General features: G+C 49.0%; 1 long non-coding RNA gene and 1 pseudogene across 1 annotated transcript; both read left to right on the plus strand.

Annotated features, from left to right (window-relative positions):
- Window positions 1-15678: 15678 nt before the first annotated feature.
- LOC148218552 (28S ribosomal RNA) lies at window positions 15679-16776 on the plus strand (annotated as a pseudogene).
- Window positions 16777-56789: 40013 nt separating this feature from the next.
- On the plus strand, window positions 56790-58164 carry LOC148218553 (uncharacterized). The gene is made up of 3 exons (XR_015800323.1): window positions 56790-56936; window positions 57234-57320; window positions 57406-58164. It is a non-coding gene; the product is annotated as an uncharacterized LOC148218553 (long non-coding RNA).
- Window positions 58165-71677: the final 13513 nt, after the last annotated feature.

Raw genomic sequence — 71677 nt, forward strand, 5'->3', positions numbered from 1 at the left:
GGGAAGGAAAGCACAGAGCCCCAGTTCTCCAGGGGCTGATGAGCAGCAGCCCTCAACATGCCAGGAACAGCCAGACCTGAGAGGTGGCCCCCAGGAGGCCAAGCCATCCAGATCTGTTCCATGTCCCCTTGGTTCCATGGGACCTTGTAGTGTCACAATGTTCTCCTTGCTTCTGCAGTGTCACAATGAGGCCCTGCAGGGTCACAATGGCCCTTTGGTTCTGAGGGGCCCCACAGTGTCACAATGGTCTCCATAGGAAGAAAACAACCAAGCCCCAGTGCTGCAGGGGCAGATGTGGAGCAGTCACCAGAGGCGAAGGACAGACAGACTTGATGGTGTTTGCAGATTTTTTGTGGGAGTAATCCCCAGATATACAGAATTTTAGAGGTGGAATACCAATTTCAGAAATGGACATCTGGAGGAAAAGGACAGTTCTTTTGCAGGGAAGCACGGAATACCAGTGTTTCAGGGGCAGATGAAAGATGACCATCAGAGGCCAAGGCCAGGCAGACCTTTCTGTTCTGACAGTTTTTGTCTGAAAGCAATCCTTCGATATAGGGAATTTCAGAGATGGAATCCAAATTTTGGCCGTATCTGCACTGATAAAAGGGACATTTTTTTTCCCTAGGAAGGAAAGCACAGAGCCCCAGTGTTTCAAAGGCAGATGAGAGCCAGCCCTCAGGAAACCAAAGCCTGCCTGACTTGTCAGTCATGGCAGCTTTTGTCTGGGAACAATCCTTGGATATAGGGAATTCTGGAGGGAGACTCCCAATTTTGGCCACGGGCACCTGGAGAAGGACGGTTCTTTTCCACAGGAAGGAAAGCACAGAGCCCCAGTGTTTCAGGGGCAGATGAGCAGTGGTCCTCGACATGCCAAGGTCAGCCAGACCTGTCAGGTGGCCCCCGAGAGGCCCAGCCAGCCAGACCTGTTCCATGCTCCCTTGGTTCCATGGGGCCCCACAGTGTCACAATATTCTCCTTGATTCCAGGAGTCCCTGTATTGTCACAATATTCTCCTTGTCACAATATTCTCCTTGCTTCTGTAGTGTCACAATGGCCCCTTGATCCATAAGTTCTTGCAGTGTCACCATGGCCCCTGGGCTCCATGAAGCCCCACTGTGTCACAATGGCTCCTTGGTTCTCTGGGTCCCACAGCTTCATCACTGACCCTTGGTTTCATAGGGGTCCTGAGTTTCACAGGGGATTTCACCCCCTGATTCCATGAGGCACCGGAGTGTCACAATGGTCTCTTTGGTTCCATGAGGTTCCATGGTGTCACCATGGTGTCCTTGGACCTGTATTGTCACAACGCCCCCTTGGTTCTGTACTGTCAGCAATGGTTCCTTTGTTCCACTGAGGCCTTGATGTGTCACAATGGCTCCTTGGTTCCATCACATTCCATAGTGTCACATACAGAAAATCACGCTATGAAAAGCCAGTGTCCATTAAGGAGACAGGGGAGTCTGCAACTTTATTTCAGTAAAGGGAAAGAGTCCACCAGGGCACACGCTCATGCAGTTTTCACTCTGAGGTTCTGGACGCAGCAGCCTTTTTTATCCTCAACTCCCAGGTGCACATTGCCCTCTTCCTTTCCCCATTGGCTGAGGTACTAGGAAGGTACAGCATTCCCAAATTGCCTACCCCATATCCCCCCTTGAACCTGTCATTTTACCCCAAAATTCATAAACTCAAGCTCATGCAGACCCTTGTCTGTTTCCGGAGCCAAGCTGGCTGGGCTCTGTAATAAACCTGTTGCTTGTATTTAGTAGAGAAATTAAGACCCATTTCAAAGATATTAACACCCATACTTTCAGTTCATTGAATTATCTTTAAAGACAACTTACTTGTCAGTCACAATGGACTCCTCAGTTCCATGAGTCCCCACAGTGTCACAACTGACCCTTGGTTCCAGGAGGTTCCGCAGTGTCACCATGGTGGCTGTCAGAGGCTGGATGAGATCGATGTCCCAGGCACCTTGGGATGCTCGGAATGCCCGTGTGGGGCCAGGGCCGGGTCAGGCCTTGGTTTGTGGTGGGACAGAGCCCCGCCCCCAACTATGGCCTGGCACAGCTGCCAATCACACAGGAGGGGCAATGCTAACCCAGCTCTGATTGGCTGAGCTGTCCATCAATCACACAGCAGGGGCGGTGTTAACCCAGCTCTGATTGGCTGAGCTGTCAATCACACAATAGGGGTGATCTTATCCGAGCTCAGGTTCTCTTTCTATGGACCTTCTCTTCTGCTGTTCTTCTCTATTTCTTCTCCTTCTAATCCTGCTTACCTGGAAGATTTTTGGATACCTTAGCATCTTAATGGTTAAAGGTTTCTAGGTTAAATGACATGAATGAAGTTCATGATATGATGAGACACTTATTTCGAATTGGATCTTTTATTAAACCCTTTGCCAATTTTCCTTGATTGTCTATATTTTGCCAGTAAAATTTTGTGTCATTTGGACCTCTTAACTCAATTGGTTAGAGCATGGTGCTGGTATCACTGAGGTTGTGGGTCCAATCCCTGTGTGGGCCATTCACTCAAGAGCTGGACTTGATGATCCTTGTGGGTCCATTCCTACCAAGAATCTTCTTTGCATCTGACCATGTTGAGAATACCCGGCTGAGGTTTCTCCTGTGCACCAAACTTGACTAAAGAAACCTTTGGTCACCCTCAGCATTTCAGTGTTCTGGGGTGTTACAGCCCTGCAGGCTCACCATGGCCTCTTGTTTCCATCAGGCCCTGCTGTGTCACACTGGCCCTTGGTTCCATGAGCATCTGGAGTGTCCCACAGCTTGATGACATTTGTCCTTGCTGCCCCTGCCATCCCACTGCCCCAGCAACAGCCCCGAGCCCCCCGTGAGGGACAGGCCCTGCTGGGCCAGGCCTGGGCTCAGGCCTTGGCCTTTCTGCTTCCTCCAGCCAGCCCAGGCCTTGCTCAGCATTGCAGTTCCCTGCTCACAGCCTTGGGCTCCTGCAATCCTGCCCTCAAGGATCTGCTCTCACCAGTCCCTGAGGAGCCTTTGGCACTCCCTGCCCTCAGTGGGGCCACTGATGCTCCAAGGGACTTGGAGTTTTGCTTCTGACTCCTTGAGTACCTTCTTCAAACTCCTCTCAGTGCCTAAGGGTCCTGGACTCAGCCCCAAATCCACTGTGGGGATCATAAAAATACAGAAAGTTTTCAGGAGCACCTTGTCTTCTTCCAGTTGTCTTCAAGTTATCAGGGGTTGTGCAGCTGCTTGGAGTCACTTTGGAGTTTTGTTAATGGGGAAGGATTTGATGTGCATCTCATGACTTTTATGTTTGTAATCACATGAGTAGTTTTTCATTTTCCATTTTAGAGAAGAGCTGATAGAAGCATTTACCAAGTGATCTTGATGCTGAATGTCTCCTTAGGAGGTCTGGGCATGCAGAAGAATGAGCCCCTTGCGGACTGACCCTGTTTGGACAACCTGCTCCTCACCCCCAGCCTCCCCATGTCTGACATTGCCCACCTGGGACTGACATCCCTGTGCCCTGCAGCAGAACCTTGTCCCCTGAGCTCTGCAGCTGGCTGTCCCAGCCCATTGCACCATGTCCCACCTGCTCTCCTCAGGTTTCTGCCTGCACACAGGCCCAGGAGAAATTTTCCTGTTTGTGAGGAAAGAATGGAATAACCTGAGCAGGTTTCCTAAACAACAAACCCCACTGTTATGAATGATGTTCTATTTTTCCCAATTTATCAAGCAACAAGATTAAATTTAATAGTAAGTTTTTAATAGTAACAAAATGAATATAATCAAAGTATTGGAGATGAAAATTAAAGTATTGGAGATGAAACAATCAAAGTGCATATATTTAAGATTATACAAATTTTGGCAGTAAGTAATTTAGTATAATTGAGGTTCATATAAAGCATAAGCAAAACCGACCGGGGAGGGGCCCCCCTCCGACCGGGGATACGGGGAGTGGCTCCCATTCCTCACGTATCAAAGTATCCAGGCTAACAATCCCACTTATATACTGTAGGCTACAGAAGTTTCTAGAAAGCTCCTCCTAGTTTCTATTCCTAAAATCTACATCACTATGTGTACAGCGCATGCTCTACCAATGGGTTAGGGGGTCTCTCATCCTTTTGAGGGTCTTATTTCTGATGAAGGCTCATCGTCTTCATCAGTGACCGAGGTGTGACCCACAGGTAGCGCAGGCGCCCTGTGTGACTGAGCAGATGTTTTCCATAACAAGATTTTAATTGAGTCCCATGCCTGGAATCGTCCCATTTTGGCATATTTCAAGGTCAAAACTTTCTATTTCTAGATGCTGCTTGTCAGACCTACGTCCTTCTACTATTCTTGTTTGACTTTCTTCCAACCTCCTTCTTCGACTCCCAACATCTGGAAGATGTCCTTTGCCCTGTCTCACCCATCTCCCCCCTCACTCTGTAACAATTGTCTTCTATTGATCTAAATACAATTTTTTTAATATAGTTACAACTTAATAGCACGAATCACATTTATCACAATTCCCCCATTTCTCTTTTTGATCATATTGATTCGTGCTCTAAAAAGTTGCTACTTGGTATTGTCTATATTTCTTCATACTAGCCTCCAATTTTTCTAACATTTCTCATGTGGCATCCAGCTTTTCACACTCCTTCTCAAGTTTGGTTAATATTTCTCATGCCAGGGTATTCTCTTTGCATTCAGTCACTATTTTCTTGATCTTTCTCCCTCGAGTGCAAGTGGATTGTGCTTTCAGTACCATCAAGGAATTTAATTTCCCTTTTGCTTTTGATTCTATATCCATGGGCATGGCTGTAAGTTGCATTCCTTGAATTACTGAGTGGATTAGTTTGATTAGACAGGATATCATGCAAGGTAGAAACAATAGTTCTAAAACAGAACATAATAGCATGAATCCCAATTTTTTTTTTTCATTACACGCCTGCAGAAAGTTTATCCCACCAATCAGCTTTCAGAATTCCATTTTTGAAGTGGTACATGTGCCACTCTTTTAATTTTATCAGCAAGCTTTGTGATGGCCTCCCCATGATCATCTATTTCCACACAGCACTCAGATTCATTAAACCTCCCACAAACTCCTCCTTCTTCTGCCCATGGATAGTCTAGGGCAATTTCTTGCATCAAATTTGCAAAAAGGTTTTTATTTGAAGTTGGCAAATCCCAGTCGCCATAGTGCTGTTTTAATTGTTTATAAACCTCATTCAGTTCCCTTAACTCTTTCCCTCTGATCTTTTCCTATCCTTTTTTTTGTTTCTTTTTGTTTTTCAACTTCCATTATCATATTTTTCAAAACAAAAGAAAATTTTATATCTAGGACAAAGCTGATCATTGTTAGGATAAAGAGTTCACCCATTGAATCCTAAATTTCTTCTTACTCAATAGAATTTTTGACTTTTCACACAATTTTCTAAAAAGCTGGTACAATCGTAACAGGTAGCACTAACATGTGGCTGTGCCACAAAAACTGATTCCATCTTATCCTTGACCACAGGGATCAGGAATAGTTTGTTTCTTTGCTGCTGGCTCTTGCATTGCTTGTCTTCTTGTAATTTGTTCCTGCATGGTCTGTTCTTCTTTGCTCCATGCTGTCTTATAGTTTTAGCCAGTTGCCAGGGGTATTATAGTAAGCACAATGAAAATAATTCTCAGGAATTTTAACTTTCTACCTGTCTCAAGGCCCCTTGGGTTGCAGCCAAGGGCCGAGATGTCCATCTTCTCGGTAGCAAAGTTTTTCTCCTGGGATTTGTTTCTTTTTGATACCCTTGGCCTCATAAGGTTCGTATGAGCTATTTTAACTTTTTCTGTTCCAAAGATGGCACAAAGTATTCGTAGTTCTGCAGCACTGCCTTATCTCTCTCCCTAGATTGATCAGCTATTTTTCCTAATTCATTAAAGCTCCAGAGATATGCCAACTACAAGATTTGTTTTCACATAACTTGTCCCAATGGCATTCAAAAAAAATCACTAAATTTTTTTTTAAAAGTTAGCTGTTTACATACACAACTTAAACAAACCAATTGTCTTTTTTTTTTTTTTCACTCTAGTTACTCTTCACTACAAATTAAAACAACAGGTACAAATAACACAAATTTATGGACAACCCTTTAAGCCATGGTTAGTACCTTCCCAGTGTGTTAATTATGTTTTTGACCCTCTTAATAGCAGGTGTTACCAGTCTCTTTTTCTGGAGTTGTAGTTCTTCAAATAAATCAGTTAATGTTGACTGTTAGAGGCTCTTGGAGAAATTTTTCAATCCTCCTGAGCTGTTTCCATTGATCAACGAGGTGTCTGATTCTTTCCCATCAGAGCTGTTCTGCCTTCAGGTTCAATGAGGTTGCAGTTGGCAGCCAATTCAGGATGTCCAGATTTTGATAATGCACCTCTCAAAACAACTTCAAACTGGTATTTTAAACAGCATTGCCATAAAATAACATTTTTTTATCACACATACCAAAACCACATCCCCCCTTGGTCCCAAAGTACAGTGGTTCTATGCTAACTTTATATAGACTGTAGCCTTTGGCACCCAGCACACTCCTTAGCTTCACCATGGATTTATTACAATTTTATTGAGTAATTTGTTTCCTAATTTCAAATATTGTTATACACCCATAACATTGTTTTAAAAAATGGTCACAAAGTGCTCTCGTGCCCCAGTGAATCCCCCCATGCGAGCTGCCTGGGATCTGTCGGGCCAAAGGTCCCGGCCCCACTCTTCTACCGTGGGCAGAAGAATCCATCCTTCTTCCAGGGTTACCCCCAGCTTCTTCACAGCCTCCACTTCTGCCAAGGAAAAGCATGGTGCCCCACCCTGTGCTTCTGCTTCCCCAAAAGCCACACTCACACTGCTGCTTTCTCCCAGGGCTTCCCCCTGCTTCATCATCAGCCAAATTGTTTCCTCTTATTTTATGATGCTTGTATCCCCAAATAGTCTGTTCTGTTGGTGTTGAATATTGAATTCTGCAGCTTTAAGACTGATTCCAAGAGTGAAAGAGGGGAGAAAAAGTGCAGAATTAGTTATCAGAAACTACAATGACTCCCCCACATTCCTACTCACAGACTTAGTTGTCTGCAGTGGACAGAGGGAGAGAACTCTCTTTTGCTTTTGGGTTAATTTTTTTTTTCTAACCAATTAAAGTAAAAAAGTTCCTTTTTTTTTTTTTTTTATATTTTGTTGAATGATTCAATCCTGCTCTGCACTAAAAACCCAAGAAAGCACTGGAAGCTCACACTGTAGCCCACCAGGCCTGGCCTGGGCCATGGCATTTCCCAGCACCGAAGGAACTGATACCAGACTAAGTAAGTCAAGCTGCAACTCATAAAAAACTCTTTTGAATCTGTCATCTCTTTGAAACAACAAGAAGTTTTGCTGTTTAATATTGTTCATTTTTATACCGAAAAGTGTTTTGCCTGTTAAATAAACAGTTTTCTTTTTTTTTTCTCTTTTCCCCACTTGTCTCCAAGGTAATATTTTTCCCCTAACCAACTAGAAAAGAAAGACTGCTTAAATTTGTTTACTAGAAAAACCTTATTTAAAAGTTCCCCCCCAAATTTACCCTAAACTAAAACAAAGTCCCTGTGTGTACTAAAAATATGATTTCTTCATTTTGAGAATCTACTTTCAGCTTTATCAAGGGCTCTTCTTTTGTTTCGGTCCTCATTAAATAAATGAGCCCCTGACCCTTCTAGTCTTCTTGAAGCATTTTTTTATTTTGCTGCCTTTTTTTGCAGATTTTTTTTTGTATATGTCCTTTTTTTATTACAATAGAAAGAAATGGTTCCTGTACCCTTAGAGACAGGATAAGAATTTTGTAAATGTCCTTTTTTGTGACAAGAAAAGCACATAGGTCTTGTGTCCGCAGAAGTAGGACCTGATTTTTCTTTCTTCTTTTTATTCTTTCCTGATAAATTCTTTGTGTTTGTGGCTGCTTGTATTTCTTGGACTGCTGCCATTAGAATCCTGGCTTTTATTTTTTTTTCTCATCTCTTATAACATACACTTCGTGTCCTTCCTTTAACAACTCCTGAAGCCCCCTATCCTGCCAATTTTCTAATTTCTTCAGCTTTTTCCTGATGTCCCCCCAGGACTTAGCTACAAATTGTGTTTTCGAAAGGACCTGCCCTGCTGGTGTATCGGAGTCCATGCTGGAGTATAATTGCAAATCCTTTCTTAATCTCTCTAACCATTCTGCTGGGGACTCATCTTTCCCTTGGTGTTCACTCTGAGCTTTCCCTATGTTTTGTCCCCTTGGCACTGCTCCCCGAATTCCTTGGATAATCATCCAAATCCCTCATATTCTGCCTGTGTTCCACCTCCTGATTATTCCAATTTGGATCTGCCATAGGCCATTTCTGATCTCCCTGGTCTGGGCCCTGATGATCTCTATTCCAGGCCTGTATTCCTGGCTGTCTAATCATTTCTCTCTTCCACTGTAAACAAGATTCCTAAAATAGACTGCAATTCCACCCAGGTGTAAATATTCGGCCCTAAAAACTGATCTAGTCTCTCTGCTACTCCAGTAGGATCTTCTAGCATTTTTCCCATCTCTTTTTTAAATTCCCTGATGTCCTCAGTGTTAAGGGGAGCACTCATGTAACCAATAGGTCCCTGTCCTGGGGCCAGATTTGCCATTGGAACCTCTCTAAGAGGGTATAATCTATCTTCCCTTCCTGCTCCCTTGTCCTTTTTGTCACTTTCTTCCTCATGTCCCCTTCTGCCTCTAGCTCTGTGTGCTACTGGCTCATCCTGCATAGGGGGTTGTTGGGGGTTGAATTTTTCCCTTTTCTTCCTGTAGAATTTTTCCCATTGTTATGCTAAGTATTTGTGGCTACTCCCTAGCTAGTAACAGTTTCTCTCGAAGGGGTTAGGGAGAGGGGGAACACCAGAAAAGGAGAGGTGGGGCAGCTGCCTGCTCTCCCTGGCTCTCTCGCTCACTCGTGAAGTCGGAGGAAGACGGCTGGTGCTGCTACCCAGCACCCTTCCCACAATCCCAATGCCGGGAGCCACGTTCCTGCTGTCAGACATCGCTCTGCTGCCTTCCCACTTCACCCTCCTACCTCTGGACACTCTGCTGAGCACCACGACCGACACCATGAAGGGGGAGTCGCTCCCCCATCCCTCTCAGCCCTGGGCCACTGCCGCCATCACCCAGCCCCTCTTCAACTGCGCGGGACCTGCCCTGCCCACAGCACCGGTAACTGAGCACAGGGATGGTGGGCCTGTGGCCAAAAAGGACTGGAACTGAGCTATACTGTTCTGTTTTGCTGTCAATTTTTATAGCTGTTGTTTCTTTTGTTTGCCTTGGTATATATATTAGTAAAGAACTGTTATTCCTACCCCCATATCTTTTGCCTGAGAGACCCTGATTTCAAAACTATAATAATTGGAAGGGAGGGGGTTGCACTCTCCATCTCAGGGAAGGGGGTCTTGCCTTTTCTTAGCAAATACCGGTTTTTCAAACCAAGACAGTTGGGCTTGACCACCAGGCTTGGCCAGGAATGGCAGGGTGGGGCAACCCCACAGCTCCAGGCATAGGGCAAACTGCTCTACTCAGCTCTGGCAGGACATAGCTGAATTTTGGCATGGCCTGGGTAGACCAGTCTTCCCTGGCCATCCTGAAAGTTTGCCAGGGGCTTGATTGTTTGAATTTCTGTGAGTTACATTATCCAAGTGCTGGCACCACCCCAGGGAAGCCTCAAACGTAACTGGCACAGGGCATTGCCCTGGCAGTGAAAATGTCTTGGCTGTGAGCAGCAGAGCAGAGAGAAAGCAACTGGCCCAGGCAGCTGCTGCCACAGGGACACAAACTCTGGTGCCCAGGACAGTCCCAGAGTGGCCATAAGGGTTTTCAGATGGACACAGAGCAGTTGTAGAACATGTTGGGGAGAAAAGAATATTCTGTTCCAAGGAAGATGCAGAGAAAAAAGTCCTGTGCAGCTCATTTCCCATAGGAGGTGACACTGGTGTCCCAGAGGGAATTGGCCATGGCTTTAGGGACAGCAGTGCACATGGAGCCCTGGTGAAGCAGAGAGAGATTGAGCAGGAAGAAGTCCCTTGGGTGTATATTTGGTAATTGCAGACTCTCACAGGGATGATGAGGCCGTTGCCCAGAAGGGCAGCCTGGGCGATGCCCAGGAAGAGCCCCAAGGGCAGGAGCTGCAGCTCTGGTGGGTCTGCAAAGGCCAGGAGGAGGAACTGGGTGCTGGAGCTGATGTTGGACAACTATTGGAGCAAATACTCAAATGAGAGCTTTGAAGGCCGAAGTGGAGCAGGGTTCCATGTGAACAGCAGTTGAACATGGGTCAGTCGGTCCTAAGTGATAGGCGAGCGCCGTTCCGAAAGGGAGGGCGATGGCCTCCATTGCCCTCAGCCAATAGAAAGGGAGTCGGGTTCAGATCCCCGAATTCGGAGGGCCAGAGACGGGCGCCGTGAGGTGCCCAGTGCGGTGACACAACCCATCCCGGAGAAGCTGGCGGGAGCCCCGGGGAGAGTTCTCTTTTCTTTGTGAAGGGATGGGCGCCCTGGAATGGGTTCGCCCTGAGAGAGGGGCCCACACCTTGGAAAGCGTCGTGGTTCCAGCGGCGTCCGGTGAGCTCTCGCTGCCCCATGAAAATCCAGGGGAGAGGGTGTAAGTCTCGCTCTGGGCCGTACCCATATCCGCAGCAGGTCTCCAAGGTGAACAGCCTCTGGCATGTTGGAACAATGCAGGTATGGGAAGTCAGCAAGCCAGATCCTCAGGCTTAGGATTAGTTCTAAGGGCTGGGTTGGTCGGGCTGGGGTGAGAAGGGGGCTGGGTGAGCACTGTGGCTGGACGAGGCTCCGCACACAAGTAAGTGTGCTCCGCATGGCCTGCCCAGGTACTGGGGCATGCGCGTGTGTGGAGGTGAAGCCGGATGCGCACTGGGCCCTTCCTGTGGATCGCCCCAGCTTCAGCGAGTGCTGCTCGCCCCTCCCGTCCTGCCCTTCAGTGTGCCGTCATCGCCGTGTGCCACCGCCTTGTCAGTTCCTGCTGGCAGGGTTCACGCCATTTGCGGCCGGCATGTGCGGCCATGGCTGGTGTCAGCCAAGCGATTCCTGCCGGGGAGGGTCTCTAGGGGGAATTCCCAGGCTGGCACCCCACCTCAGCCAGTGCCTAGCAGCCGGCTTAGCACTGGTGCAGACCAGGGGAATCCGACTGTTTAATTAAAACAAAGCATCGCAAAGGCCCGAGGCAGGTGTTCACACGATGTGATTTCTGCCCAGTGCTCTGAATGTCAAAGTGAAGAAATTCAATGAAGCGGGGGTAAACAGCGGGAGTAACTATAACTCTCTGAGGGCAGCTTTAGAGAGTCAGGTTACAAACTGGGCTTGGCTGCGGAAGTCACACCTCCTCGTGGTCCCGCTGGACACCCGTAAAGGGTGACCGAGTTGACTTCTGCCCCAGTGTGAGCGAGGGTGTCGTATCGGCCTCTCCCTGTGGCTTGGATTCGCCACCCAGCGGTAGTCTCACAACTTTGCTGAAACCACAAATTAATTGGCACAGCTTCAGAGCTGCTGCCCAGAGCCTTGTCCACGGGCTACAGTTGGACACAGTTGGCAGTGTGGGAGAGGGCCACCTGCTAACTTCGACCACCCTCACTTGATCTTGACAGTTACTAGTTTTTACCAGTCTTGACAATGGTCCAACTACTGGCTTTGCAGTACATATCAACAGCTACTCAGACAGACCCTTCAGATCTGTGGGTCCAAAAAGCCAACATTCCATCTCTTCCCCCTGCCATACACAATGATGAAGGATTCGATCTGGTGAGTTTGGAGTTTATGAACTCCACCTATTCTGACACAGGTAGACTCCATCTAGGTATTGGTCAGGTGGGATTGGCTGATTTTCCTGAGCCATATGAGACCTCGCCCATTGGGTTGGCTCAGGAACTTAACTCTGAGTGCAGAGTGAGAGCGAGTGAAGAGCCTAGTACACCCATTGCTCTTCAAAAAACCAATAAGGGCGAGCCATTACTAAAAACACCCATTCTGTCCGTTAAGGATAAAGACCTGGCTTGTCCTAGTTGAGACATCCATTTCACCAGGATGTCAGGATTAGTCGAACATCTGCTGAGAAATCACGGACAGAAAAAGATCATTTTCCAATGTCCGAAGTGCGGTAAACAAAATCTCAATTGCCGCAGCATACAATGTCATATCCCACGATGCAAAGGGACAGTGTCTTTGGTTCCAACAGGTGACTGGACGTGTGAGGTATGCCAGAGAAGTTTTAACTCCAAGATTGGCCTGGGACAACATAAGAGATTGATGCATCCCTTTGAGAGAAATAAAGAGCGAATTGTGGCCTCCCATCCAAAGGAAACATCACAGAGAGGGGCCCACAACAAGGTGTGGTCAGAGAGTGAGGAAGCGCTAGTAAGACAGCTGATAACAGAGTACGCCGGGTGCAAGAATGTAAACCTAAGAATTGTGGAGTGATTGCCAACAAAAACAACTAAACAAATAAGGGATAAAAAGCACCTTTTGATAAAGGCCCCTTCCAAGCACTCACAAGAGGTGAAAGGACAGAAGTGCATGAGGTGAATTCTAGGATGGAAGTGCAAAAAAAGGCCTCCCAGGAGATGGAACTGCCGAGGGGAAATGAATTGAAGCTCCATTATCACGATGCCATCAGAGAGAAATTACCGGCGCACGAGTTACCCAACTGTCGAAGAGCCTTCAAGAAGGTTCTAAAGGGAAAAGACCCGCAAAAGGCGGTGAATTAGTGCTATAAGGAGGTCCTTGAGGGTCCAGAGAGTAATTGTCATGATGGAAAATCTTCCCAAAAAGCAAAGTCGAAGAAAGCCCGAAGACAGAAAGCATCCAAGTCAACTAACTGGATGCACAAGATAGCTATCAAAAGAGGAAAATATCTAAGATTCCAAAAAATGTTCCACTTACAGAGGGGAAGACTTGCAAGAATCATCCTGGATGATGTGGAAGATTTGCAATGCCAGATACCATCTAACACAGTCCACGCAGCGTTCAGATCCAGATGGGAAACAACGGTAGGGTTCAGGAGTCTTGACTCTTTCCCACCTCATGGGAAAGCTGATAACACCGCCTTTCAAGCTCTGATCACCCGGAAAGAGATTGAGAAAAACATCAAGGAAATGAGTAAGAGATCTGCTCCCAGGCCAGATAAGATTACTTTGGGTCATCTGCTTAAAAAGACACAAAGTTTTCTATGTTGATGGAGATCTTCAACCTCTGGTTTATATCTGGGACGATCCCCAATACGCTGAGGGGCTGCCGGACAGTCCTAATCCCAAAATCCAGCGACGTTGCCAAGCTGGGTGACATCAACAACTGGAGGCCCATCACCATTTCATCTACGGTGCTGAGGTTGTTCTCCAGAATCATAACAGCAAGACTGGCCAAAGCGTGTCCCATTAACCCCAGACAAAAGGGGTTCATAAGGGTGTCGGGATGTTCAGAAAATCTCAAGCTGTTACAACTTGTGCTTAAGCATGCAAAACGGGAGCACTGTGACCTAGGAGTTGTGTTTGTGGACATTGCAAAGGCTTTCGGTACCGTCTCCCGCCAGCATATCATCACGGGTCTTGAGCAAAGGGGAGTCGATCCCCATATTATCCATCTCATTAAAGACATGTATAAAAACACAACCATGTATATCACTATGAAGAACGAACAGACCGAGAGTATCAACATCCTCTCAGGTGTAAAGCAAGGTGACCCCATGTCTCCTCTGCTGTTCAATCTGGCTCTTGACCCCCTGCTGTGCAAGTTGGAGAAAGAAGGTAAAGGGTTCCAGCGAGGCAAACTAAGAGTTACAGCAATGGCCTTCGCCGATGACCTAGTACTACTCAGTAATTCCTGGGACGGTATGTGTGAGAACATCAAAATCCTGGAGACCTTCTGCGATCTAACGGGACTCCAAACTCAGGGGAAGAAATGTTATGGATTCTACATCAGGCCAACTAAGGACTCGTATACCATCAATGATTGTCCAACTTGGCTCATCAAAGGTTCCCTGCTGAACATGATCAATCCAGGAAGCTCTGAAAAATATCTTGTTGTACAGGTCGATCCCTGGACTGGCTTTGCAGACTCTGGGTTGTCAAGGAAAATGGAAGGATGGCTCCGTCAAATTGGGGAGGCACCACTCAAACCCCTACAAAAGATTGATATACTTCAGTCTTATACCATCCCAAGACTGATGGATCTGGCCAACCGAGACCAAAGCTGGGCCCCTGAGTCCCTTGACTCGAGTATTCGGAATGCAGTCAAGGATTGGTTACATCTCCCACCGTGCACATGCGATGCCATCCTATATTCAAGTTGCAGAGATGGTGGACTAGGCATCATCAAATTGGTGGCGCTGATCCCAAGTGTACAAGCAAGACGTCTACATCGATTGGCCCAAACATCTGACAAGGCCCTAAGAAAGTTTTTGAAGGGAGAAAACCTGGAGACGCTATATGAGAAGCTATGGATCAGAGCTGGAGGTGCGAAAGAAGCCATGCCGTCAATTTGGGAGCGTAGTACAATGATGACCATTGTCATGGGAAATGAGGACTTATCAGAATGGGAGGTCCCTGCTCCAAAAATTCATTACCCAAAACCATCTAATTGGAGAAAAACTGAATTTAAGAAATGGAAAAAGCTAGCATCACAGGGCCATAGAATTGAGATCTTTGAGGAAGACACCATCAGTAACAACTGGCGAAGGAACTACAGAGGCATACCTCATCGTAAACTGATCACCGGTCTGCAACTAAGGGCGAATGTCTACCCCACACGAGAATTCCTGGCCAGGGGTAGGAAAGAAAGTTATGCACGATCTTGCAGGCACTGTAAAGCAGAATACGAGTCAGCTGCCCATATCATTGGAACTTGCCCGATCACCCAGGACGCCAGGATCAAGCAGCACAACTCCATCTGTGACACCCTTAGTGCCGAAGCTAAAAAAGGAGGGTGGACCGTATTCCAGGAACCACACATATGGGATGATAGCAATGAATTATTTAAACCTGATTTAATCTTTGTTAAGGACAGCAAGGCATTGGTGGTGGATGTGACTGTACGTTATGAACATGACAAGCGCTCTCTAAAGAGAGCAGCTGAGGAAAAAATGACTAAATATCAACACCTTCTGCCGCAAATTCAAGACCTTACTAACGCCGCAGATGTCAAATTTATAGGCTTTCCCATTGGGGCGTGGGGAAAGTGGTACTCAAAGAACTCTGACGTGCTACAGACTCTCGGTCTCTCTAAATCGAGGCTAGGGAAGACTGCAAAAGCCTTGGCACTCAGAGCGCTCTCCTCCCCTGTTGATATTGTTCACATCTTTGGGAGCAAAGCTCGTTCAATTGTTTCTGTTTTACCTAATAAAGTTGTTGACCCCTCCCCTCCTGTTGGTTGCGCTGGACAGTGAGAATTGCTTTGGGTGGGAGGGGTTCATCCTTCATAACCACGTCTGGCCCCATAACAGCTTTTGGGCCCCAAATTCTGATTTGACTATAGGTGGACGGGCCACCTTTACTTAACCCGGAAGAGGAACATATAATTCTTTATATGTTTATTATATAGCCAAATGCCTTGTCATCTAATTAGTGACGCGCATGAATGGATGAACGAGATTCCCACTGTCCCTACCTACTATCCAGCGAAACCACAGCCAAGAGAACGGGCTTGGTGGAATCAGCGGGGAAAGAAGACCCTGTTGAGCTTGACTCTAGTCTGGCGCTGTGAAGAGACATGAGAGGTGTAGAATAAGTGCGAGGCCGGGCGCGTGCTCGGCGGCGCGGGGCGACCCGCCCGTCGGCGTCCCGGCCGTCGGTGAAATACCACTACTCTGATCGTTTTTTCACTTACCCGGTGAGGCGGGGGGGGGGGCAAGCCCCGAGGGGGGCTCTCGCTTCTGGCACCAAGCGGCCGGCGCATGCCGGCCGCGACCTGCTCTGGGGACAGCGGCAGGTGGGGAGTTTGACTGGGGCGGTACACCTGTCAAAGCGTAACACAGGTGTCCTAAGGCGAGCTCAGGGAGGACGGAAACCTCCCGTGGAGCAGAAGGGCAAAAGCTCGCTTGATCTTGATTTTCAGTACGAATACAGACCGTGAAAGCGGGGCCTCAGGATCCTTCTGGCTTTTTGGGTTTCAAGCAGGAAGTGTCAGAGAAGTTACCACAGGGATAACTGGCTTTTGGTGGCCAAGCGTTCATAGCGACATCGCTTTTTGATCCTTCAATGTCGGCTCTTCCTATCATTGTGAAGCAGAATTCACCAAGCGTTGGATTGTTCACCCACTAATAGGGAATGTGAGCTGGGTTTAGACCGTCGTGAGACAGGTTAGTTCTACCCTACTGATGATGTGTTGTTGCAATAGTAATCCTGCTCAGTACGAGAGGAACCGCAGGTTCAGACCCCTGGTGCGTGCGCTTGGCTGAGGAGCCACTGGCGCGAGGCTACCATCTGCGGGCTTATGACTGAACGCCTCTAAGTCAGAATCCCGCTTAGACGTAGCGATACCGCAGTGCCGCCGGCGCCTCGGTGGGCTCGCGATAGCCGGCCGCCTGCCCGTCTGCGGGCGGGCCCGGTGAGGAGCGCCGCTCGTGGTTGGGAGCCAGAGGGGCGGACGGATGCGGTGCCGCCTCTCCCCCATCGCGTACCGCATGATCATGGGGCACCCAGCGCTAAATCATTCATAGACGACCTGATTCTGGGTCAGGGTTTCGTACGTAGCCGAGCAGCTCACTCGCTGCCATCTATTGAGAATCAGCCCTTGACACAAACTTTTGTCGCTCAGCTGGCTGGCCTGCCACTCCAGTGCTCGGGTGCGGTGCCTCCTCCTTCCTCCTCCAAGGCCTCTCTTGGAGGGCCGGGGCCGACAAGGGGCCCTGGTTGCACGGCCTGCCTTCGTGCCCTCCTTCGCTCGGGTCGCAGGCCCGATACACAGAGTCTGGGGCCCGGGCACCGAGCAAGGGCCTTGTGCCGCCCACGTACCCTCTCGGGGAGGGCGTGTGAGAGAGAGACCCTGCCGGATCCCTGGCAGACTGTTACTGGGTAGACCAGTTGCCCTCTGCCTGCATTAGTCTCTGGTGGTCTATAGCCGGGCAGACCTGTTACCCTCCCCCGGTCTTGTGGGACACATATTGAGAAAGTAAGAAAATTAGAGCCTGAATAATATTCCAGGCTGGAGCTTTTCAGCTCAGTTCCCAGCCGATAAGCTGGTCCAGCTCAAGGCTAGGGAGAATTTCTCCCAGGATGATAATTTGGTCAAAATAAAAAGGAATTAATAACAAAGATAGGCCCTGGGAATAGGGTGTCTTCTCTCTGAACCAATCACCTTTTCTCTACTCTTGGAATTGCGAGTCATGCTATAAAACCAAGTGTGTTTCTGAATAAACTTGTCTCTTTCCTTGCTATCATGAAAGATGACCATGTAGCTGTGCATCTTATTTCCGCCGCACTTAAAGGGTTAAAACCCCATTCCACGGCTACACGGTCTCAGTCTCTGGCAGCCAACTGCGGGGTAGACCTGTAACCATCGTCCGGCCTTGCCGCCTGGCCGCCGAGCGATGGCGCCGTGTCCCTTCCATCGGACGCGCGGCCTCGTTGCCCTCTGCAGAGCTGCGAGCACGCCTTCGGCGGCCGGCCTGCACTCGCAGCCGCGCAGGCAGCCCTGCTCACGCGTGTTCTTCCCCCCTGAAAGCCGGTACGTGAAGGCGGGCGACTTTCGGTCCCAGCCTGCGCCAGTGTCCCTGCCGGCTCCACACCCCGGCTGCCACTGGCGAGCTCCGACGGGCTCAGCCACAGCCCCAGCCGCAGCCCCTGTCCGCTCTGCCGACATGGTGCCGGCACCCCGCTTCCCCAAGCGCTCCCCGAGAGGAGCCGGCAGTGTTGCCGCGCCCCCTCCCCGTGCCCGAATGCACAGCAGCCCTGCTCCTGGCTTCATTTCTGCATCACTCACTCCCTCACCTGCCCGCCGCGCTGCCGCCCTGCCACAGGCTTGACGGGTGCAGGGGCTGAGCAGGAAGGAACGTCAGCAAACCAAAAGGCTCAGAGAAAGCTGAACAGAAAGCTTCTTCAAAAAGGGACAGACCGGGCCAATCATCCCGCCACCACCTGCAGTCTGCCGCCAGCCCTGCTTCTGCACCAGGCTCTCAGCCTGCTGGTCTCAGCATCATCCCCCTCACCTCCCTGCTGCTGCCGCTGCCGCTCCGTGAACTGCCCGGTGGGACCCTGGGCGGGGGCGGGAAAAGTCTGAAGATGGCGCCCGGGAGGCTGATGGTGGGGGGCGGGGTCGTCCTCAGCGTTAATGGGCGGCCAGAAGAAGATGGGACAGGGGACAGGGAGAGGGCATGAGAGAGGGTGTGGGGGGGTGTCTGTGTGTGTGTCTGTGTGTGTCTGTGTGTGTCTGTGTGTGTCTGTGTGTGTCTTTGTGTGTTCGTCTGTGTGTGTCTGTGTATCTGTGTGTCTGTGTGTCTGTGTGTGTCTGTGTGTCGGTCTGAGGGGGTGGCGTCGGAGTGCGAGTGTGTGGAGTGGGTGTGTGAGTCACTGTGTCTGTCTCTCTCTCTGTGTGAATGCGGGCCGAGGGCTGGCGGCTTCATGCCGGCCCCGGGCGCCTCGACAGCGAGCCCTCACGGCCCCCCAAACCCGCGCCGAGGCCCCAAGAGCTCTGCGGAGCTGCCGGTCGCCCCGCTGCAGCCTCCTCTGTGGGGCGGGAAGGGGCAGGGCGAGTTGTGCCAGGGAGCGGCGGCTTTGGGCCGAGTTTCGCTGCACGTACGTGCTTCCCCTGGCTGTGCTGCGGCCCGTGAGGTTCTGTTTTGTGGGGAGGCTCTGTAGGTTGGGTCTCTGGGGGACGGGGAAAGGGGGGGGGGGGTTGTGGAGACAGTGTTTGGGTGGGTCAGTGTGTCAGCAGGGCGAGAACATGGCACAGGCTGCCCGTCAGCCCGGCTAGGAGTGGTCTGGGAACAAAGGGAACACAAATAAGATTTGGCAAGAATTTTATTTTCCAGAAAAGATTTTTGTTCGAAGCAAATAGAAGAGCCATTGAATCAAAAAATATGAAAAGAAAAGGAAAAGGAAAGGAAAATAAAAGGAAAATAAAAGGAAAATAAAAGGAAAATAAAAATTAAAATAAAATAAAATAAAATATAAAATTGAAATTTTTAAAAAAAGTCGAAAATACTTCTTTATATTGAAATCGGGTTCACCGGCTGGGACAGGGCTGCTAGAGGCATCGGGCTCCAGGCCGTTACGGGGCTCAGGGTTCCCCCGGCTCCGGGATGTTACGAGGATGCCTCATCTTCCGGGCTCCGGAGCCAGCGGCGTCCTGGGGTGGACAGGTGTACCCCACTCCGACGGGACTTGGGCAAATTTGGGCAGGGCTGGGTAGACCTGTTGTCCCCACCGGGCTCCGATGTTCACCAGGGGCTCGCTGTTTGTGGCTGCCTCCAGCTGTGCCACGCGGGCGGTCACCGGCGCAAGGAAAGCGCAGCCCACGAGGGGAAGAGTGGCGTGGCTCTGTCCGGGTTCCCGTCCCACCCAGCTTCCTGGGACAGGCGAGCCGAGAGGTGATGCGAGAGCCGCTCCCCGGCCGAGGCGAGGCGAGGCGGGGACAGAGAGAAGCCGCGAGCGTGTCCCGCTCGGGCCCGGCTGCTGCCGGCTTCGTGAAGGGGGGCGGGCGCCCGCTCGCTCCCCCGGTGATGGTGGCGGGCGAGGCGGCGGCGCCTCGTCCCTTTTCTGCCGGGCCTTAAGCCGGGGCCCTGCCCGCTCGCTGGGGGCGGCGTTTTCGGCTCTCGGTCTGGTGCGGTGGCCGGCAGCCGGGGCTGGACTGTGGCCGGGGTTGTGTTGAGCCCGCCGAGGCTTTCCCCGGCCCCTTCCCCGAGAGCCCCGAGCATGGCTCGCTCGGCCGAGGTGGCTGCGCCTCCTTTCCCTCTCCCGACCTGTTTGCCGGAGTGTCCGTGTCGGAAGGGCCGCGGGGACGTGCAGTGGGGGCGTGTGGCCTCGCCTCGGCCTCGCCCGCTTGCCTGAGGGGCTCGGTGACGGGAGTCGCCCGATGAAGTTTGCGGGCCGGGGTGGCGGCACCGCGTCCCCGCCGTGTGTTGTTGAAGTCGTCCCCCTTCCTCGGCCCTAAGCCGGGGACCCGCTTAGCGGGTGGAATTGTTCAGGGTTGGCGGCGGCAGCGGTGGCCGGAACCCGGCAGAGAGCCCCCGGGAATGTCGTGGGTGAAGCAGCGGCGCCTCGCCCTTTCTCGGTGTTGGCCGGTGCGATCGAGCCGCCGTGCCGGGCGGCCCGTGGTGTCTGGCCTGCCCCGGCTGCCGTGGTTGCCGGCGGGCTGGGCTGCCAGCGGCTCCGCTTTTTTAGGCGTGCCGGTGTGCGGGGCGGCGTATGGGGGTGCCCACCCGGCCTCCGTTCTTTGTATTTTTCTCTTACGGCCCTGAGCTGCGGCACCGAGAAGCGCTGAGGGAGGGTCGCGGGCCCTGAAAGCAAAGGCGAAGGGAGAAGCTGGAGAGTGAGATGTCGGTGGAGGGGTTGGGGGGAGTGAGAGGCGCGGGCCTCGCCCCCAGCCCTGGCCCGTGACCCCCGTGGCTAACACGGGTTGTGTGACGCACCCTGTGAGTTTTATTTGTTTGGGGTTTTTTGGTCACTGTTTGCTGTCCCCCGGCTTTTCCGGAGGGAAGCCGATCCCTGCGGGGTGGGCAAAAGCCGCTGGCCCGTGGCATGGTCGGTGGCAGCTTCTCCCACGCTTGCTGGATGGGTTCCCTGGGTGCGGTGAAACGTGGCCTGCCACAGCCGTCCCCTCCCCATTGTGCACTTTTCTCACTAGGCAAACATCCTTGCATGTTGGCTCTCCCAATCATTGTGAAGCAGAATTCCCCAGGCCTTGGATTGTTCACCCACTGGTAGGGAACGTGAGCTGGATTTAGACCATTGTGAGACAGGTTAGTTTTACCCTACTGATGATGTGTTGTTGCAACAGGCTGCTCCTGCTCCTTCTAAATTACTTTCTTGAAGTGTGTCCATCCTTCCTGGACCCCTCTGTTCTTAAGGATTGTTCCCCTTAAAATATCAGTACCTGATTTGGTACTCTCCAAAACTTTATCCTGAATAGACCAAAGTGTGCCCTCCATAATTCCAGTGTAGAAGTTTGATTGATGCCTATCCTTGTTTCACAGAATATTGAAAACTGGATTATTTCATGGTCACTGTACCCCAGGCAGCCTCCAACCACCACATCTCCCACCAGCCCTCTCTGTTTGTGAACAGCTGGAGACAGAGCTTTCATTGGGAGTGAGAGTGTTACCAACAATTTGTTCAAATTAAAAACTCCTTAACACCAACACAGCATTAAAAAGCAGCATTCTTTATTTGGCTGGATACACAGAGTGACATTACCTCCCAAAGCCGTGCATGCTGAGTACAGGAAATTTCTGTTTATATTCTGTACTCTGCAAACATATTCATTGATTGTCCTGGACTAAACAAGTATATAATAATCGTTTCCCCAAAATCATTAACATATTTCCCCTCCTCTTTACCCATGGCTTCTTCTGTCCTGGGGGTCTCTCTGGTTGTCTCTGGTGGTCGTGGACCCCAATGTTCCAGTTCAGCCTGGCTGAGCTGGCAGGACACTGAGGCTGGGGAACTTCCAGTTCCCCTTCTTCCACAACGGGCACTGTGCAGGTTTCAGAGGCCAGTGGTTTTGGAGAACAAGCATTGTGTTAGCTCACCTGGGGTAGGTAGTTTATCATCTGGTAACATGAGGTCACAGAGTGGGCTGTGACATCACAGAGTGGGTTATGAGAGGTCATTGAGCAGCTATGACATCATATGCTGGCTGTGTGACATCATGAACCTGACTGTGACATCACAGGACAGAGGCCTGACATCACAGGGCAGGCTGTGACATCACAGGAGGGGCTGTGTGACATCCCAACTGGGTTGGTCACTCTGCCCCAGCCCCCCCTCACAGTTTCCCCAGACAAGTCCAATGCTGTTCATGCCAAGCAGGGTCCCCTGTCCCCTGGGATCCCCCTGGTCCACCTGGAGCCACAGCCTCCCCCAAGGATGTTCCACAAATCAACCCCAGAGCCTGACACGGGGACAAGGGGCCAGGGCTGTGTGACCAGGACATCAAGGCCGTGGATTATCCAGGTCACTGGGGCCTGGTTTGGGTTGCCCAGGGCAGGAAAGATGTCTGGCAGCTGGAGCAGGGTGAGGGAAGGGCCTCCAAGGTGGGGCTGGAGCCCTTTGGCTGTGAGGAGAGGCTGAGGGAGCTGGGCTTGTCCAGCCCGGAGCAGGGAAGGCTGAGGGGCTCCTCATGCCAGCCTGGCAGTGCCAGCCAGGAGCTGATGGAGAACACAGAGCCAGGCTCTGCACTGAGGGGGCTGGGGGGGACAAAAGTCAATGGGTGGAAAGGGGCAGGAAAGGAGATCAGCCAGGACAGGAGGAGTTAAAATGAGTCAGGTTGGTTTCAGCATTTCCTCAACATCAAAATTAGCTTGACTCGTCCATCTACCAGTGACAGCCTTGAAAACAGGGCATTGTTGGAGGTGTTTAAGCCCCACTCCAAGCAGAGCATCCTGATACAACACTTGACCAGCGTTTATATCTGTCACAGAATCATCTTTGTCCAAAATTGATTTTGTACACAAACCCCTTGTGGGTGGTAGACTCATCAGATACTCCTGGGACATCACACAGAGCTGAGGGAAGAGCTGTGATGGTTATTAAATTGTATCCTGTTCAACTTTTGTTTGTTGACAGAGAAGAGAAACCTTCCTGTGCCTCTGAATCTCACCAGTTGCTGACCCCTCAATGTACACAAACCTGATGAGTTGTGGTTCCCACTGCAGTCCTGGCACTTGCACCTCCCTCCATCCCCACAGCAGAGCTGCCTTGTCCCAGAAAGTCCCTGGCAATCAGGGATGAAGGAAACAGGACAGGCTGTGGGGATCAGGGGCAGGACACAGGCAGGGATTTGGGGTGGTTGTGAGCCCAGGGCAGGAGCCAGCCCTTGGCCTTGGTGAACCTCATCCAATTGTCCTGGGCCCATGGCTCCAGCCTGTCCAGATCCCTCTGCAGAGCTTCCTGCCCTGCAGCACAGCCACACTCCCACCCAGCTTGGCCTCACCTGGACACTGACTGAGGGTGCCTTCCATGCCCTCGTCCAGATCAGCAATAAAGAGATTTCACTGCCCTGGCCCCAGTCCTGAGCCCTGGGGACACCCCTGGATGTGGCTCCATTGCCCAGCACTCCTTGGGCCTGGCTTATCCAGCCAGATTTGTACCCAGGGAACAGATGCTGCAGAGGCTGTTGGAGGAAGTTCCTGTGAGCCCAGAAGATTGGCATTAGTGCAGCTGTAGCTCTGCACAAGAGAGCTCTTCAGCCACTTTCTCTCTTTTCCTCCCTCTGGGCATGGGAGGAGCTCCTGACTTCAGCAAGTGACTCGTGTGTGCAAAGAGGAAATTTGGGCAGAATCGGGGCAGGGAGGGTTTGGGGCATCTTGGGATCTGTGCTGGGCACAGAACGTGATTTCCATTGGTCTGAGAATGTCTGCACTGTGGAAAGCGAATGGAATATCCAGCAGAGGAATGACTTCAGTGTTTTATGGAGCTGTGCCTGCCTTTGGTTTTGTTTGCTGACAAGAAATGAACATCCCTCTGTGTCTTGGGCAGCTCCTTCTCCAAGGAAAGCAGGTGGGAGTTGGTGCCAAGGAGCTGAAAGCTGCAGGCACAGCCTGGAGGGGAGGGAGCTCAGATTTGCACAAGGCTGCTCTGAGTGCCAGGGCTTGGATGGGGGAAATCGTGGGGTGGGGGTAGGGACAGAGTCTGATTGATTGTCAGCCATAAAGGGTCTTGATTTTCATCTTTATTCAGACTGCATTAGGAGGTTAGGGGGATCAATATCAACTGGAGATTACTGATATTAATCTAGAAAAAGGAAAACAAAACTAAATAGGACAGAAAATGTCCCTGTATTAAAAACAACATGGTATATTCTCTTTGAATACATTTCTGAAATCTGTATTATTAACCACAGAAGAATTAAAGACTTAAAATGAAATTATTCCCAGGGGCTTGCTTTGTTAGGGTGTTTTGAAATATTAAGGAGCCTTTGTCACTGAATTCCTGAACTGAAGAGCTGAACAAGTCTCTGGAGAACTAAAAGTCATTAGGGAACCTCCAAGTTGCTGAGGATCCATCCTCAGCAGAGCAGGAATGAACAGATTCCAGGGGTTTCCAGGCTGCTCAAGAGCTGTGAGCTCACGTGCAGCCACAGGGGCTCCATGGGGACATCTGAGGGGTCTCTGGGCTCCTGAAGATCTGTTTGGTCACACTCAGTCACAGGGGCTCCATGGGGACATCCCAGGGCTCCTTAATCTTCCTAAGGCTCATGAGGTGACAGTCACAGGGCTCCACAGTGACAACAGAGGTGTCTCTGCCCTGCCAAGGGGACAATTTGTCACAGGCAGTGGCAGGAGTGCAGTGGGGACATCCCTGTGCTCCTAAAGAACAGTGAGGGCACAGACACTCACAGGGGTTCCAGGGTGACACCCCAGGAGTGCCCAGGCTGCCAAAGAGCCGGGATGTCACAGACAATCCAGGGGCTCCTGTCATGGGCACAGTGGGAGCTTCACACAAAGTTCATTAGAGAAGCTCCTGTTGGGTGCAGAAAGGACCCCCAACACCCCAATTACACCCCCAAGCTCCCCCAAACCAGGACCCCCAGGCTTTCTAAACTCCTTCTGTGAGAGGAGCCGGGGAGTGCCTGGATCCAATCCCAGCCCCAGACTTTGTCAAGGATTTATGTGTAAATGATTAAACAGATGGAATTGAATCTTTGTACAACTTTGTCCCTCAACATTAAGAATGGCAAACCACAAATATTTGTATACATAGAGATATGATTGATTATGATCATTATTAGACATAAAGATCTTAATCAGAATTATTTACTCCACAGTACAGGAGCTGTAACATCGATTTTAATGTAGTGCTCTAGAAATTGCAGCATTTGTAGCAATTGTATCAAAGCAGAACTAAGTAGAGATGGGTGTCACTCCCCCAGACCAACGACCCTGGGCTCAGGGTCCTTTAGCTCAGCCTCAAGCAGTGACCCTGAGGGGTGTCTTCACTCCTCTGAAAAGGGAAATGTCAGGAGATGCTGCCACTAAAATTTGGGATGGGGCTTTTCTAGTCTGAAGTGCTGCCCTGTCAGTCAGATGTGCCCAGGCTGTGCCAGCTCAGCAGCTCTGCACAAGTTCTCAGTGGTGTCACTTGGTTGTTCCTTTCTCTGGGGATTTTACCAGCTCTGCCACAGCTCCAGCTCCCTCTCAGGATGTTGAACTTTGGGATGGAGGAGTCAGGCTGGTTTCAGCATTATTCACCCCAAAAGCAGCGCGAACCCCCCTCTTTCATTTCCCCCTGGGGCTTTGCAAACAGGGCATTGCTGGAGTTGTTTGAGCCCATTCCAGGCACAGCCTCCTGCTCCAGCAGGAATTGCCTTTCCTGTGCCATGGCCAGCCCAGGTCCTGCTGCAGGAAAAGCCCCAGCACAGGGAAGGGCTCGGGCACAAGAGCAGAGAGCCGTGGTGGGACCTGTGCCAGGGAGAGCCTGAGGCACCAAAGGCACCTTGGCAGCAGCAGCAGCTCCCTGCAGGCCATGGCCAGAAGCCTCCCTGGGCAAGCCGGCCTGGTGGCCACCACTGCAGAGCTGCTGGCTCAGGGGGGATTTCTGGCTGGGCTCTGCCCCAGCCCACAGAGTGTGACCTCAGCCCTGCCTCTGGCACAGCCCTTGTGCCTGGGCCCTGCAAAGCCCAAAGGTCACCTGTGCCACCCTGGTGCCCATCCCTGCCTCTGGCACTGTCAGTTCTGTACTTGGTGCCTCCAGCCCTGCACCCCTCATCTACCGCCTGAGGGACCAGGAGCTTGAGGATGCCATGAGGAATATGACCACTCTGTGCTTTTCAGAAACAATAAAGTACCTGTTTGTTCTGCATAGCATTCAGAATGGAACTCATTACAGACTGCCCAGACTGCTTTGGGCCATGTGTCTTATTTGTTATTCTATTTGGTGTATTCTATTTTTCCACTTGTTTTTCTTTTTTTTTAACTTCTGATTATATTTTCCACCAAGGGATGTCATTAGTCACCGTATTGCTCCATTAGTATCTGCGGTGCTTGTGTTCAGCAAAGACAGTGAGGAGCCTGGGGCAGAGGGGCAGTGTGCAGGAGGCACACAGCAGTGTCCTGGCACAGCCAGAGCTCCTGGGATGGACCTGAGGAGCAGCAGGGCAGGGCCTGGGCTGTGTCTTTGTTCTGGGCACAGCCTGGGAAGGTGCCCCAGGGCAATTGTCCCACACCAGCCCCTGCAATCACCACACCCAGCACTGGCCTCTCCCCCAGCTGCAGGAGGTTGTTTGTCCCTGCATGGAGGGACACCAAGTGACCAGGCCAGCAGGCCATGTTTGGTGTGTACTGAGAAGATTTCAGCAGTGTATTGTGTGTGTGTGTGGGGAGATGAACCCGAGTGAGCACAAACACCATCACCAGCACTCGGGGGGGGCACAGTTCTGGTGGCACAAACAGTGCCTTGAGGCCACTACACTCTCGGAAACACCTGAATTCATTACTGGGCTGTGGTTAGGATTGCATAGAGAGAAACATTCTGGCAGGGAGTTTCCAGGAAAAAATGCTCAGGACAGCCATGGACTGCACAGAGAGACCATTGGAGTTCCTTGGTCTGTGGGGAGAAATCAGAGCTGTCTCCCTTCTGAACCATCCCAAGGACCTGGACAGGGCTGTGATATGTTCTGGGCACTGAACTGGAACTGAGGGATGTAGAAAAGGCCTTTGGAGTCAGGGATGTTGAGAAGGCTGGGAAGTGTCATTGTGGGACCTCTCTCAAACCGCTTCTAAAGGGCAGAGCCATCCCAGAGGGTCCTGGGCACTTGGGAAGGGCAGACATGGAACCAGTCTGCAAGCAGGGCAGGGAGGGGCACTGGGACAGTCACAGACTGGTCAGGCTCAGCAGGGAAGGGCATGTGGCAAATCCTCCTGCAGCCATTCCAGGCACTGGCAGCACGAGGCAGGGATTGCAGAACCCCCGTGGGAAGGAAAAGAAGGGGATGTTGTGTGCCCAGACTTTAGCCAGGCCTGGGACATGGTCTGCTGTGCTCCCCTCAGAGCCAGATTGGAGAGAGCTGGGCTGCAGGAGAGGAACATGGGGTGGGTGGGAATTTGGCTGAACAATCAGGGTCAAATGTCATCCATGGCACAGAGTCCTCTTGGCAGCCACTCCCTGGTGACAACCCTGAGTGACCAGTCCTTGACCACCAGAGTGGAACATTTCTATTATCTCTACAATGGCATGAAATGCACTTTCAATTCCTTTGTGGATGCTTCCAAATTGCAGGAAGTCTGTGACCAAACTCATCTAGTTAATGGTGACTGCAAAATGTAATTGGGCAAAATGACTGAGTTGGGTAAATTTGTCTTGCCATCAGGGGCCAATCAAGCAACAAGAAAAGGTAAAACTTATGTCTCAGTTAAAAGGTAGTTCCATATTGAGAAATCAAACCCAACCAAAAAAAAGAAACAAAGCAAGACCCAGCCACAACAACAAAAAATCCCATGAACCAAGCAACCACAAAAAGCAAAGGCCATACACAGAAGCAAAGCACATCCACAGGAAATCTCCAAGCAGCAGAAAATATTTAACCATGCTGTGGCAGGAGTGGATTCTGTATGTGCAGCTGCTCTTTTGAATAAAAGTCTTAAAAAATGCATCACTTCCCTATGCCCCTTGCCCCCCACTTCTCTCAGTTTATTGCTGATCATGGTGTGACTTGGAATGAAACATCCCTTGGGTCAGTCCAGCCCAGCTGTCCCATCCCTGTTCCCTCAGGAACACTTGCCCTCCCCAAGCCCATGGGTTGGAGGGGCTTGCAGACTCGCCTCATGTGGGGCGAGCACTGTGACAAGGACAGGAGAACAGAACAACATTTACTCTTGTCAAGGACAGTAGAACAGAACAGAACAGCCTTGGAGAAATGGATAAAGGATATAGCTGAAGCAAACAGAAGTCACACAAAATGCAAGGAGGATGCCAGCTCAGCTCTGCAAGGCTGACAAAACAGAAGTTATACAAAACAAGAATCTTGCCCTTACTCAAAAGTGGGGATAAAGGAACAGCCACCTAAAAAGGACACTGAAGGATATTGAAGACAGACCCCAAAGAACAATATAAAGACTTTCAATAAGGGGTGCAACTATGTCAAATAAAGTCCAAGGAAGTGGGATAGCTAATAAATCACATAATCAATGTGTCTGATAAAAACTCAGTTCATTCAATGTTCATTTGATGCTCTGTGCACTAAGATGGAGCAAGGATTGCCCAAGTGACCACTATGCTGTAATAAAGAATACCTGTTTTCAAATAGTCAAAATTGTGTTCAAAAGTTTCTATCCTGTGGATTTCAACATCAGTGCCGTCCTTGACTCCATTATGGTTCTTGCACAGTTTCACAATGGCCCCTTGGTTCCATGAGGCCCTGCTATATAACAGTGGACCTTTGGTTCCATTAGGGTCTGTGCTGTCAAAATGGCCTCCTTGGTTCTGCACTGCCACAATGCTCTCCGTGGTTCCACAAGGCCTTGGTGTGTCACAACAGCCCCTTGGTTCCATGAACTGCCATAGTGTCACCCCGGTCTCTTGGATCTGCAGTATCACAATGGACAATTGGTTAAAGCAGCCCTGCAGTGTCACTATGAATATTTGGTTCCATGGGTCCCCACAGTGTCACCACGGCCCCTTGGTTCCACGAGGTCTCACTGTATAACAATGGCCCCTCAGTTCCATGAGGTTTTGTACTGTCAACAGTGCTCTCCTTGGTTCTGTCATGTGAAAATTGCTGCTTGGTTCCAGAAGGTTCCTCAGTGTCACAGTGGTCTTCTTGGTTCCATGAGGCTGTGCAGTGTCACAGTGTCCCATAATTTCCATGAGCTTCTGTCCCATCAACCATGTCCTTTGCTCCAATGAGGGCCCGCAGTGTCACACTGGTCCCTTGGTTCCATGAGGTTCTGTGGTATCACCATGGTCTCCCTGGATCTGCAGTATCACTATGGACCATTGGTTCCATGGGGCCCTGCTGTGTCACAGTGGCTCCTTGGTGCCATGAAGTGTCACTGTATAACAATGGAATCTTGGTCCCATGAGGTTCTGTAGTGTCACAATGGTCTCCTTGGTTCTGGACTCTAACAATGGACCCTTGGTTCCACGAGATTCTATACTGTCACAATGCTCTCTATGATACCACAAGGCCTTGCTGTGTCACACTGGATCGCTGGTTCCGTGAGCTTCCATGATGTCACCATGGTCTCCTGGCATCTGCATTGTCACAATGGACAACTGGTTCCATGTGACCCTGCTGTGTCACAATAAACCCTCAGTGCCATGAGGTTCTGGAGTGTCACAATGGTCTCCCAGGTTCAACAAGTCCCTGGAGTGTCACAATGGCTGCTTGGTTCCATGAGCTTCCATAGTACCAACAATGATCTCCTTGTTTCTGCAGTGTCATAGTGGACCCTTGGTTCCAGAAGGTTCCTAAATGTCACTGGTCTCTAATGCAGGCCAGGGGTTTTACACATAGAAGCACAAACGGGACGGGACTGCTGTGGAATGTGTCTCGAGCTGCTTTATTATTATTTTTTCCTCCCAAGCATCAGTCTCATTACAAGGTTGGGACTGATGGAAGATGCCAACAGCTCACGTCCTCAGCAACAGCCAGAGAACGTGATGTTACAACGCAGTTTGAAAGGTTTTTGACCAATCACAAAAGCAAAAACATATTGACAATAGTTCTATCTAACCACTATAAGTACATGTACCTTTGGTTAAAACAATGCTTGCTTATTTCAAATACAATACCTACTTGTAAGCCTTAAAATACAATGCACAGGGCTCCATTATTAAACTTAGACCTTCCTAATATCTTTCTAGATACACTTTTCTGCAGCTTAGGGAGTCATTCTCGCCACGTGTTAATACACAAACCATTGTTCTATTTGTCCTTGCTTTCTATATTTCATATAATTCCTCTGCTGATATGCCTTATGCTTTCCACTTAGCTCTAATTGCAGTTGGCTGTCTCTGAGGCCTGCTTTTTCCAGCTTTCCCAAAACCCTCTGATTTTTAAGGATTCCCACAGTCTCCTTGATTCCATGTGGCCCTGATGTGTCACCAGGGCCCCTTGGTTCCATGAGTTTCTGTGCTGTCAACAATGGTTCCTTTGTTCCAATGAGGGGCTGCAATGTCACATTGGACCCTGGGTTCCATGAAGTTCTTCAGTGTCACAGAGGCCCCTTGGATCCATGAGGTCCCACAGTGTCACCATGGTCTCCTTGGATCTGCATTGTCACAATGGACTATTGGTTCCATGTGATATTGATGTGTCATCATGGTCTGCTGGGTTCCATGATTCCCCTCAGTGTCACAATGGAGCCTTGTTTCTGTGAGGCTCTGAACTGTCACAATTGTCTCCTTGGTTCCATGAACCCCTGCTGTGTCACAAGCGTCCCCTTGGTTCCATGAGGATACAAAAGCTTTGCATAAACATTGAGCAACATCTGCTTAACACACCTGGGAACATCTGTCTGCATTCAAAAGAGGGGTTAAAGGTGAGGGTGGCACCAGCAGCTTCCATCTGCAACAAAGACCCAGGGAAAGGACAGAGAATTCAGCTGAAATATTCAGAGAATTCTGCTTACAGAGATAATTTCTGGTCACACTGTCCCTTGTAGGAAGGTGACATCATTCCAGACAGCCTGGACTGAGCATGTGGTTCCTGAGAGGGGTTTGTTGTTCAGGAAACCTGCTCAGGCTTTTCCATTCTTTCCTCACAAACAGGAAAATTTCTCCTGGGCCTGTGTGCAGGCAGAGCCCTGAGGAGAGCAGGTGGGACATGGTGCAATGGGCTGGGACAGCCAGCTGCAGAGCTCAGGGGACAAGGTTCTGCTGCAGGGCACAGGGATGTCAGTCCCAGGTGGGCGATGTCAGACATGGTGAGGCTGGGGGTGAGGAGCAGGTTGTCCAAACAGGGTCAGCCTGCAAGGGGCTCATTCTTCTGCATGCCCAGACCTCCTAAGGAGACATTCAGCATCAAGATCATTTGGGAAATGCTTCTATCAGCTGTTCTCTGAACTGTAATTTGAAAGAAAATACTCACTTGATTAAAGAAAAAAAGTGATGAGGCTCACTTGGAAATCTTCCTCCTTAACAGAACTCCAAACTGACTGCAATGAGCTGCACAAGCCCTGAAGTAAGACAAAGAGCTCCTGAAGGCTTTCTCTACTTTGATCAGCCCCACGGTAGATTTGGGGTTGAGTCCAGGAGCGTCAGGCACTGAGAGAAGGTTGAAGAAGCTGCTCAAGGAGTCAGAAGCAAAACTCCAAGTCCCTTGGAGCATCAGTGGCCCCACTGAGGGCAGGGAGTGCCAAAGGCTCCCCAGGGACTGGTGAGAGCAGATCCTTGAGGGCAGGATTGCAGGAGCCCGAGGCTGTGAGCAGGGAACTGCAATGCTGAGCAAGGCCTGGGCTGGCTGGAGGAAGCAGAAAGGCCAAGGCCTGAGCCCAGGCCTGGCCCAGCAGGGCCTGTCCCTCACGGGTGGCTCGGGGCTGTTGCTGGGGCAGTGGGATGGCAGGGGCAGCAAGGACAAATGTCATCAAGCTGCAAGCCCTGCCAGCCTCCTGAGGGAGGGCCGAGGCAGAAGCAAAGTGCAGCCCCTGCCAGGAAAGTTCCTTCTGTGGGGCTGCAGAGGCCCTGCCCGAGCCCAGGGCACAAAGGCCTGGGTGCCTCTGGCCCTGCCAGCCCTGCCCAACCCTTGGCCATCTCTCCTGCAGGCTGTGCCCCCTGTGCGTGCTGCTCCTGTGCCCTGGCCGGCTGCACACGCCCATCTCGCTGTCCCCCCCAGCATTTCTCAGCCCAGCATTGCTGTGCCCTCCCTGGGCTCCCTGCACCCAGCGCTGCCGGCTCCTGGCACACAGAGCCATGGCATGGCCCAGCCTCACGCTGGGACACCTCGGGCACCAACATTCTGCCCTGGGAGGGACTTTTCTGGTTCCTCACTTCCAGGCTGAACCTTCCAGGATGCAATTGGGGGAGGTTTCCTTCTCTCCCCATTCCCAAGGAAAGCTCTGTCTCCTGCTGCTCACAAACAGAGAAGGGCTGGTGGGAGATGTGGCGGTCAGAGGCTGTTTGGGCAACAATGACTATGAAATAATGCAGCTTTTAAATTTTGTGTGAAAGAGGATGGGACATCAACAAAACCTCTACACTGGATGTAGAGAGAGCAGACTTTGGCCTATTCAGGATTCATATCTGGGGATAACAGAATGAGGTGCTGATTTTTTTAAGGGAAATAGCCTTTTAAAACAAAGAGATCCAGGCAAGATGGAAACATTTCAAGATATAAATGTTGAAGGACCAAGAGCAGCCTGTCCCTATGCCCCAAAAAGTGAGCTAGCAAGGAAAAAGACTGGCCTGGCTAGGCTTCCATGTAGTCAGGGAACAAAGAAGGTACATCAACTTTGGAGAGAGGGGAAGACAACTCAGGAAGTGTTTAAGGATGTTGTTCGGTCATGCAGAAAGAAAATGAGAGAGCTGAACGTTTAATTATAACTTAACCTGGCAACATCTGTGAAAAAAAAAAGAAAAATATTTTTATAAATATATTAATAATAAAAGCAGGGACAAGGAGAACATCATCTTTTATTGGATATGGGGATGAATGTAGTAACTAAAGATGAGGAAAGGTTTGAGGTACAACAGGACTTTGCCCGAGTTTTCAACACTAAGACAGGTTGACCACAGGACAAGTGTTCTCCTGAGCTGGGAGATGGAGACACGGAGCAGAACAGATCCCTGTAATCCAGGAGGAAGCAGCTGGGGACCTGCTGAGCCACTCAGATGCTCACAGGTGTCTCTGGGACCAGATGGGATCCATCCTAGGGGGATGAGGGAGCTGCTGGATGAGCTCCCCAAGCTGCTCTCCATCATTTCTCATCAGTGCTGGCTCAGCAGAGAGGTGCCAGAGGACTGGAGGTGCCAATGTGAGCCCATCCCCAAGAAGGGCTGGAAGGAGAATGTGGGGAACTGCAGGCCTGTCAGCCTGACCTGGGTGCCTGGTGAGGTGATGGAACAGATCACCTTGAGTGCCATCACAGGGCACCTACAGGATGGCTGAGGGATCAGAGCCAGCCAGCGTGGATTTCAATATCTGCACTGATGATCTGGATGAGGGCATTGAGTGCAGCATCAGCAAATGTGCAGATGGCACCAAGCTGGGTGTGAGTGTGGATGTGCTGGAGAATAGGAGGGCTCTGCAGAGGGACCTGGACAGGCTGGATCCAGGGCCCAAATCCAACAAGGTGAGGTTTAATAAACTAAGTGCTGGATCCTGCATTTTGGCCATAACAACCCCTGCAGTGCTCCAGGCTGGGGACAGAGTGGCTGGACAGCAGCCAGGCAGAAAGGGACCTGGGGGCACTGATGGACAGCAGGCTGGACATGAGGCAGCAGTGTGCCCAGGTGGCCAAGAAGGCCAATGGCACCTGGCCTGGATCAGGAATGGTGTGGCCAGCAGGAGCAGGGCAGTGATTCTTCCCCTGTGCTCAGCACTGCTTGGGCAGCACCTCGAGTGCTGTGTCCAGTTCTGGGCCCCAATTTAGGAAGGACATGGAGGGTCTGGAGCATGTCCAGAGTAGGGCAACAAGGCTGGTGAGGGTTCTGGTACACAAGTCCTGTGAGGAGTGGCTGAGGGAGCTGGAGTTGTTTATCCTGGAGAAAAGCAGGACTCTGGGTGACCTTATGACTACAACTCCCTGAAAAGTGGTTGTAGTCAGGTGGGGATTGGTCTTCTTCTTCAGGCAACGTCTGACAGAATGAGAGGACACAGTCTTAAGCTATTCTAAGGGAAATATACGTTGAATATTGGGAAAGTATTTTTTACAGAAAGGGTGATGAAGTACTTGAATGATCTGCCCAGAGGGGCTGATGGAGTCACCATCTGGATGTGATTACAAACAGACTGGATATGGCACTGAGTGCCATGGTCTAGTTGAGGTGTTAAGGCAGGGGTTAGCCTTTATGATCTTGAAGGATTCTTCCAACCCAGTGATTCTGTGATTCTGTGAATTCTTGGACTCTTTCAGCTGAATTCTCTGTCCCTGTCCCTTCCCTGGATCTCTGTTGCAGATGGAAGCTGCTGGTGCCATTCTCACTTTTTTCCCATTATCTGAATACAGACAGATGTTCCCAGGTGTGTTAAGCAGGTGTTGCTCAATGTTTATGCAAAGCTTTTGTATCCTAATGGAACCAAGGTGACCCTTGTGACACTGTGGAACCTCATGGTACCAAAAATCCATTGTGACATTGGGACTCGATGGTACCAAGGAGACCATTGGGATACTGTAGAACCAAGGACACCATGGTGACGCTGTGGAAACTGATGGAACCATGGGCATTGTGACACAGCAGGGCCTCGTGGAACCAAGGAGTGAATTGTGACTCTACCAAACCTCATGGAACCAAGGGGCCCTTGTGACACTGAGGAGCTTCACAGAACCAAGAGTCTATTGTGACACCGGGTACTCATAAAACCGTGGAGAGCATTTTGAAACCAAGGCCTGCTGGAACCAAAGGGCCATTGTGGCTCTTCAGGGCCCTGTGGACCAAGAGGAGCACAGTGACACTGTGGGGCTCCATGGAACCAAGGGGCCATAGTGACACTGTTGAGCTTTATTGAACCAACAGTCCATTGTGACACTGCAGGGCAGTATGGAATCATGGAGAACGCTGGGACACTACACAGTGTCATGAAATCAAGGGGCCATTGTGACACTGTGGGGCCTCGTGGACCAAGGAGCACTTATTGTACCATGGAAATTGAAATTGTGCCAACTGCGTCACCATGGAGCCAAGGAGACCATTGTGACACTACAGGACCCCATGGAGATCAGGATTCATGTCACAGTGTGGAACACACGGAACTAAGGGGCCATGGTGACACTCTGGGGCCTCATGGAATTATAGAGGCCTTTGTGACACTGCAGGGCTTCCTGGAATGAAGGGACAGTTGTGACACTGTGGAGCCTTGTGGAAGAAAAAGGCAACTGTGACACTGCAGGACTTTGTGGAACTAGAGGTTGATGTGACACTTCTTGACCTTGTGGAGCCAAGGAGAGCATTGTGATGCTCCAGAACACAAGGGACTTGCTGCAAATGATACACATTTTAATTTTTTTAATGTAACTTCAGTCAGGGGTTTGTTTGCCTTTGCCCTACAGGAGGGGAATGGAAGTTTCTCTTCAATCTACAGACTGGGAGTAGTCAGAAGATACACAGGAGATAAACATCAGTGAACATCACCCCCAGTGTAGTTGATGACACCTGGTCTAGGAAAAGATTGGTAAGAGAATGAAATGAGGGCCTAATTCACAGCAAAGGCAAAGGGATCAATAACCCATAGGAGATTGAATACTAAGAACTGTGCAATTTAGGATCAATTAACTTCTTCAATGAAACATGAATTTCTTTTGGTTTTGTCTGTATAAGTATGTGAAAAGCCTAGTAAAGAACCATGTGTGATGGAATGACTTTCACTGCCCAACCCAGGCATGTGTGGATGGAATTATTTCTATTTCACATGCTGGGCACAAAAACATCCTGGCCAGAAGAAAGTAATGCCTAAATTCTGTAACACTGAGAAGATGTTGTTGGGGAGTTCCTGTTTTTCATGCAGTTTCAGTGTCAGTTCCACTGAGGTCCATCACCAACACAGGCTCCTCCTGGACTCCTTGGAGGAGAGAATTTGAGGCCCTGATTGCACAAAGTTCTCACAGAATCCAAGGAAAAAGCAAAATCCAAAGTCCTCTGAAAAACCTGCAGTCCCTGGGAGCATGAAGGAGCCCCCAGGGCCACTCCTGACCAAGGCTCCCCAGGGACTCGTCCCAGCACATCCCTGAGGCCACTGGGATGTGGGGGGATGCTGAGGGCAGGACAAGGGGTGACAGTGGCCAGCCTTGCTGGGACTGTGCCAGGAGGCCCCAGTGGCTCAGGACAAGGTATCTCCTCCCAGCCCTTGGTGGCACAGACCCTGCTGTGCCCCAGGGCACAAAGACTTGGCTTCTCCTGGGCACTACCATCCCTGCCAGGGCCCTTGGCCATGTCCAGCACAGCTTGTCTTGTGCTGTCCCACAGCTTCTGCTGTGTCCCTGCAGGCTGCACACTCCCATCTGGCTGCCCCTGCCTCTGCCCTGCCATTGCCAGCCCTGCCCTGACCTCTGCCCACCCTCACCCTCTGTGCCTTGGGACACACACACATGCACTGAGCTCATCCTCCTCCTCCTGGCTGCTTCTCCTGCCACAGCACTGCCCTGGGAAGCTTCACTCCTCACTGGAGCTGCTGTGTTTGTACTGGTGCATTTTATAGCTCTGCTGCTGCCTCTCTGCCAATTCTGCCTTCAAAGATCTCTCCAAGGAAAAGATTAATTGAATGGTGGAATAACAGAGGTGGGAAGAGCCCCTGAGCCCCCTTGGTCTGGGTGTGGCTGGGATGGAGTTCCCTTTGCCCAGAGCAGCCCCTGTCCTGTTGTGCTTGGCTCTCGTGGCTGGAGTGGGTTTGGTCCCAGCCCGAGGCTTTGGCTGCTCCTGAGCAGGGCTGGCCCCACATGAGGCATCTCTGCAACCCCCCCAACCAATGTCCTGGGGGTGGGCAAGTGTTCCTGGGGACAGAGGGATGGGATGGGATGGGATGGGATGGGATGGGATGGGATGGGATGGGATGGGATGGGATGGGATGGGATGGGATGGGATGGGATGGGATGGGACAGCTGGGCTGGACTGACCCAAGGGATCTTCCATTCCATGGGATGCCTGATCAGTAGGGAAATGAGGGGGACAAGAGGGTCTCTGGATTTTCTGTATTAATACATTTGTCTTCCAAAGTAACCACTACATGTGCTGAATTATTCTCTCCCCATGATTTTTCTTGCTTCTGCATTTGGCCTTGGATTTTTACTTCCCCACCCCAAACATTAATCTCTTTTTATGCTGACCCACAATTTTTTCACCTTATTTTCTTCTGTTTTCTGAGTAAGGAGGGACAGTGACAGAAACACTTGGCGTTCCCTTGATCCCCAGAGGGATTTAACCACAGTCACCTTGTCCAACTCTGCTCTTAGGGGCACACCCAGCAATGTCAGGGCTCTGTCAGGTGCCCAGCCCTGAGCTGGGCTCATGCCCTGCTCACAGCCCCAGGGGTGTCCAGGGACACGAGTCCTTCCCTGGCACACACACACACACAGTTCATTGCAGCACGGGCAGGGGCTCCCTGGACTCTGCTGCCACTGCCAGAGCCTGGCAGGGACCTCAGCCCTGTGGGTGTCACCCTGCCCTGCCCCTGCCCGAGGTGCCCCACGGCTGGAGGGATGGACACGGGGAGCTCTGGGCACAGGAGCTCATCCCAGCCCTGCATCCAGGGGTTCCCAGGGGATGTTACTCTCTGGAAACTCCAGGAAGAGCTGCAGCTGTTTGTGTCACTGGGTTTATGTCCCCTCACACACACACAGGATGTTCAGGGCTATGGAATATCCCTGCACTGCAAACACAGACTCCTGACCCGGTCACTTGATGTCCCTCCAGAGAGGGAAGAACAACCTCTGTGCCCTGGGGTGAGAGGCCACTGCTGGGAGCAGTGCTGGCTTTGCCAGGGCACTGCTGGGACAGCGCCACCCTGAACACTGCCACACTTGTGCTGGTCACTGCTGTTCTCCTCTCCAGGGCACTGTGTTGGGAACATCCTTGAGAGCAAACTGGGAAGGAGATTGAAGCTTTCAGGCCCTGCACTGGGGAGATGCCCCTGCATTATGGAAATGCTGCTGCAGAGCCCAGCTCTGTCCCAGCAGTGCCCATGGCCTGTCTCTCCCTGCAGTCCCTGGACAGTCACACAACAGGACAGGGACTGAGCTGAGAGAGCCCTGAGGCCTTAAACCAGCCCAGGGGCTCTGAAGGGGAGTGTGGAAGTGAAGGAAGGGGAGGTTATGGAGCAGAAGCCCTGGGGCTGCCTCGCAGTGAGGAGCACTGGGATTTCCTTTTCTCTCCAGCTCTGCCCAGAGGCACAGACCCTGCAGCTCCAGAGAAGTCAGGAGGAAAAATGTCAGGGGAACACAGCAATACAGAGTTCTTTATTTTGTGTAAAAACATATGTAGTACAACTCCTGGGTTATACAGTCTATGGCTCACACTAAAAATGCAAATACCAAATTAAAAATGGCACAAAGATTTTCCTGTGAACAAATTCTCAAAAATAGAATACCTGTGCCAGCACAAAAAACACAGGACACAATGTGGGCATTAATGAGTAACATCTTAAGAGCTATACAGGAGAATGAGTTTATTGCTTCTGAAAAGCATTCATGATTATTTTCCTCAGGCCATCCTTGAGCTCCTGGTTCCTCAGGCTGTAGATGAGGGGATTCAGGGTTGGAGGCACCACTGAGTACAGAACTGACAGGGCCAGATCCAGGGATGGGGAAGTGATAGAGGGTGGCTTCAGGTAGGCAAATGTCCCCATGCTAAGAAACAGGGAGACCACCACCAGGTGAGGGAGGGAGGTGGAAAAGGCTTTGTGACGTCCCTGCTCAGAGGGGATCCTCAGCACAGCCCTGAAGATCTGCACATAGGAGAAAACAATGAACACAAAACAACCAAAAGCTAAACAGGCACTAAGAGCAAGAAGCCCAAGTTCCCTAAGGTTTGAGTGTGAGCAGGAGAACTTGAGGATCTGTGGGATTTCACAGAAGAATCCCCCCAGGGCATTGCCCTGGCACAGGGGCAGGGAAAATGTATTGACCGTGTGCAGCAGAGCATTGAGAAAGGCACTGGCCCAGGCAGCTGCTGCCATGTGGGCACAAGCTCTGCTGCCCAGGAGGGTCCCATAGTGCAGGGGTTTGCAGATGGACACGTAGCGGTCGTAGCACATGATGGTCAGGAGATAATACTCTGCTGAGATGAAGAGCAGAAAGAAAAAGAGCTGAGCAGCACATCCAGCATAGGAGATGTGTCTGGTGTCCCAGAGGGAATTGTGCATGGCTCTGGGGACAGTGGTGCAGATGGAGCCCAGGTCAGTGAGGGCCAGGTTGAGCAGGAAGAAGAACATGGGGGTGTGCAGGTGGTGGCCGCAGGCTACGGCGCTGATGATGAGGCCGTTGGCCAGGAGGGCAGCCAGGGAGATGGCCAGGAAGAGGCAGAAGTGCAGGAGCTGCAGCTGCCGCGTGTCTGCCAATGGCAGCAGGAGGAAGTGGCTGATGGAGCTGCTGTTGGACATTTGCTGTGTCTTGCCATGGAGATCTGTAAGAAAGGTAATGATGGAATAGTTCAGTTTGGAGAGGACTATAAATATCCCAGCCCAGCTTGGTGGCACTTTCCCCCCACTGCCTGCCCAGGGCTCTGCTGCCTGGAGTTGTCCCTGCCAGCAGCTGCTTCCCTGTGCCCATGGCTGCTGCCAGTGCTGCCAGAGCCCAGTCCAGCCCTGGGGGCTCAGCTCTGCCCTGCACACCCCTCCCAGCACAGGGCACTGCCCAGGCCCAGCTCTGCCTCTGCAGGCTCTGATGGCAATGTGATAGCTATCCTGAGGAGGCTGGAAAAGCGACACTGATGCTTCCTGTATGGGGCCCTGTGGTGATTTCTTTCTTTGCCTGGTTTACTGAGATATAAGAGAATTTAAAAAAAATTTTCTCAACCTAAACTGAGAGATGAATATCAATGTGCAATCTCCCAGCAATGCAACCCAGTGCAGTAGATTAAAAAAGCAGGACTTTCACTTTTATGCAGCCCCTGCTACGCTGTGCTCCCCATATAATCTCCTTGGAAATGTTCTGCAGTTAAATGTCATGCTGAGAGCAGCCGTGCACTGTCCTCATCACACTAGGAGAACACTTCCAAGCCTCACCAGCTGTCTCCTTCCACCCAGACCTTGTCCCCCAGTGCTGGGAGCAGCTCCCAGGGCTGGCTGAGAGCTGTCCCTGGCAGGCAGCAGAGTCCCTGCCCCAGCACAGCGCCCTGGGCTGCAGGACCCTGCTCTGCACCACAGCCCTGGGCACCCCTGGCTGCTCTACACAAGAGATCATCAGAGAATGCACTCACAGAGTCTACAGGCATTGGGATGTTCCAGCTTTAGGAGATCACTGCAGGAGCTGCAGCTGCATTGTCCTGCAGCCAGAGGCTTCCTGTGTCAAGGGCTGGAAGTGATTCTGCCCCAGTCACTTCTCAGCATCTTCTCAGCCCTGACTGATTCAAGCTCTTTGTGACTGTGTGCTGTGCCCGGGGTGGCTGCAGGCAGTGCCCCAGCCCTGCTGAGCTGTGCACAGGAACTGTTCATCAAGAGAAATGTGATTTTGAAGCTCTTCTTGGTTGCCAGGATCACATTCTGTGCAGGGGGCTCAGCTCAGCTCATCAGCACAGACACAGCACAAGGACTTTAATGACCCTCTTGGGGTTTGTGCTGAGGCCCTGAACATCAGTCCCTGAGTGGGAGCTGAAGAAACCTCTCAAGAACTCCAAGTCACAGTCAAGCTCCAAAGTTTCCTAAAGTTTTAATGGGTTCCACTGAGGGACACAACTGAGAAAGTGTCCCCAGGTTCCAATTAGAGCAGGAAATTGGAGGCAGTGATGACAGGTGGGGACAAAGTGAAGCCAAATCTTGGTGCCCGGGAGCACAGCAGGGTCTGGCCACCAAGGGCTGGGAGGAGACACCTTGTCCTGAGCCACTGGGGCCTCCTGGCACACCCCAGCAAGGCTGGCCACTGTCACCCCTTGTCCTGCCCTCAGCATCCCCCCACATCCCAGTGGCCTCAGGGATGTGCTGGGACGAGTCCCTGGGGAGCCTTGGTCAGGAGTGGCCCTGGGGGCTCCTTCATGCTCCCAGGGACTGCAGGTTTTTCAGAGGACTTTGGATTTTGCATTTTCCTTGGAGTCTCTGAGAGCTTTGTGCAATCATGGCCTCCAGTTATCTGCTTTAATTAGTCCCTTGAGAGGCTTTATCAGTAACAACACTCAGGGTGGTCATTAACACTTCAAGGTACTTCAGTTTTTTAAGGTACTTTCCTTTTTCCTTTCCTCTCTGAGAAGTTTTTGGGCAATCATGAGGTAGAGAATTCTCTCCTCCAAGGAGTCCATGAGGAGCCTGTGTAGGGGATGGACCTCAGTGGGACCCATTAATGCTTTGAGACACTTTGGGTTTTTCTTCTGACTTGGACTCCTGGAAAGGTTTGTGCAATCTCCTCTCAGGCCCCAGGTTCAAGGGCTCAGCACCAAATGCACCATGGGGCTCACTGGGATCAAGCTCGTCCTGACAAACCATGGCTCTGCCTTGATTTCCCTCTGGTCTGGTGCCATTCATTAGGAAAATTTTCAAATCCAGTTATGGAGAAATATTTCCAAGAGATTCTAAGAAATACACGTTCTTATTTTGAAGAATGTATTTCATTGCTATTCTCATTAGAGCAGAGGTGATTCCAGCATTCTGTGATTGATATTGATGCAGGGTCTCTCCTCAGGTCTGGCCTGCTCACAGAAGCTGTGCCTTGAGGTCTGATCCAGTGTGGACGACCTTGCTGCACATTCCCCAACTCCATCCTGTCTGTCCTCACTCACCTGGGACCTGCTTTACTTGGAGAACTGGCTGCACTCAGGCCAAAAGGAGTGTTCCTCCCTCCCTTTTTTTTTTTCTGTTTTGAAGCAATCTACAACTCCTTAATGTCCCCATTGAAAACAGACACCTTCTATTAGTGTGTGCTAAAGCCAAGGTGCCACCAAGCAGCTTCCCCTTCCCCAAGGCAGAACCCTGCAAGAAATGTTTGAGTCCTTTGGACTCCTTGGTTCCCTGAGGCCTTGCAGTGTCACAAAGGCCCCTTGGTTCTGCACTGTCACAATGGAGATTTGGGTCCATGGGGCCCCACAGTGTCACAATGCTCTTTTTGGTTCCATGAGGGCCATGTTCTATCACAATGGACTTTTGGCTCCTCGGGGTTCCATACTCTCAACAATGGTCTCTGTAGTTCCAGAGTTTCACAATGGACTCTTGGTTCCAGGTGGCCCCACAGTGTCACCGTGGTCTCCTTGGTTCCACAAGGCCGTGCAGTGTCACAATGGCTCACAGGTTCCATGAGGCCCAACAATGTCACAGTGGCCCCTTGGTCCCATGAGTTTCCCCAGTGTCACAATGGTTCCTTGGCTCCACGTGGCCCAGGTGTCTCACAATGGACTCTTGGTTCCGTGGGGCCCCGCAGTGTCACAGGGGTTTCCTTGGTTCTGTCGGGTCACAATGGACACTGCAGCGCCCCCTGCTGGCCGGGAGGACCTGGCACTGTGAGAGCACCTCCTGGTGGCCGACCCCTGCAACTGTGAGTGGCTCGTACTGGTTTGTACTGGTTTGTAATGGTTTGTACTGGTTTGTACTGGTTTGTGCTGGGATGGGGTCCAGGGGGTGCTGGGTTAGGGCTGGGGTTACTGGGTTGTACTGGGTTATACTGGGAGTGAGTGTGTGAGTGTCCAGGAGGACCTAACACTGTGTGTACTGGTTGTACTGGGTTATACTGGTTTGTACTTGGATGGGGTGCTGGGGTGTTACTGGTTTGTACTGGTTTGCACTGGGATGGGGTGCTGGGGTGTTGCTGATTTGTACTGGGCTCTACTGGGAAAGAGAGCAGGGGTGTCTGAGTGCTCCCTTCTGACTGGGAGGACCTGGTGGCAACTGTGAATTATACTGGGTTATACTGGTTTATATTGAGATGGGGTGCTGGGGGTCGCTGGGTTATACTGGGTTATACTGGTTTATACTGGGATGTGGCCCTGGGGGTGACTGAGTTGTAGTGGTTTATATTGCGTTATACTGGGATATTCTGGATTTTACTAGGTTAAACTGGGCTGTACTGGGTTAAACTGGGAGGGAGCTTGGGGATGCTTGGCACTCCACTGGGAGCAACTTCTGGGGATGCTGGCCTTGCTGATTTATACTGGGATGGGGCTTGGGACCTACTGGGAGTGACTTCAGGTTGTGCTGGCCTTACTGGTTTCTACTGGGAGCTGTCACCAAGGGCTCAGGGCCTCAGGGGTGACTCCCAGTGCTTACTGGTTTGTACTGGTGCCCTCCCAGTATAAACTTGGGAGCCCCAGGACCACACTAGGAACCCCTAGACTACATTGGGAATGAGTTTGGGTGCATGAGGCCTTACTGGTTTATACTGGGAGCTGCTGCCACAGGCCTCAGGAGCTCGGAGGTAGCTCACAGTGCTTACTGGTTTATACTGGTGCCTTCCCAGTCCACACCTGGGAACACTGGTAGGCACTTGTGGCCAGGCAGGACCTCAAGGCCAAGCTGGCCTTCACCAGGGCCTTGCTGAGCTGCAGCTTCTCCAACTTCTCAGCCTGGCAACACTGCCTGTGGCTGCTGATGCCCACCAGGAACTACGGCAAGGGCACTGCCCCCTGGAAGGCTGAAGGAAGGTGAGGGATTCCCCAAAAAATCTCCCCCCAATTTTGAGGGATCTCCAAAATTTTCCAGCCCCTCCCTCACCTAAAGTGGGAGCTGGTGGGTTCTGTTGTGTTGAATGGGTAGACCTGGTGTTCCTAAATCCTCTTTGACTTTAATGGGTACACCTGAGCTCCTGTATACCTGGGTGTCCCCACTGAGACATTGGGGTTTTCCCCACTGCCCCCCTGAGATTTTGGGGTGCCTCCTTTGCCCACCCCAGAGCTGGAGCTGCTGCAGAATACCATCTTCACCAACCCCATGCAACAAAGCACCTGGCTGTACCTGCACTGCATCCTCTCCTGAGGTAACTCAGGGCTCCCTTCTAGCCTTGAGGCCCTCACCTGGAGTTTTGGGGCACCCCCTGAATGTTGGGGTGCCCTGCGACAGCCCCTCGGCTCCCAAGGGTCATCTGTGTCCACGTCAACTGGGAGGACAGTGGCCATCATCTTCCCCTGGCCTGTCAGGGTGAGTCAGGGCACTTGGATGCCCCAAAAACAACCTGGATATCCCCGAAAACTATCTGGGTACACCTCGATAATGCCCACAATCACCTGGATCTCCCCCAAAAATCACCTCGGTACACCTGGGTACCTCTTGGATTCCTGGATCACCAAAAACCCCTGGGGCCTCCCAAAAGTCGCGTCTCAAAAATCTTCATTGCTTTGACTGGGTAGACCTGGTGCCCCTAAATTCTCATTGATTTCAATGGGTTAGCTCTGGAGTCCTGTTTATCTCTATTTATCTCTACAAATCTCTCCCAGTGGTCCCACTTTTGTATCAGTGCTCCCAGTCACCCCAGTGTCCCCCTCAGCCCTGCCCAGTGCTCCCAGTTTAAACAGTAAGTCTTCCCAATCAATCCTTATCAATGGATGGACCTGGTGTCTCTAAATCCCTATTGATTTCACAGGGGTAGACCTGGTGTCCTTCAATCCCCTTTGACTTCAGTGGGTAGAACTGATGTCCCAACATTTTTCGTGCTAAAAATCCCAGTTTTGGGCTCTGAATTCCCAGATTTGAGACTGCACATGGACAATTTTGAGCTTACCTGGAGGCGCAGCTCCAGCATGGACCACAGGTGAGGGATCCAGGAATTCATCCAGGACATCCAGAGCATTGGCACTGCAATCCTGGAGTGGAAATTCCCAGAATTCAGCCCAAGATTTCCCCCAAATTTTCCAAAATTTCCCCATTTTAGGACCAAACTTCACCAAAAGCCATTTACTTTAATGGATAAACCAGACCTCCCAAAATCCCTATTGACTTTAATGGGATAGACTTGGTGTCCATAAGTCCCTATTGATTTCATTAGTCGTGTCTGATGCCAAAAAAATGTGTATTGGGAGATTGATATTACAAGAGATGAGGCAACTGAGAGACGTTGTAAAAGATGGTTTATGGCCTCATGGTGTCAGTCTCACAGAAGGGTGAGACATTAAAAGTGTTACATCCAACACCATAATATCAGAAGCCACCTCATTCTTAGTTACAATACTTTATGTTCATTTTTTAGCCAATCAAATACTTCTGTGAAGTTTGCCAGCATCCTTTTACACCAATCATTAATTGCTTTCCTTCCCATGGCTTTGCTGCAATGCATCATTTTTCAACCAATCCTATAACACTTCACAAACCTACATTGATGCATCTTAAATTTCTAATTAACTTTATAACAGGTTCTATTGCTAAGCTTTAAAATCTTTTACTATCTTAACATACTGCTTTGCTTACATAATACGTACTTCTGTTTGCTTAAAACATATCTCTACTTAAACTACAAACTTATATTCTTGTTTTATATCTATTTTACTTTTAATCATCTGATTGTCCAAGATTTCTCCAAGGTCTTAGGTCAAGCCTTGTATCCATCTCAATCTCTGAGCCTGTTTGCACAAGGCCCTGAGAGCTCTCTGTGCCTGCATTTCCCACACCACCTGTCATCTCTGCCTCCAATTTCCTGCTCTCACTGGAACCTGGGGACACTTTCTCAGTTGTGTCCCTCAGTGAGACCCTGAAAAGCATCAGATACTTTGGAGTTCGATTCTGTCCAAATTCTTCAGAGGTTTCCTAGAAAACAACGTTTCTGCATTGATTTCCCTCTGGTGCCATTCATTTGGAAATTTTTGAACTCCAGTTATGGAGAAATATGACAAAGACCTACTTAGAAATATCAATTTCAATTTTCAAGGGTGTATTTTATTACTGTTGTCTTTAGAGTGGAGGTGATTGCAGCATTCTGTGATTGATATTTGTGAGAAATGGATTTGTAAATGATTCTCAAAGCCTGACTGAAAGCTCACACAGTCTTGTACATCTGGATGCAAACTCTGAGATAAGGTGTGCTGACTTAGAATGGCCCTGGAATAGAGAAGACATTGCTGAGAGAGAAATTGGACTAGAAACAAGTTTCAAACAATGGCCTTGCAAAAAGATCAGATACTCTGGAGAATTAGAACTGTGAAAGATGTATTGTGGCAAGACTATGTGGAGTAAAATTGTGGAGTAAAATACTAGGTGATTGGTGTTAGAATTATTAGCACCATTGTGTGGCAAAAGCTCATAGGCTGAATAACATTTATAAAATATTGTAAGCAGGAAATAACTTCGCTTTGGATAGAATGACATTGACTTTTACATCTCTTATGTTTCCTCCTTCAAGGAGACTAACAATCGAATAAATTCTTTTTAAAATCCCTCTCAGTTGCCCCATCTCTGTAGAGCTGGGATTTTCCAACAGTGCTGAGTCTCTGGACATCAGTCCCTGAGAGGGAGCTGAAAAAAAACTTCTCAGAACTCAAAATCATATTCAGACTCCAAAGTTTCTTGAAGTTTTAATTGATTTCACCGAGGGACACAACTGAGAAAATGTCCCCAGGTTCCAGTTTGAGGAAAACACTGGTGGCACTGATGAGAGGTGGGGACAAACAAGGGAAAGGTGTCTCTGATGCTGAGCAAACCTGGATGTGGATTTTCTAGAGGTCAAAATGACATAAAATTTTACTGGCAAAGTATAGACAATCAAGGAACTTTGGAAAAGGATTTAACAAAACATCCTAGTCAATATAAAACACATATCATAGCAGGAACGTCATTAACTTTGCCCATTTAATCTAGAAACCTCTAAACATTTAGATTGTTGATGTGCCCAAAACTCTTCCATATAAAAAGCATTAGAATGAAAGAGACAGAGAAAAACAGAAGCTCTAGAAAGACACATACATGGCTCCCAGCCCCTGGGGTTCCAGTGTGGGTGAGACACAGACCCCAGGAGAAGGCAGGGTATGGACCATGGGCTGAGCGCCTGCTCCGTGTTTTAAGCCCCTGGGCCTTCGTGGGCCTCCCCCAGGTGGGACTTGTGATTGCTGGGGCAATCAGAGCCTGGGTCAGCACCAGCCCACTGTGTAACTGATTGACAGCTCATCCCCAGGTGTCTGGGACATTGATCTCATCCAGCCTCTGACAGCGACCATGGTGACCATGGAACCAAGGGTCAGTTGTGACAAGGAATGCAGCAGATCCAAGGATGCCATGGAGACACTCTGGAACCTCATGGAACCAAAGAGACCATTGTGACACTCTGGTGACTCATGGAATCAGGGGGACCTTTGTGAAACTCAGGACCCCTATGGAACCAAGGGTCAAGGATGAAGCTGTGGGGCCTGTAGAACCAAGGAGCCATTGTGACACTGAAACAGGGGGAATTAAAATTAAAATTAAAGAGTTAAGGGTAAAAATACAGGAGGATGCTTTAAGTGGAAGGGGGCTGACAAGACTCTATGAGTACTTAAAATTCTCTGTCTTTGCAAGAACAAGAGGACAGGGCAAGGCTACAAAAAGATAGAGGGGTAAGAATTCACAAACAGGATGGAAGAGCAAGGCCCCTTCCAGATAAGGGGGATTCCTTAGATACCTGAGCCAGCAAAATCTGGTATCAAGGGGTGGAAAATGGCCAAAGACTAATATGCATGCTCAAAGAAAGTGAGGTGAAAAGTTCAGCTGAGAGGAAGACTGTTTACTTCATCCCAAGGACTCCCAGATGACCAGCAGAGTGACCAACATGGAGCAGTGTGCAGTGGCAAAGAGGTGTGGAGCTAATTTTAATATGAAGCAGGGACAGATGGGGTTAGGAAATTGTAGAGAGCCTGGTGCAGGAATAGCTGGAAGAAAAAGGCCATAGTCAGATCAACTTAGTAAAGCTAGCAAAGTGGGCCTCAGTCTCACGGATACAGTGTCCTTGAGATAAGGAAGGCACGCAGAATTGAGAAAAACATGAATGCCGAAGTGCTTAGCTAAGTCGCACATCTAAACCAATGATGAGCTCAGATTTTGCACTATGCATGAGCTAATTAAGCACTGTATTTAATCGCCACTCTGCGTATCAATAAACGAGACTTTGCTGATGACCATATGGTGTCCGCGTCTCCCTTCTCCGACAAATGGTGAACCCCGACGTGCCCTCCGTCGCTGAAAAAGAAAACGGGGGAGAACGCGCCACGGTCGGTGAAGTAGAGTTGGGGCCTGCTGCAACCGGGTCGGTGTCAAACGACGTAGGGAAGACACCCCCAGGAGCTACAAAGGTGGTCCTGGGCCATACGTGCTGCCGAAGCCGGAGAGTTGCAACAGCGCTGACGACGAAAAATGGACAGGCAAGCAGCATATGATTTATTTATAGTACATATAGATAAGTTAGGGTTAAAAGAGATTAATCCCAGGAAGGACATACCGGGGTTGTTAGTCTGGGGTTATGCTAAAGGTTTATTCTCTAATCCTCACACCGTGCATGATTTAAATGAGTGGCGTAAGTTAGGGGATGCACTGTGGGAGGCGGTATTAGAGGATGATAAAACAGCAAAAAAGCTGGGAAAGATCTGGCGGGTAGTTCATAACGCGCTGCTAAAGCAGCAGGCGGAGAGTAGGGCGGCTCGGGAGGCAGTAGAGGCATATAAAAGAAATGCTCAGTATGGCGATAATGAGCCCCGAGCACCCAGCACGACCAGAGTAGAAATACCTATCTCTGGGGAGACAGCAGGAATGACAGACATGGCCAGCTGCGCTTGGCCCTCGGCACCCCTCTTAGAAGAGCTTGAGGAGGATTCCGCCGCGGCGGCGGAGACAATTGCAGAAGGCGGAGTAACCCCGCCTTCCGAGGGCGAAGGGCCCCAGACCGGCGGCAAAAAATCCCCTTGCCGGTCTGAGCCCAGCGTCCCTAAGCCCGCCGTGGAGCCAGCTCCGGTCCCTAGGGCGGAAAGCGACCTGTGGGAGGAGATGGCAAGACGGCGGGGGGAGGCGTGGAGTATGCTAGCCAGACACGGCTTGGAGACTGGGGACGAGAGCGCTGTTGACGCAGCGAAAACCTGGGTTTTCCCCGTCACGTATACACAGGGGATAAATCAACAAGGACAAGCCGTCCAAGTGGGAGCATATTCGCCTCCCGACTGGAAGCTGCTAGCCCAGCTGAGACAGACAGTGAGTCAGTTTGGTTTCCGGAGTGAGCCAGCTAAGCAGATGCTAGATTTCTTGTTCGATACATACCTGTTGTTGCCAAATGATATGAGAAGTATAGTGAAATTGATTTTCACGCAACATCAGCAGTTGCTATTTAACGCCCACTGGCAAGCTCTTGTTCAGGAGTCAGTTGCAACACAGAGGGGCCGGGGAGATCCGTTAGCTGGAATTACCATAGACGAACTAATGGGATTGGGTCAATACCACAGGACAGAAGCTCAAATGATTTTGGGACCCGACAAGGTTAGGGAAGCCATGCGTCTAGTAAGGAGTGCCATCGGTCAGGTCAAAGATAGCTCAGGCATACCCATGTATATGGGGATAAAACAGGGAAGAAATGAATCCTTTGGGGACTTTGTAGATAAAGCTGCTGCTGCTATTGAAAAGGCAGGAGTCCCAGAGTATATGAGAGGGGCGATGCTAAAGCAATGTGCGTTGCAGAATAGCAATGAAGCAACAAAAAGGGTATTATCAACTTTAAGAGCCAATTGGACGATAGAAGAGGCATTGGAAAGGATGGCTTTACAGCCGACAGGGGCGCAGGTTTTCTTAGTTAATGCACTAAAAGAATTAGGCTTAGGGCTACAAAAGCAAGCCGAGTCCACACAGTCACAGGTGCTAGCCGCTCTTGCTCCTCTCCGTGCTTCTACAGCAGCCCCGGCCACATCGAGCGACCACCGGCCTCCTTCGGCGCGATGCTATAGATGCGGAAGCGGAGGCCACTTCCGACGTGAGTGCCGTGCCCCAGGAGTATGGTGCCAAAACTGCCAGAGCAACACGCATAACACGTCAGCTTGCCGCCGCAAGTCGGAAAACTCCCAGCGGAGCGCGCCCGGCAGCCGCGCCCGGACACAAGTAGCCGCCGTAACATCAGCGCCATCTCCTGTCTACAACCAGTCACAACAGGGAGCCTGGGACTCGACCTGGCAGCCGCAGTAAAAACATCTTTGATGACAGCTCGCCCCGTCAAAGTCCCAACTGGAGTTTATGGCCCGATAAATATCAAAGGACAAGCTCATGGAGGACTAATAGTAGGACGCTCGTCGAGCTCCATTGTAGGACTGTTTGTGCTACCAGGTGTCATCGATGCAGACTACACGGGAGAAATACAAATAATGGTTTATACTCCTTTTCCTCCTCTGACAATTGAAGCAGGTCAGCGTATTGCTCAATTTATTCCACTTCCACAGTTGAACCAGGGTGTTCAACCACAAAGACAAACCCCACGCGGAGACCAAGGATTCGGATCATCAGGTATTGCTATGCTCACAATGGATCTCCATACCAGACCCAAAAAGAAGGTGAAACTAACCTATGCAGGACAAACAATAGAAATGATGGGACTCCTAGACACTGGGGCAGATACCAGCATTGTCTCACCAGAAAAATGGCCCCACAACTGGCCATCACTGCAGACCACGGATACCGTGACGGGTGTCGGAGGATTCACCCTTGCTAGAAAAACACCTCCAGTAAGGGTCACTATAGATGGGCAAGATTTGGTGACTGTGTTGTCCGTAGTTGCGTTACCACCATCGGTACATTGCTTGATTGGAAGGGACATTTTGGCTCAGATGGGGGTCGTTTTATCCAACGAGCACCCTTTGGGGTAATTGCCATTGCTTGGACTTTCCCAATCCCAATCACCTGGACTACCAATGAACCGGTAATGGTTAAGCAATGGCCTCTAAAAAGGGAAAGTCTAATACAAGCACATCAACTCGTAAAGGAACAATTCCAACAAGGACATTTAAAACTCTCAACAAGCCCATGGAACACGCCAATTTTTGTGATCAAAAAGAAGTCAGGAAAATATCGTCTTCTGCACGATTTAAGAGCAGTAAATAATCAAATGGAGGCGATAGGAGCATTACAGCCAGGCCTCCCCAACCCAGCAATGCTCCCACAGCATTGGCCTCTTCTAATCATTGATCTAAAGGACTGCTTCTTCACTATTGCCTTACACCCTCAAGATACTAAAAGATTTGCGTTCACCCTACCAGCAATAAACAGAGAAGAACCTGATAAATGGTATGAATGGACTGTTCTTCCACAAGGAATGAAAAACTCGCCTACCCTGTGCCAACTGTATGTTGATGCCGCATTACAACCATTGAGGATACAGTGGCCCAACACAATTATTGTATAATACACATCAGGAGTCATAAGTGGGACGTAGGCTTGGGAGAAGGCAACGCCAGGGCGGATAGACTGGTTATGAATGTAGCTGATGACAGGGGGATTGAAGCAAGGGAGTCACACACACGATTTCACCAAAATGCTAAAGGATTGGTGCGTGAGTTCAAAATAGGCATGCAAGAGGCTAAGGCAATAGTGAGAGCCTGCCCCACCTGCAGTCATCACAATAGTGGGGTAGGCCTTGGGTGTGGGGTAAATCCTCGGGGTCTGGAGAGTAATGAAATTTGGCAAATGGACATCACACATGTGGCAGAGTTTGGTAGACTCAAGTATGTGCACGTTACCATAGACACCTATAGTAAGTATATCTGGGCCACAGCACAGACAGGGGAAAAAGCAATCCATGTAATTAGACACCTGACAAGTTGCTTTGCAGTTATGGGAACACCTAGGGAGATAAAGACCGACAACGGACCTGCATATGTCAGTGGGAAAGTAAGTCAGTTTATGAGACTCTGGGGAATCAGACATATTACAGGAGTACCACACTCACCCACGGGACAGGCCATAGTAGAAAGAGCCAATGGTACACTCAAGCTATATCTACTCAAACACAAATCCATAGACGATCCGCAAGAAAGACTAGCTAAAGCTCTTTATGTAATAAATTACTTGTGTGTGTTTGGGGTTGAATCTGAGCCGCCTGCAATCAGGCATAGAGGGAAAAGGGAAGGTAACAGAAGAGAACACATGAAGGCATGGGTAAAGTACCGGGATCCAAAGACAGGAATATGGAATGGCCCAGCGGAAGTGGTATATTGGGGGAGAGGCTATGTTTGTGTTTCTACCCCCACAGGAACACTTTGGGTCCCTGCTAGGTGGGTGAAGCCCATTCTAGATGACCGAACTGGTGGAAAGATTCCTGAGGAGGCGGCTGGCTCCAGCCGACCAGGAGCGGATTCAGCAGAAGTTGACGGTGACCTCACAGCCCTATTTGCGGAGGCTAGCACAGTATAACAACGCTGCCCGTGAGGCGCTAAGGCAGCCACCACCGAATTGGGCTGATTGGATTAAGAGCCACGTCCACCAAGAAGAACAGCCTCTCAGCAGCCGTCCTTGTTGTGCGTGTGGGGGGTCATGGTGTGAAGCCTAGGTAGCCCTAAAGTGCGGGGGCTGTGGGGACTGCTCGTGGGAGGAACAGAGAGCAGTGTTTAGTTTGTGGTGCTGGAAGTGTCAAAGTGACGGCCTAAGAGATTCAAATTGGGGTCGGGCCCTAGAAAAAGAAGCAGGAGTGCCATATGCCCAGGTACGAAACCTATACGAGACACCAGAACAACTCCTGTTAGCTTGGGCCCGGTGGGAACTTACCAACTGGATTAAGAGGCAGCACATCTATGCAAATTCGCACATTATCGCTGCAAGATGCAGACATAAAGTCCCACACCTGCCTTGGCCTCGGGTAGGACCAATTAAGCCCGGTACAGACCCAGAGGAGGTATTAAATCAAAGTATAGAAGAAGTGAAACAACTGCAGATAACAGGGAGCATATAGGGCGTAAAAAGAATAGGCCGCCAAAGAAATCAAAATGATGATCATTACACTGCTTATGCTTGCTAACTTTACTCGCACAAAATCTTTTCCAATGCAGCATGCGCCTCAGGAGAACGTATGAGTAACATTCGCTATGCTATTATGGTGTTAGGTATATTCTTGTGCTTAGCTTTATTGCTACCTTGCTTGATAACTTGCTTACAAAATTTTATTCAAAAGACTGTTAGCAAAGCTTGGCATGCCACTCTTTTAGCTCAAAAAGAAAACGGGGGAAGTGTAGAGAGCCTGGTGCAGGAATGGCTGGAAGAAAAAGGCCATAGTCAGATCAACTTGGTGAGGCTAGCAAAGCAGGCCTCAGTCTCAGGAATACAGTGTCCTTGAGATAAGGAAGGCACGCAGAATTGAGAAAAACATGAATGCCGAAGGGCTTAGCTAAGCAGCACATCCTAAACCAATGAAGAGCTCAGATTTTGCACTATGCATGAGCTAATTAAGCACTGTATTTAATCGCCACTCTGCGTATCAATAAACGAGACTTTGCTGATGACCATATGGTGTCCGCGTCTCCCTTCTCCGACACTAGATGACAGCTTTTTAACATCCACTCACTCCAGCATGGGCACCTTTTCTCATGGGCTGTGAGTGGATCTGTGCATTCCCCCATGTGCTTTGTGAATTCCAGGGACACAGCTTGTGTGTTATAGTCCTCACTATGGCTTGCAGAAGAATCTCAGCTCTGATGTTTGGACACTTCTTTTCCTTCCCTCCCCTCACTGACTTTAGTGTCACCACGTTCTTTTCACGTGTCTTCACTTTTTCCTCTTCTCTGATTCAGGAGAAAATTGTTGTCTGCAGGTTCATTTTTACTCAAGTTCTGTCAATTGTAAAGTTCTTACAGTGTTTTGCAGCTCTGAAAGTTGATCTCCTTTTCCAGGGATGACAGACCAAGAAACTGGGTGTGCAGGGACATTTATAGAGGGGAGGTTCTAGGGGAGGGCACAAATTCTTTACCAATAGGGGAAGGCTGGGAAGGAGCACAAGGTGAGGTTTACAATACATAACCCAAGGAAACACGGGGAGGGAACAATTGAAACAGATCAATGGGGCTTCAAAGAACAGGGAATTGACAGGGAAGTTTCCAAACTAAAGGGTAGGTAAAAAGTGGGATTGACAACTTAATGGTGGGAGGAACAGGGAATATTCTGGATCAAGGGGCAGGTTTAGGGCAAGATGGACAACTAGGTGGGAAGGTACAGTTTAACAATGCAGGGGGGAATGGAACAAATTATTGAGAAGAGAACACACCACAACATCTCCCTCAAACCATGAGGGATGAGAACACACTGCAACATCTCCCTCAAACCATGAGGGATGAGAACACACTGCAACGCCGTTACTGCCGCACATTTCCACCCCTCAAAAGAAGAAGAAGAAGTGCACACAGGTTTTTTCTTCCTTAAATCTGTCATCACAGAGGCATTACCAGCTTTTAAAATCAGACCAGCAATGTGTCCATCATCAGCACCTTCAGAAATTGGCTCTGCTGGACACAGAAGAAGCTTTCTCTCTCAGAAGCCACTTCTGTGGCTTCCTCCTGTGAAAAACGCGGTTCCCTTTCCTGATAAAATTTAAAAGGTTGAATAAAAGACAATGAGACAAAAAATAAAGCAAAAGGTTATAAAGGCTTGGTGCTTGACATTCAGCCAAGACCACCCACTAACTCAGAAAACACTTCTTTAAATGCATCAACATGTTGTATATTCATAGATCTTCAAGCATTTTTCAAAATCATCCCCCCCCCAACCTGTAAATCAATTTTTTTCTTCTTCCCTGGGGTTCTGGTGTCCAGTAATCCAAGAATGTGAACAATTTCCTGATTATCTTTTTTTTTCTACCATTCTCTCATTTTTATCGTTCTCATACATGAACAAAACCTTTTTACATCATCATTTTATACTCCAAGAAAAAATATATGTATTTATCACACTACTATTTCTAAGTTCTGTTAATAGCAGAACTAAAAGAAACTATATTCATACAGCAGAGTTTTCCAACATTATACATACAGCATTCATTTTAATATTTGTGAAAAGCCAATAATAGAATATGTTCTTATAACACTCCACCCCCACTGAGAGCCAAGCTGTGTTAAACCCACACACCTTGAGTGTAATAGAATTATAAATGTCATGTTTTACTTCTTCCTATTGAATATTTGGGGAGGGGTTAACTATCTGCTTTAGTGGGACTGAACAGTAAAAATCAGCCCACTAATTTATTTCCTTTTATTGTCTTACAGATCTTATTCTGGGCACTAAAAACTCCAAATGCTTCTAAAACTAAATGGGAGTAGCAGTGTGTTTGTGTCTACTCTTCCAGCCAGTGTGTCATGTTCTGACTTCACAGTTTGAAAAGGAAATTTTTGTTTTAAATAGTTCGATTCTGCCCTCTCACCCCCTTCTCCCAAGTGTTTTAAGGTCTTACCTTGAACACTTATGATCAACTACCTGTTTCCTATAGTACTTCAGTCTTTAATTTTAAACAAGGTAAAGCAAAGCTTCAAGTATAGGGTTGAAAAACAAATAGAATTATCTTTTGTATCTAATGAATATCCCTATTAAGTATTTTGGACTGTTTTCTTTTTTCTGGATTGGGCATAGTTAACCCTAGCCTTTATTTAATTGTTTTTAGGAAAATGAGCTGTCATGTTTGAAACGTGAACTGTCATCCCTTAAGGAACAACTGAAAGCAGAAATTGAAGAAAAGGTGGAGTTTTTCACTAACTGAGCAGTGTGGGTGAGGTGTGGCCTGGGCTTGTGCTCTAGAAGTTGTGTAAGGAATGAAACTGAATAGAAAAACAGTGTCTGGTCATATATTTGTGTGAAGTTTGCAACAGTCTGTGATTATAAACTGTGTTCTGTAATTACACCAAGAAGATTCTTAACAACTGAATTCAAATAAATATTTCCTTCCTATCACATAACTCTGTTTTAGGAGAATCTTGTAAAAGAGCACTCTCGAAATATGATTCCTGAAAGTGAAAAGAAACACAAGGTAGCTTTTACTTTTTAATTGGTTTTAGAGTTTGGAAGTATTTATATGTGTAGAATCAATTGAAGTGCCATGATAAATTATTTGTGTTCATCAAAACACATTTTGTGTTCTTACTTCTCTGTATTTCTTACTTCTCTGTAGATACTTAATTTTTTTCCTGAGATAAGCAGGGATTTTAAAGGGTGATACCATTCCATGGAGATATTAGACAGCAGTTTATGGAAGGGCTCCCAGTGTGTCATTTTTGTTTCTCAGTTGTTGCTTTATATCTCTAGAATTGTTTTACTTAGTCTTCAAAAGTGTCCATTTATAAAAGCACTTTTTTCTCTATGGAAGGGAAAAAAGTTTATATAGCTGTAAAAATTATTGAAGTATCAAAGTATTCCTGAATACTGAATACTGCAGAACTTGCCCTTCTTCCCTGTCAGGAGTTTGCTTGTGGTTTTCATCTTGGAACAACAGAATCCACCATCGTTTTGGTGTTACCTTTCTAAAAAAGGACTGCACTGGACTATTGCAATGTTTCTCAGTTTAACTTCTAGTGAAAGGGCTGTTTCAAGTAACACCAATCTTGATATTGCTGTCAATCTTTCTCTGAAAGCCTCTTCCTGCAGTTTTGTTAGTTTCCATTTTCTGAGATGTTTGATACAGTCCACGTGTAGTGGCTGCAATTGAGAATAACCAGAATTTCTGCAGATAAACATAAAGAACAATGTGCCATGAAACTCAACTCTTCCACAGCTTCCTGTTCATTCTCCTAGTTTGGCAACCAGAAAAAGGATATTTCTACCCCACCCCACTTTGTTTGAGTCTTTGCTTTGTGTTTGGATGGAAAGAAAATAATTCCACCACGTCTCTCAGGTGTCTTCTTGGCACTCACACTGTAAAGTGGGTCATGAGATTGGGTTTAGACTCTATATTTACCCCATAAAATAGAATTTAAAACTACAAACATTTTCTTTCCCAGACATATATTATAAAGACTCCTCCAACAGATAAACTGCAAAGTGGAAGAAGCACAAACCTGTCCTCGGAGCAGAGCACAAGGAAAAAGCAAAAAGTGCTTGTCCAGCTGGATTCTCAGTCAGACAGCTCTGAGCACACTGACCTCCTGGTAAGAGCCAGAGAGCAAATCCTGTGCTGAACAGTTCTTTGTGCTCACTGCTGTGTCTAAGAGTGAAGATAAAGGGTTGGGGCTTCTACATTCAAGCCAGTATTTATGTGTATATTTTTACTTAATTGGCTCTTTCTGGAATTGTGGTTATATGTACATAATTTGCTTTCTTTTTATTCAACTGTTATGCCTCATAAAAACATCTTAACTTTTTTTTTTTAATAGTTTAATATCCTGAGGGGGAAAGAAAAAGTATTTTTTAATATAGTGTGACTAAACAACTTTTTAATTTATTAGAGCATAGTCTCAGAAGAGGAAATGTTTAAAAAATTGTACAAAGATTATCCACAAGCTTCACAATTACATTCGACAGCACCAAAAAAGGTATGTTATCCTTTCATAAGATTAAACCAAACAGTTAATGAGATTGTTTACAGAAACTGATGGATGGCTTTATTTCCCTTCCTAGACACCAGCTCCATGCCATGGGAAATCTCCAGGCTCTGCACTGAAACTCCAAACCATGAGGAGAATGCGCCAGGCGGGGTGGGCGGCGGTTTCCAAAATGGACAGGAAAAGAAAAATTCAAGAAGCTGTAAAGCTCTTTGCTTAAAATGCAGAAATGCCCAGTGCCCTGGCATTGCTCCCTGGTGCCTCCACAGCATTGTTATTCTCTGAGTTAGTACTTTGTTGCATTTTTCTGTCGTGCTCAGTGTGTTTAATATTATTTTCATTTCCTTTACACATATAAGCTTCATAGATCTATAACTGCATCCCCCTGCAGAGCATTTTCCACCTTTCATCCCTTGTGCTTCAAAATGTTGGGACACAAATTAGCCAATTTAAAATTTTGAAAAAAATAGAACTACATAGAAAGTTGTTTCAAAGCTGCTTCTGTCATTAGAAATTCTGGTTTTAAAGAACTTCTGTTCTTTTAAATTTACTGTTTTTCTGAATAGATAACACAGTGAAAGAAATGTAGGTGTTAAATGTATGCACTTTTGCCTGAAGTCTTCTGGTTTTTTTCCATTTCACTGGCTGTTAGACCTGTCTTTTTAGACTGTTTTGTTTTCACTATGTTAAAACGGTTTTGGAATTTCTAAAATGGAAGTTTCAATAGAGTTACTCGCATTAAAAGATATTTCATCTTCATAAAGAGTAAAATATGCATGTTATAAGATATGAAAGCAATGTTAAGATGCCATTAAATTGTTTTTCTGAAATATAAAGTGTGAGACTAAGTGTTGTTGCTTTGAATATTTGAACACAGACAGAAATCTCCAACTAGCCTTCCTAGGGACCAGCAGCTTCTGCCACAGAAGTGTAAGGATAGATTAGAACATCTGTTTCTGTATTAATCCTGATTAATCTTGGTTTCACAACAATGACAACTCCCAGTTCAGAGCCTAGAGATAACAAAAAACCTACAAGTTTCTTCAAAGTACAAATAGAATGAAAAATCTTCAAATAGAATGAAAAATTTTCAAATAGAATCAAAAATCAAAAATCCGAGATTTGTCTGAAGTGGAAAGTAAAACATATTTATTGCCTTCTTTTTGTGTAGTCTTATGGATAGGCCAGTAGTTTGGGTTCCTTATGTTGAGTAGGGATGTAAATACAATTTTTTTTTTGTATGTAACTAACAAATATTGTGCAAAGATCTGGAAGAATATAGTGTGCTTTCCACATGAGCAGTTGAAAGTGAAAAATGGAAGTTTGTACTGCCCACTTCTAGACTCAAACAGTAACTAATCAATCAGAACCTTGGTATTTTCTAGGGACATGAATCCACAGTATAGCACATAATTCTCCTGATACCATGAGTGTGTCCTGTGAGGTGTTGTGTAAATCACCTCAGAAATTACAAAAATATTTCCAGCAATGCTCCAGAAAGCTTGCAGGAAATGCAAAGAGCAGGGAAGGGTGTGAAATGATACCTGCCTGTTTCTGGGCCTCAGGGTCCCTGTGCTTGTGCCATGACAAGTCCACAGCTGCATCTCTGTGTCCCTTTCTCTGGCACCTGCCCCTCATTCCCAGTTCACTGCAGCACCCACTGGGGGAGAATCCAGAGGGTGAAAGAGACCAAACAACTCCAGGGCTCAGACACAGACAGGTCCATGGGGGAAGGAAAAGCTGTGCAAGGAAGCAGAGCCAGGACTTCACTCCCTGCTTCCCCCAGGCTGGTGGGTGTTCATCTCTCCCCAGGTAAGCAGGGCTCCATTCCAGGCACTTGGGGACACAAACTCCATCACTTCCAGCATCCCCCCCTTCCTGCTTCTGTCCCTTCTTTCCAGACTGATTCTTCTTCTACATGGCCTGGGAGTCCCCTGGAGCCAGGTCAGGGTCACCTGTCCCAGCTGTGTCTCTCCCCCTTTCTGGTGCTCCCCCAACCCCCTCACTGTCAGGGCAGGATGAGGAACAGGAAAGGCCTTGGCTCTGGGCAGGACCAAAAACCTCCTGGAATCTTCCTTGCCCAAATCCAAGCCCAGCCCCAGAGAAGCCCCTGGGAAGGAAGTTAACTCCTCCCAGCCCAAACCAGTCCCCAGCACCAGGGACCAGCACTGTCAGTGCTGTGCACCCAGCCCTGGCAATGAGGCATCAGGATAGTTACCATGGCCACTGTCTTGGTTTGAAAGACAGGTCTTTGCTAAGAAAGGCAGAAGCCTCTCTTGAAATGGAAAAATGTAAATCTTCTCCTGCCAAATTATGATAATTTTGAAATTAAGGCGCTCTCAGACAAAGATATGGGAATAGGAATAACAGTTCTTTACTAGGAAAAAAATAGAAAATACAGTAATACAAAAAACCACAAAACATTGACAGAGTCAGAATCCAACCTGACACCCCATCAGTCAGTCAGGGTGTTGGTGCAGTCCCATTAAATGGTGGCTGCATCCTCCTGCAGTGACAGGTGTGGTTCAGTTGGAGCAGTGCTCCTGTAGAAGGTGCAGTTTTCCTCTGAAGGTCCAGTGATGATGCAGAAGGGTCTGGTTTTCCTCTGGAATCCAGTGGAAAAAGGCTGCTCTGATGTTCTAAAGCTCAGATTTTGTCTAGGTAGGAAAGTCTTGGCTCCTCCCCCTGGCTGGAGCACCTCCCAATGGGATGATGGAATTTTATCAGCCATGCACTGGGACTCCATGGCCCATTAACAGGAGATATCTCCTGGAGGGAGGATGGGTTGTGGAAAAGATAAAGAACACTGCCCCACCTGGTTTTAACAGATGGTGATAGAATGCACACTTTTGGTTACATCCTGCTTTGCAAGCCAAGACAACAACCAACTGTAGCAATGGAGTTTTATGATGGTTGCCATGGCACTGACCTTTCCACAGTACTGTGGGATCGTTTCCATGGCAAATGAGTTGTGCAAATGTTGTACAAAGTTCCTGGAAACTGGTTAATTGATGGTTGCCATGGAAATTGCAGCAATGGAGGGTGTCTGTGTAGGTTGTCATGGCAACTGCCCCGATGGTTGTCATGGCAACCAGCCTTGGCAACAGGACCTGAAATGGTTGTGGTGGCAGCCAACCACAGCAACAGGTCTCAGTGAAATGTCCATGGCAACATGGCAGTGTATCCATGATGGTTGCCATGACAGCCATCCCAAGTGCTGGTTACCATGGAAACAGTCCCTGGCTTAGCATTTCCATGTCTGGTTGCCGTGGTGTTGGGCACCAGCAGCGCGTTTGGCTGATGCTTGTCATGGTGACATCACAGCTCTGGAATTCCATGGCACAGGCCCATAGCAATGGGGTCCTATTGCTGGTTTCCATGGAAACTGAGCATCACAAATGGTTCAAGCCTTGCTTACTGTGGCACCACACTTAGGAAGGAATCCTAAATTAACAGTTGCTGTGGTAGTTGCTGTAGTAACAAGTGTGATTGATAATTGCTGTGTTAACGAGTTCCCCGGGTAGTGGTGGATGTCCCATTCCTGTAAACAGTGAAGGGCTTTGAGCAATCTGATCTGGTGAAGGATGTGCCTGCTCATTGCAGGGGGGTCAGATGAGAGCAGAGCTCTTCCAACCCAAATCATTCTCTGGCTGTATGGTGAACAGGGGCTGCTCAGTGGACTTTGCTGGCTGATCCTGGTACCTGATCACCAGAGTTTGCCCTGTCCTTTCAATCTTCAGTGTTTGCTCTCTGTGTATTCCAGCTTCACTCCGTGTGTGTTTGTGTGCTTTAAGGGCCTGAGGAGCCCCGGGGCCAACTCTGTGCTGCTGTGCTGGGCAGCGGGGCTGGCCCTGGGGCTGCAGCAGCTGCCCGAGCTGAGCATCTGCTGAGCATTCCAGACACAGAGTGGCTGTCCCTGACCTGCCGTGCCTCCAGTTCCTGCTGCAGGGCCAGACAGGACTGGGCTGCTCTGCAGGGCTGGGGATGGGACATGGATTTCAGTGCTGGCAGAGGGAGAGAAGGAGCAGATTGAAGCAAGGCTCTGTCTGGGACTGGTTGAGTGCCACGGGAGCTTTAGCAGGGTGTGGGAAGAAGGCAGGTGTTGGGAATCCCACAGGAATTGGCCATTCCTCAGCCAAACACTGCCTTTTTTATTTGAAACAATAGCGAGGAAGGCCAGAGGGACATCAGTAAAGCTCTGGGAGCTCCCAGGGTCAGAGGGAGCTGGGGAAATGGGGCACTGGGTAAAGTCTGCCAAGGAACCAGCACAGACCTAGGCCAGGCTAGGAGAGCTGCACTGGGGGTGACCAAAGGCCTTGGGGGGCTGGGACCCCCCCTGCCAGCAGCAATGAGATTTGTGTCCCCTGGCTGTGGCTGCTGTCCCTCCCACCAAGGCCCATGAGATGACACCAGTTTATTCCAGCGCCAGGGCTGGTGGCCTCCTCTCCAATTCCACAGAGCTTTGGAGGGCTCCTGCTGCTCTCCTGCCCTCACCATTCCCACCCCACATCCCACTGCTCAGGGACAGCCACGAGCATCCTGTGAGGTCACCAGTCCCCATTGCCAGGGGATGGGGTCAGGGCTTGTGTGTCCTGCTTGGCACAGCCCAGGCAGGGCTTTCACAGCCACATTCCAGAGTCCATTTCCACCTGGACCCGCTGGTGCCTCTGAGTTCTGCTTCCCCAGCCCCAGGGACGCTCTCCTTGTCTGCCCATTCCCCCACGGTCTCTGGGCAGGGATGGCCTCAGTGGGGGCTGCTGACATCCTCAGCAACTTGGAGGCTGCTGCTGAATTTTACTGCTCCAGAGGCTTGTTCAGCCTTCAGCTCTTCAGTTCAGGAATTCAGTGCCCCAGGGCTCATGAACATTTCAAATCACCCTAACAAGGGAAGCCAATGGGAATAATTTAAGTTTTAATTCCATTGTGGTTAATTAGACAGATTTCAGAATTGTACTGAAAATGAATGCATTACATTTAAAAAGTAATGACAGAATATTTTTTTCCTGTTTATTCTTTTCCAGTCTATACACTGTTATCAGCAATCTCCAGTTGACATTTATTCCAAGCACCTCCTAATGCAGTCTGAAGAAATATGAAAATCAAGACTCTTTATGTCTGACTTTGTCCCTACCCCCACCCCATCATTTCCCCCATCCAACCCCTGGCACTCAGAGCAGCCTTGTGCAAATCTGAGCTCCCTCCCCTCCAGACTGTGCCTGCAGCTTTCAGCTCCTTGGCTCCAACTCCCACCTGCTTTCCTTGGAGAAGGAGCTGCCTGAGACACAGAGGGATGTTCATTTATTGTCAGCAAACAAAACCAAAGGCAGGCACAGCTCCATAAAACACTGAAGTCATTCCTCTGCTGGATATTCCATCCGCTTTCCACAGTGCAGACATTCTCAGACCAACTGAAATCACGTTCTGTGCCCAGCACAGATCCCAAGATGCCCCAAACCCTCCCTGCCCCGATTCTGCCCAAATTTCCTCTTTGCACACACGAGTCACTTGCTGAAGTCAGGAGCTCCTCCCATGCCCAGAGGGAGGAAAAGAGAGAAAGTGGCTGAAGAGCTCTCTTGTGCAGAGCTACAGCTGCACTAATGCCAATCTTCTGGGCTCACAGGAACTTCCTCCAACAGCCTCTGCAGCATCTGTTCCCTGGGTACAAATCTGGCTGGATAAGCCAGGCCCAAGGAGTGCTGGGCAATGGAGTCACATCCAGGGGTGTCCCCAGGGCTCAGGATTGGAGCCAGGGCAGTGAAATCTCTTTCTTGCTGATCTGGACGAGGGCATGGAGGGCACCCTGAGTCAGTGTCCAGGTGAGCCCAAGCTGGGTGGGAGTGTGGCTGTGCTGCAGGGCAGGAAGCTCTGCAGAGGGATCTGGACAGGCTGGAGCCATGGGCCCAGGACAATTGGATGAGGTTCACCAAGGCCAAGGGCTGGCTCCTGCCCTCGGCTCAAAACGGTGGAGACCTTGAAAGGCACTCTCAGTCAGAGAGGTGCGAGGGGCCTCTCTCTCGGTTATTTCCTTTTGATAACAAATCCTATTCTATCAATTCAGAACAATCCCTGTCTTCCAAACCCGTGCCCTCTCCCAGTCCATCAGCCTTTCAGTCACTCCCACCCTGTTTCCTCGTTAGTCCCCATGCCCCAATCCCACTCTTGTAACACCCCATGACCCCTTGTAATTGGTCTCTGATACTTCTTCCCCCACTCTGCTCATCCCAGATACCTGACCCAAAGCCCCAAACCATTGCCTGGGCTCTTTGTCTCTGCTGGACTGTGCTCACGCATGGCTGAAATAAATATGTCTGTAAAACCCCTGCAATCCTGTTTCTTCACCTGTGTCACCTCAACAAAAACCCAGACCACAACACACAACCACCCCAAATCCCTGGCCGTGCCTTGCCTCTGATCCCCACAGCCTGTCCTGTTTCCTTCATCCCTGCATTGCCAGGGACTTTCTGGGACAAGGCAGCTCTGCTGTGGGGATGGATGGAGGTGCAAGTGCCACCACTGCAGTGGGAACCACAACTCATCAGGTTTGTGTCCTTTGGGGGTCAGCAACTGGTGAGACTCAGAGGCACAGAAGGTTTCTCTTCTCTGTCAACAAACAAAAGTTGAACAGGATACAATTTAATAACCATCACAGCTCTTCCCTCAGCTCTGTGCAATGTCCCAGCAGTATCTGATGAGTCTACCACCCACAAGGGGTTTGTGTACAAAATCAATTTTGGACAAAGATGATTCTGTGACAGATATAAACGCTGGTCAAGTGTTGTATCAGGATGCTCTGCTTGGAGTGGGAGTTAAACACCTCCAACAATGCCCTGTTTTCAAGGCTGTCACTGGTAGATGGAGGAGTCAGGCTAATTTTGATGTTGAGGAAATGCTGAAACCAACCTGACTCATTTTAACTCCTCCTGTCCTGGCTGATCTCCTTTCCTGCCCCTTTCCACCCATTGACTTTTGTCCCCTCCAGCCCCCCCAGTGCAGAGCCTGGCTCTGTGTTCTCCATCAGCTCCTGGCTGGCACTGCCAGGCTGGCATGAGGAGCCCCTCAGCCTTCCCTGCTCCAGGCTGGACAAGCCCAGCTCCCTCAGCCTCTCCTCACAGCCAAAGGGCTCCAGCCCCACCTTGGAGGCCCTTCCCTCACCCTGCTCCAGCTGCCAGACATCTTTCCTGCCCTGGGCAACCCAAACCAGGCCCCAGTGACCTGGATAATCCACGTCCCTGATGTCCTGGTCACACAGCCCTGGCCCCTTGTCCCCGTGTCAGGCTCTGGGGTTGATTTGTGGAACATCCTTGGGGGAGGCTGTGGCTCCAGGTGGAGCAGGGGGATCCCGGGGGACAGGGGACCCTGCTGGGCATGAACAGCTTTGGACTTGTCTGGGGCAACTGTGAGGGGGGGCTGGGGCAGAGTGACCAACCCAGTGACCTCACACAGCCCTGCTGGGATGTCACACTGCCCCTCCTGTGATGTCACAGTGTCACGATCCGCTATTAATGCAGAGCGGGGGTCGTGATGGTTCTTTTGATCTCAAAGGTGCAAACAGGCAAAATGCAGGGGACAAAATCAGTTTATTCAACAGCAGAAAATCAGTTTAATCAACAACAGCAATGCATTTCATCAAATGCCAACAATTCAGTTACGGTAAAGGGGAGAGGTACAGGATAAGGAAAGGGGAAGGAAAGGAAGGGATGGGAGAATAGCTACCAACAGACGAGACGGGCGTCCTCGCGGGTCATCCGATAGACGAGTCCTCGTCCGTGGGGAGATCTCAGGGGTCTTCTCCAGGGGGTCTTCATCAGTGGAGATATCTCAAAAGGGTTCTTTCCAGACGGTCGCTCTTTATAGTCCTTCTCCGAAGCGAGTGGCTTCTGGCCAAGAGGTGGGAAGATTTATGGACCATTGTGTGGTGCTGCAGGAGACAGGTACGGACAAGCAGTCCTCAGTTGGTACAACACAACCTCTGGTTGGTGCCACAACAGCACAGTCCAGTGAACACAATACACCAGCACACAGTCATGAGCATCCACCTTGGCCCGGCCAGTAAACCATTGTCCAGAATCAGCCTGGGTGGGGGTCCTCGAGGTCTCCTTGTGACGGTCGGGAGGCAAAATCGAGGGAAACTTCGGACCAACCCTTACACCACCCCGTGACTCACGATCGTCGTCAAGAGCGCCCCTTTGTAGAGTTGTAGTGAAGTCTCCAGTCGTGGTGTCTTCAGGACTCGTCCAAGTTGGTAGCATATCCCAGAAAACAGAGACAGCAAATTAGGAAAAAGATAAGGGACAGGATAAGGAAAAGGAGAAAAGGGAAAACAAAACAGTAAATTTTTCAATTTTGATTAGAAATAAATCAATTTTTAAAGCAAGTTTTTGATTAAACAATTCTAATTGAAATTAGAAGATTAAAAAAAAAGGAAAATATTCATTTTTTATTTTATTTGAAACCTTGTGTCAATAACCCTGGGGATGTCAACAGTAGCCGATCTGGGTATATCTGTCACAGATGCCAATTGTGTTAATCGTTTCGTTATTCTCCAAGTCATGATGTATAGAATTGCTGACAAAACAAAACCAATTAAAACTAAAATCAAAAGAACAATGGTGGGATGACACAATTTGTTCAGGACACCTGTAGCAGTAGGTGACCACCCAAATAGAGTATCCCACCACCTGTGTTCAGCATCTGTCTTTACCCTTTCTAAAACACTGTGTATTTTTTCCACATTGTGATGAACAGCTATTAGAGTTTTCTGTCCGTTTTTCTTGATCCTCTCCAAAATTTCGATCAGATCTTGGTGGAGCAACAATTGCTTCACCAGAGAGAGGTTCATTCCAATTGGAGTGGGCAATAGATGGTGGATCAGTGTGTAATTTGACTGCAAAAGATGGTGAGAAGTAACTGGGGCTACATGGGAAAAATCACATCCTGAAATCCTAGTAAAGTTGCAGACACAAAAGTTTGAATGATTTTTAGTATTCAGTACCAAATTTTCTATAAAAACACTATCACAAGCAGTTCTAAAGCATGCACATCCATTGCCTATATATACTAATACAGTTTCAGGAATCTCATTTGGATGAATTTCAAAGTTACAAACATTCTGTTCTGTGTCCAAGCAGATATCTTGAGCTCTAACTGCATTATTTTCACAGATAAACCCTTGTTGTTCCCGGACCATGCAAGTTTCCAAATTGACAGTTTGCCACCTCCCACCAATTTGACAGGCCCATTCCCTGTGCTCGAAAGGATAGAGAATAGCTCCATCATGATTCAACCCTAATGCAATGATGGGGAATACTGAATGCACTGAAGCATTACGAATTGTCAGTACAAAGGCTGTGGCAGTGTTTGTGCTGGGATCATAGGTAAAATTTACTAAGTTCCACCAGGACTGGAATTCCTTTTCAAAATCAGTGGCACTGTCCCAGACTATTTTTCGGATTTCAGTGGGAAAAGTGCCTTCCTCACCTTCTCTTATAATTAAAGCAGCAACTGACTGCATCCACAACTGGGCCTGGATACAGCTGAGAGCCAGAGAGATGTTATTTTGAGTAGCACCAAGTGCATCGATTATCAGTTTATGGTCATTTACGTTTACCTTTTCCCAACTTGGTAATATGTTTGATAACAACCATTGTTGGGTCCCCAAAGCTGTTAAGGCTGTAGGGGCCGTTGTAATTTGGTTACATCTCCAGCTGTGGTAGCCAATTTATTCATTAGTACTTCCAAATCGATGCTATTCAAAATTCCCAATCCTGTTCCCACAACACCGGTTATGTCTCTTGCCATTCGTTTTTTAGCAGAATTTCATTTCTGCAGCCAGGTTGTCCATCCCTCAAAAGAAGTTTGTAGAAAGGGTGAACAAGCTGGTTGGACTTCTGAGACATTATTTTGCATCAATAATTTGATTTGTTTGAGAGACCGTGCCGGATTAAACAATATTTGTTGTTGGCCAGTTTTTCTAATTACATAAGGTCCAAATTGAAAAATCGTAGGGCTTAGCACAACCGGTGGTTGGGTAGTAGGTGTTACAACATTAACATCAAGTTCTCCCCAGTATTTTGTATCATTTTTTCCACACATTATTTTATAGGAAAATTGTACAGCAGTTAGATTTAGCCAACAGTCTTGCTTTTGGGTTTTGCAATATAAAGTCTGGCCATGAGATCCTATGCCATAACTGTATGCAGGTTCGGTGAGGGATCCAGCCACTAATTGACAAGTTATTGCGACATCATCACCTTGTGTCACCATGAAAGGAGGAAAAACCTTGTTTTTGTCATCCAACACTAAGGGGGGTGCTTCTTCATGTCCCTCGGTGTTCTTCTGTGAAAAGTAAACACAGAGTCTGCCTCCAGGAGGCAGGAGATTAAAATGATGGAACTATCCAGTGTATAGCGTGGACTGGAATTCTGTTAACTTCCCAATCATTTTGCTGCTGAAAAGGAAGCCACTCTGTACCTCCTTTAAACACAGCATAGGAGTCAGTGTAGATGTAAACAAGAGAGATACTCTGTACCTCAAGTCGGAAAACACTCCAAACAACTGTCAGCTCACCGGTCTGAGAGCTGCCTTCTCCCTCAGTAATAATTTGTTCACCAGCAGAAGTGGGGAGGGCCACTGCCCTGTATTTCCCCACCTTTCCCTCTCGTTTGGCAGAAGCATCAGTGAAACAAGAATTTACTGATTGTTCAGGGGAGAAAGGAGTGGCTACTTTACTTACCAAGGTGGTTTGTCATGGCTATTAGCCAAGCTCTCAGTTTCTTGTATTGCCAGATTTTTTACAGCTCTTTCTATCACTGAGAAGATGTTACAGTAATGTTCGATCTGGGCATACCACTTCCCAACTGAGGATCTCTGGGCCACCCCGTCAGGGGGAGGGGTCTCAATAGTGACTGTGATGTGTTTTCTCCAGAACACTAATAATTCTAGAGCCTGTTGAAGCTCTTTCTTGGATTCAGGCAATTTAATTTGATCTAAGGAGGTTAGAGTGTCAGGTGGAATACATGTCATGCCTTTTTTCCACCAAATTCCCAGGAGCTTCACTTCCTGAGAAGATATTTGAATTTTCTCTGGGGGAATTTGTAAGTCAAGGCTTTCCAAATGAGAGATTATTTTTTGTTGGGTATCCCCCACTAATTCTATTTTATCCCCTCCCACAAGAATATCATCAATGCATTGATAGACAGCTGTATTGTCAGGTTTGGGTATCTTTTCTAATTCCTGGACTAAAGCGTGGTGGGCCGAAGTGGGGGAATGTTCATACCCTTGGGAAAGCCCAGTGCAGGTGTACTGCTTTGGCTCAACTCCCAGAGCCTGTGCAGGAGATTGATTTGGTGCATTGTTCAGAACTTGTGGAGAAGTTTGCTCTGGTACACTGCCCAGAACCTGTGGAGAAGGTTGCTCGGGGGGTGCATCACTGATATAATCATATTCTATTTTAATCACAGGTTTCAAGTTGGAGCAGCAGTGTTCCCCACAATTTTTCATCAAAATTGGGTCTTTTGGAGAGTACATTGGATTAATGTGAATAGCTTCCTTCTCCTGTGTTCCTTTTGGTGAATCAGCATGCTTTGAATTTTCGTCCCATTTATCTCTTAAGGCAGCTTTTAACAAATTATTTTCATCTCGCAACAAATGGTTCTCATTCCTTTCTTGATCTAATTGTTTTTGCAAAATTTGAACAAGATTTTGTAGAGAGTCTATAATTGTTCTTTCCTCATTTCTGCGCTCAGAGCGACTTTCTATAGCTGCCGTAAGACAAGCTCCTAAAACCGAGCAGAGCATGGTTTTATCTTTGCCCAGTTTGAACTTTGACTCATGTTGCAGAGAATATATTCTATCAATCACATTCTCCAGATTAAACCAATTATTGTTCGCCCATTCCTCCCCACCTTGGGACGGTCTGGCACTATACTTAGCTAATAGAGCATAAAATGCAGCTTTATCTGTTTACAGTGGAATTCTCAGTCATTTTGTGAAGGGATAAGTAAAAACCACAACAGGGAGGTCTATTGCTTAAGTTACCACACACAACGAAACAGCTTTCGCTGTGTGCCCCCCTTCGCTTCCCTGTGTGGGTGAAGAGACCAAACTACTTGGGAGGTACTCCTTAGTTACAAAACACCAGGTTGTCGCTTCACTGCACCAAGTAGTCAAACATCATAAAAAACAGCAACAACAACAACAACAACAACAACAATGTCCTGCCTTTTGCACCAGTAGATCTTTTGTGAAATTCTGACGACAGAACCCTCAAGGAAGTCTGGGGATGCTCCACACCAAGGTGTCTGCAGTCTGCGGGAAATCAGAAAACCCCCCTTGCTTTCTAGACAGGCTCACCCATCCAAGGTGGCCAGCTAGTTGCGGCTGGAGTAAGAATTCCTTCCCCTGCTACAGACTACAGACAACCTTGCATCCCTTCTGTCTGCCAGAAAATCCTGTCCGTGACGCCAGTTTAATGTCACGATCTGCTATTAATGCAGAGCGGGGGTCGTGATGGTTCTTTTGATCTTAAAGGTGCAAACAGGCAAAATGCAGGGGACAAAATCAGTTTATTCAACAACAGAAAATCAGTTTAGTCAACAACAGCAATGCATTTCATCAAATGCCAACAATTCAGTTATGGTAAAGGAGAGAGGTACAGGATAAGGAAAGTGGAAGGAAAGGAAGGGATGGGAGAATAGCTACCAACAGACGAGACGGGCGTCCTCGCGGGTCATCCGATAGACGAGTCCTCGTCCGTGGGGAGATCTCAGGGGTCTTCATCAGTGGAGAGATCTCAAAGGGTCTTTTCCAGAGGGTCGCTCTTTTATAGTCCTTCTCCAAAGCGAGTGGCCTCTGGCCAAAAGGTGGGAAGATTTATGGACCATTGTATGGTGCTGCAGGAGACAGGTACGGACAAGCAGTCCTCAGTTGATGCAACACAGTCTCTGGTTGGTGCCATGACAGCACGGTCCAGTGAACACAATACACCAGCACACAGTCACGAGCATCCACCTGGCCCGGCCAGTAAACCATTGTTCGGAGTCAGCCTGGGTGGGGTCCTCGAGGTCTCCTTGCGACAGTCGGGAGGCAAAATCGAGGGGAACTTCGGACTGACCCTTACACCCCCCCAGCATTTCTCAGCCCAGCATTGCTGTGCCCTCCCTGGGCTCCCTGCACCCAGCGCTGCTGGCTCCTGGCACACAGAGCCATGGCCTGGCCCAGCCTCACGCTGGGACACCTCGGGCACCAACATTCTGCCCTGGGAGGGACTTTTTTGTCTCCTCACCTCCAGGCTGAATCTTCCAGGCTGCACTTTGGGGAGGTTTCCTTCTCTTCCCACTCCCAAGGAAGCTCTGTCTCCTGCTTTTCACAAAGAGAGAAGGGCTGGTGGGAGATGTGGTGGTCAGAGGCTGTTTGCGCTACAGTGACCATGAAATTATTGAGTTTTTAAATATTTTGTGAATGAAGGAGGGGCATCTACAAAACTTCTACATTGGACTTAGAGAGAGCAGGATTTGGCCTATTCAGGATGCTGTTTTGGAGAGTACCAAATCAGTTACTGATTTTTTTTTAAGGGAAACAGCCTTTAAAAAGCAAGGTTTACCATGAAGGATGGAGACAATTCAAGAAAGAAGTCTTGTAGGAGCTGCCTGTCCCTGTGTGCCAAAAAGTCAGATAGACAGGAAAATGAGTGGCCTAGTAGGGCATGGAGCTTTTCCAGGAACTCAGGGTTAAAAGCAGGTGGATCACCTTTGGACAGAGGGGGACAGGCAACTCAAGAAGTATTTCAGGATGTCGCTAAGTCATGCAGAAAGAAAACTAGAGAGGTGAAAGCTCTACTAGGATTTAACCTGGCTGCTTCTGTGAAGGATAACAAAAATGATTTTAGAAATACATTAATGGCAAAAGAAGGGAAAAAGAGAACCTCTATTGTTTATTAGGGGGGATATGGTTACCAAAGATGAGGAAAAGGCTGAGATACTTAACCCATTCTTTGCCTCAGTTTTCAGCAATAGGACAAGTTGTCCTCAGGACAAGTGTTCTCCTAAGCTGGGAGATGGGGACAGGGAGCAGAACAGACCCCTGTAATCAAGGAGGAAGCAGCTGGGAACCTGCTGAGCCACTCAGATGCTCACAGGTGTCTCTGGGAACAGATGGGATCCATCCTAGGGGGATGAGGGAGCTGCTGGATGAGCTCCCCAAGCTGCTCTCCATCATTTCTCATCAGTGCTGGCTCAGCAGGGAGGTGCCAGAGGACTGGAGGTGCCAATGTGAGCCCATGCCCAAGAAGGGCTGGAAGGAGGATGTGGGGAAGTGCAGGCCTGTCAGCCTGACCTGGGTGCCTGGTGAGG

This window comes from Sturnus vulgaris, unplaced genomic scaffold, assembly GCF_052056855.1.
Source record: "Sturnus vulgaris isolate bStuVul1 unplaced genomic scaffold, bStuVul1.hap1 Scaffold_180, whole genome shotgun sequence".
Classification (NCBI taxonomy): domain Eukaryota; kingdom Metazoa; phylum Chordata; class Aves; order Passeriformes; family Sturnidae; genus Sturnus; species Sturnus vulgaris.